Genomic DNA, 72,089 nt, shown 5'->3' with positions numbered 1-72,089 from the left:
TTGTTTGGTGGAATAGCAGTTTCTTGGTTAAGTAAGAAACAGAGTTGTGTTGCAAAGTACACTATGGAAGCTGAATACATACCTTGCAGCACAGCCGTGAGTAATGCGGTTTGGATAAAATGATTTGTTGACAGTTTACAATTAGGTATACCTACCAGACCAATCAATATGTTTCGTGATAATCAGGCCGCCATCTCATTAATAAAAAGTGGAACAAATACCTCTAAGGGAAAACATATTGATGTAAGTTACCACTATATTCAGGACATAGTGGAGAGAGGTGAAATTAAAGTCAATTATATACCCTTAGAAGAGATGGTGGCTGACCTTATGACCAAAAGATTGTCTCAGAAAAAATTCAGAGAACATGTAGCTAATATGGGATTGAAAAATGCCTAGCTAGGTGGTTTAGCTACTTATATAAGAGCATAGTTGGATGACTTTAGGGACACCTAGATAACCGATGTTATGCAACTCTATCTTGCATGGAAACATGTGTTTGGTCAGGTAATAAGATAGAGGAACTGACGAGGTACAGACATCATAGTTAGCATAAGATATAAAGTCCATAATATGCAACGTGCTAACTAGATGATATTGTCTGCTTGATCAGCAAAAAGTCATTGATAAGGCGTGTTAAGGAAAACCTTCAGGAATAGACCTTAGAGGAAGTACTTTACAAAAATTTCGGCACATGTCAACACATGAGGAATGTGTGCGACTGAAGTCGTCAATAGTGATTGGGTATGGACTATGAACCCAACACTGAAAGTTGATGTTGTTCATTTGAAATATAGTGAATTAAAGTCATCTGGAATGTGTTGTCAATAGAAGAACACATTCGTACGGGTGCGGGCAGATTGATGGCAAAAACATGCGCACGTATGGCCAAGTCACAATCAAACGTCAATCTATGAGGTAATTTCATAGATGAAAGTTGGCATGAGGCAAAATGTTGGTACCAAGGTAAACATGTCTAACTCATGTTTTATCATCAATATTATAATGTGATCAAGTGGGAAATGAAGGTATGAGAGGTGATCACACCATAATATGGTGGACCCTCTCACACTGAATCAAATCTTTATATGGTGATACAATCTTTCCACAGGAAGAAGCAACTGGAAGTTGGAAGTTTAAATGAAGAGACACAACGTTTGGATATATGGTGACTATTGAGTTTGATTATATATACTATAAATATATGGACAGAACATGGGTTCAATTGACTTGCATTTTTCTCTCTGTTTTTCTTCTTCTAGATTATTTTCTTCTGCGTGATTAAACACCTTCACGGGAACTTCGATCCATTGCCATTGTAGAGATCATCTTACAGGCAAGGCAAAGGGGAGGGGAGGAGGAAGCCGGCGGCAACCTCTTCACCTAGCTGAACCAAACTGGGTTTTGTTTTCGGGAGAGAGAAGCTTTCAAGGCAAAGACTTCACTTGTAATACTTGTGTTACTAATAATAAAAGAAAAAAGGATATTGTTCTAGAATTTTATTTCTACACAGAATTTTTTACCAAATTGGCGTAACAATGACATTTTTAGTATGCTGAAGTTAAATGTGAATGGATCATCACTGGAGAATCTTGGACTAGCTAGTGAGGAATTGTGTTGATCACAATCGCTATTTTAATGGATTTTACATTGGTCTCATTAATATTAAACTATTGTGAGTGTTTCATATGAGATAATAAATCAAATATAATTATAAAATAAAATATACAATAAGTGTAGCAATTTTGTGTTAAAAATTAAGAATTTTTTGAATAAGGAAAATTGGGCCAGCGGTCATCTGTTTCTATCATCAAATTACATCTTTTTCCTCCTCTATAATAATGAAATTATTTTTGTATTGATGTATTTTAATTGTACACCTTATACTCAACTTTTTACATCAATAAAATTATTTCTTTTGCTGATCAAAAACACACAACCAAATCCTATCCCACTTTCTTTTCTTTATTTATATTCATTTATTATTGCCTAGAGTCAAAGAAATGAGGAACACTGATGAAATGCGGCCTACAGAAGTATTTACTTACTAATACACACCATGAATGGGTAAAGGAAGCCGAGAGGCGGATGAAAGACACTGCCAATTCATGCACAATTGTAGCTGCTCTTTATGCCACTGTGGTGTTTGCAGCTGCCATTTCAGGACCAGGCGTAAACAACATTAATGGCCATCTAATTTTTTCCAAACAGAAAACGTTCATAATCTTCGGCACATTTGATGCATTTGCTCTTTTCTCATCCTTTACTTCTATGTGATGTTCTGTCTATCCTTACTACTCGCAATGCAGACCAAGAATTTCCCTATGTCTTACCCAAGGGATTAATTATTGGTCTTGCATCCCTATTCGTCTCCATATTATGTACGATGATAGCCTTTGGTGCTACACTCTATTTGTAAAACAAAATCAGCTAACACTAACAGCACCCCTGCTCCAAAATCAAGCAGAAAGCACCAAATGAAAACTTAAATCCTAACCCAACAATATCAAGCCTACCATATATTCGTTTTAGTGTATTTGGCCCCTTTACTCTTCTCTCTATGCATTACCTATTCTAATATTTTCTATATTGATGATTTATTTATTTAATTTTGGATTAATTACATTTAACGTTCATTTTTATTGAAATTAATACATTTTTTTTTAAAAAAAATATGTTCACGTATTTTCGAAACACCATTAAATTTAATTTCAATATTAAACAATGCCCCCAACAACACTTTTTATTATTTGTCATGTAATAACTTCTCCTTTAGAAACTCATAACTCGCCTAACTATTTGTTCTCTCTTTCAGGTGTTCCTCTGAAATTGGAACACATCACAGATACAGAGCATAAAAGGAGATGGGGATATTGAGAATGCTGCCAACCACTTCATTTATGGTGTGCCCAATGGTAAAGCATTGAATCTCTAAACTCACGGTAGACTTTACACCTTTTTTAGTTATTTTTTAATAACAAGGGTTGAAGTGTTCCATGGTCTAATTGCACAAGTGAATTTTGCTCTAAAAATGAAACTAACTGCAGTCATGAACTTAATACGAGAAAGGCCAAAAGACTGACCTAGACAAAACTCTAGCTAGTGCGATGCTAATGCAATTCATCAGTTTTACCTATTTATAAGTACAGTAAATAAACATCTCTAGCCTATCACATGGATGAGAAATAAAAATTATATATTTTTCTTAAATTCTATTTAATTTCAAGTAAATTTTTACATAATTTATAATCTCTTATCCAAAAATATTATACAATATGCAATATCTAAGCGTTGATAGGCCATAATTACAACAACAACCAAAAAAAAACAATAAATAAATAAATAAATCACCAATGATATAGTAAAGATTAGGAATTATGTGAGTAAGCATAATAACGATTCAAGTGTTTGCTATAAATTAAGATACGTTAACGTTAATTCTCACAAAACAATCAAGCCTTTCACAAGCACAAGTAACTTTTATTTTCACTATTTTTTTTAAAGATGCTGCAATTAACACAATTTTTTTTGGAACTGCAAAACAAAGAAGCTTCATTGATGTAAAATATAGTACAAAGTACAAGACAAAATACATCAATAAAGAAAGGGAAGTGCAGAAGCATCACAATGGACTGAATCATCCCAACTAGGTTGGCACAAAAAAGTTCATCCTATCATTTGCTAACACCCCCAGAGTTGGTGAGCAACCAACCAAAGAAACAGAAAAACAAAAGAGACCACAGACCAAACAGGGTTGGAGACCTCAGACCAGACCTCAGACCAGCACACCAGAAATAGCAGAGGGCATAGTGACAAAGACAAGCCCAGAACAGATACAACAGATAGCAGACGACAAAGACAAGCCCAGAACAGATACAACAGATAGTGTAGTGTAGATTCACCCCCCCAAACATTAGTGCAGCAGACCAATCTCCAGAAGACCATTCCGCATTCACCCTTAGACACACAACGACCAGACCTGAGACCAATGCCACATAAAGTTTCAAAGGCAGCACTCCAACACCAAACCATTGAGCAGCCAACACCACTAGAACAGATCAAGTTTTACAGAGACAAACCCAAAACCAGGACAGATATAACAGAATAGCATAGTGTAGATTCACCACCTCAAACATTAGTGCAGCAGTGCAACCTCCACAAGGCCATTTCACATTAGAACAACAAAGCAAAGGCATCAACTGGCATTTGAAGCAGCAGATAGCAGTTCAGAAACAGAGCAACAGGAGTAACAGTTCATTCCCGCAACTAGTATAGCAACAGCAGTAACAGTTCAAGAAAATGCAGTTGCCTCATCTAAGAAAATTTCAGTTGCACTCCCAGAACTATACCCATTGCAGTTGCACTCCCAAAATTGGTGAGAAATCAATCATACAGCCAACAATAGAACAAACAAAGAGAAGAAAGAAGAACAAACAGCTGAGGCAACTGGACTAAACTACAGTCTGGACAAACAGCAAAAGCACCACACCAAACTGGACTAAACTACAGAAGCACCTCACCCCTGAGATGTTATTAGCACAGAAGAACAAACAGTAGAAGCACCACACCAAACTGGACTAAACTGCAGTCTGGACAAATAGAAGAAGTACCACACCAAACTGGACTAAACTGTAGAAGCACCTCACCCTTGAGATGTTACAAGCACAAATTGACAGGTAAGACTATAACAAACCTCGCCTCACCCTGAGATGTTATAAAGGAAATCTGAAATTGAAAAATGGAGCTCCTTAGAAGCAGCCTTAAGCTAGAAAACTAGCCGAATGAGAATCAATTCTTGCAGGTCTTGTAAATTTGGGAGCGACGTGTTGAAGCAGTAATCATTCTTGTGCTTCCAAATTGACCAGAGTGTGACCAGGGGTATGGCACGCCAAATGCGCTGTTCAGCTTTCCTACAGAAGTACCCTGACCACCATTGTAGCAGACCATGAATAGAATCAGAAGCAGCCCAGGAGACACTCCAACGTTGTAGCAGACCAGACTAGACTCTCCAAATAGATGGGCAGAGGATAAGAACATGCTCAATGGATTCCTGTTGAGATTTACAAAATACGCAGAGTGTAGAGGCAGAACTATCCAAGGCTCCAATTCACTGCAGGAATACAGAAGTTTTGATCTTGTGCTTCCATGTGAGCCAACCGAAGAATTGCACCTTAGGAGGAAGGTACTTAATCCACACCAGATGACTGAAACTTTCAGTGCCTCCAGAGTCACTGCTGGTTTGGTTGTAAAAGTTGGACACAAAAGATTGCCCGGGCTTGGCTGCTCTCCAAAAAGCACTGTCCTAGGACTCCAGCTGAAAGGAAGGGGCTGGACCTACAAAACCATATAGCCTGAGCAGTTCATTCCTTTCCTAAACAAATAAAGACCTCCTAAATGTGAACAACCAGTTCTTAGTAGTGCTAGAGACTTCCACAAATTCCTTCAGCAGGCCTTCGTTTTGTGAAGATAAACTGAAGAACCTAGGGAACTCCTCTTTCAGGCAGACATTTCCACACCAAGAGTCAGACCAGAACCTTATACGACAGCCATTGCCCACCTTTAACTGGAGGTTGCTAGCATAGTAAAGGGAAAGAGACTGATTTTGATCACCTGTTGCCACTATGCCATTCCAGATATAAGAGGGTGAGGTGTTTAAACAAGGGTTTGGATTCCATTTCCCACCAAGGAACAGATATTTGCTACATAACACCCTATACCAAAGCAACACAGGTTCAGAAGCAAATCTCCACCACCATTTTAGGAGTAGACACACATTCACGTCTCTGATTCTTTTAACACCCAGACCACCTTGCTTTATGCTCTTAGTAACCTCTGACCATTTCACTAAGTGAATTTTACGTTTTAGATCTAGCCCACCCCATAAGAAAGAGGCTTGAATTTTGTCTAACTCCTTGGCAATTCCTTTAGGTAGCTTAAATAATGATCAGTAGTATACAGGTATACTTGATAACACTGCTTTAACCAAGGTTAATCTACCAGCAAAAGATAGAAGCTTCCTTATCCACCCGGCTAGCCTTAGTTTTACCTTATCAACTACTGGTTTCCAAGTTTTCTTTCTTTTTGGGTTTGCACCCAAGGGTAGTCCTAGATACTGCAATTAAACACTATATATAAGAATTGATCGTTTATTGTGTGATTCAAAGATGATAATGATCATCTTTGTTACCAATTCGATACTACAAAAAGAGAAGCAAAGATAAATGAATCTCAGACACAATTTGCATTAGCAATCAAATGCTCTCGCTGCCCCCCAAAAAACACCTCCTCCGCCTCAAGAAGCCAATCTACCACCTATGCCGACAATCGCCGCTTTCTGGACTGGACTTCCACGGCCACACCGGTCAATTACATGATCGATATTGGAGTAGATACTCGGTGGTGTTGGGGGCTGGTGGAGAAGGGGCCGTAGGAGGTGGAGATTAGGGTTTTGGAGAGGGTGACGGGCGGAGACCTCAAGAACTTGAACGGGGCCCGTCATTTCGGACAAATTATTTGGTGCTCATATAATCACTAGCGGCCGGTCACCGATGGGTGTACAAATTTAAAAAGCAAAAATACTGATAGACAATTTAACAAAGGTTATGGATGCCTTCAGATGTTCTAAATAAGTGTATTTTTTTATTTTTTATAAAAAAAATATGTAAAAAAAATAGAGAAGAGACGTTAATTGATGTAACTTAAAAAAGATAAAAACATAAAAAGTGTGTACTTATTGTGGGATGCCAAATCACCCCTTAATATATGCCTTTTTAAAAACAATGTATCATATGTATTTTTAATTAAAAAATGTTAAAATGTGTAGGTCACACTCTTATGTGAGGGGATTGTACATTTTGTGCCCATAACCCTATGTGTTCCTAGCATTTCCTATTTTTAATTATATATATTTTTTTTTCTTTAGTTAAGACTAATTTTCTTGTTTAGTTATAATATTATTTTAGTTATGGCTATGAGTTCTTTTTTATTATGTCTCATATATATTTAATTATGATTTTTTTTTTTGTTATGACTCAGAAAATAAAATTATATATCTATATAGTTATAAGTTGCATATGGTGCACACCCTTTTTTTTTTATTATTATGTCTCATATATATTTGAAGGGTGTGCACCATGGTGTTTCCCACTGAATTATCTCGTTTGAATTGTTCAAATTATGGAAGTCGGGCGGCTCTTAGATAACCGATGTCACCCTTGTCAACTGAGTCGTCAACCAGCATCTTTTAGTATAACCAGCATATACAAATTCGAGCTATTCGGGTGAGCCCAAATTTAGTGAATGTAACATTGTTGTAAGTTATTATTTCTCAACTAATGTTTTAAAATTCTGACTGATTGTCAAATTGAAAAAGAGACTAGATTACGGGTTACTAGTTCAATCGTTGGATCAACCAGATCGAACCATAATGTTATACTTATTTATAAATTTATAAATATGTTAAAAAATATACTTAAAGAAAATTTTAAGTATTAGAAATATATTCATTTAAATTATTTTTATATTTTAAAATACATATATATTATTACATAAATATATTTATCAAATATAATTGTTTATATGTGAAAAAAAATATAACTATACTTGTTTGAAAAAAATTGCAAAGGATGTAATAAATAAATATATGTGTCTAAGTGCCGTTTTGGGAACAAAATAAAAAGTCACATTTTTGGACAAAATGTCAAAAAATGCAAGTGCCAAAAATGCAACAAAATTGGTTTGGGAAGTGCCAAAAACGCAAGTGTAAAATTACAAATTAGGGCCTATGACAAAAAAATAAAAAATAAAATTTTTTTATGTTGGGCAAGGGCATTTTGGTCATTTTAATTTGATTTGACACCATAAATAAATATTAAACCAAAAAGTAAAAAGTCAATCTTTTAACAATTTTCTAAATCACTTTTTAAAAAGCTAAAAAATTTAATAAAAAGTCAAAAACTAACTTTTTACTAACTTCCCAAGACACCCCTAATATTAATAAGAAGTGTTGTTGGTGAAGCGGTGGGCCCTTAGTTTCACTCTTTGAGGTCTAATGTTCATACCTCTAGGAATGGCAACGGGGCGGGGCGGGGCCGGGGATCACACTCCCCGTCCCCGATCCCCGATGGTCGAATTTTCCCCGACCCCGGCCCCGATCCCCGACGGGGATCCTATCACTGCCCCCGCCCCCGCCCCCAACGGGGATCGGGTTTCCCCGACCCCGAGCATTCCCCGGCTAAAAAAAAAAAAAAAAATTTCAGATGCCTCACACACACAGATCTGAAACAAAAAATACTATGTTTTATCATCATCAACAACAACAAATACATATTTAAACTTTAAAAAAAAAAATTGATCTAACACAGACACAGATCAGATCATCACTCACACAGAAAAAAATTGATCTAAAAAAAAAAAATTGATCTAAAAAAAAAATTTGATCGGCAACAAATCTCACACACACACACAGACAGATCTCACACACACACACAGAGACAGATCTCACACACACAGATCTGAGCGACGCCGTCGGTGGGTTCGGTGGTGGTGACACAGATCGAGATCGAGAGTGGCTGGCGGTGGCTGTGGGTTCGGTGGTGGTGGTAGAGAGACAGACGTTGTGCAGCGGTGGTGGTGATGTCGCCGTCGGTGAGAGAGAGGGGGAGTCGGGGCCAGCGGTGGTGCTGACCTCGCCGTCGGTGACCGCGAGAGAGAGAGTTGACAGCGAGATGAACGACAGAGTGGGAGAGAGTTGAGATGAGAGTGAGGGAGAGAGAGATGAACGAGAGAGACTCTCAGAGAGTTGAGTTGAGATGAGAGTGAGGGAGAAGAGAGTTTGTTTATTATTATTATTATATATATATATATAAATATATAAATATAAGGGGTATAAAAGTAATTTCACTTCGGGGAAATTCGGGGATAGGGCCGGGGCCGGGGCCGGGGATCGGGCCGAGCCGGGGATCAAACACTGATCACCGTCCCCGGCCCGTGACAGATCGGGGATTAATTTTCAAATACCGTCACCTCCCTGTCGGGGGTATTTTTCGGGGAAAAATCGCTTAAATCGGGGTCGGGATCGGGGATCCCCGTCGGGCCGGTTTCAAATTGCCATCCCTACATACCTCTGTAATTTTAAAAAATTTTAAAAGCTGACACGCTTGTGGCTGTGGCTAATTTTTACTACACCGATTTTTTAAAAGTCGATTTTTCACAAAGAATGGGCTGGGTTATTGGGATCGGATCGGCCGGTTAACATCGGAACCTGAATTAGTTGAATTGATGGATCCGATTCAATTTTCAAAACATTATTCTTAACATCACAAACTCATCAAACACAAAATAATAATAATAATAATAATAATAATAATAATAATAAATAAAATTTATAAAAATGTGCATTAAATAGCATAAAAAAAACAAAAAAAAAAAAAACAATTACATACTTGTTTAAGCATAAACTGAATTCTTTTACAATTATTCAACTTTAGTTATTTATAAGGAGATCAGTATAGTCCATAGGTCCTTTTTAAAGATTTGTAAAGGCGTAGATCCAAGCGTTTATTATGTAAGAACAATAGCATGTCGAAAAGGACAGATGCACATTTGTTTGCATTTACACCACTATCTATCCAGAATAACAATTCTACATAGTCTTTTTTTTTTTTCAGCAATGCTAGGTATCATAAAAAACTTTTCATAAAAATAATCATGAAAGTTTTGTGACCCTTGTATTACACTTAGAATAAAGTACCACACACTAATCAAGGTAATCCAAGGATCATAAATTTTCATGATCATTTTCATAATCCCTAACTTTTTCCTTTTTTTGATCTCTCTCTCTCTCTTTCTCTCTCCTCTATGTTTCTCTCACTCATCTTGCATTCTCCATCTTTACTTTCTCTCTCCACCTCTACTTCTCCGTTAGGAAGGAGCTAACTTTTCTAGTTGTGGCTTGGGATAGGCTTTGGAATACCGGCGGCGACATTGTTTCTCTCTCTACAATAACAACTCTCTCTACTTCTTTTTCTTGCTGGATCGGAGATGGATGGTTGAATGGAAGGTGGTGAAGTTGCTGTCATCACCATCTCCAACGTCAATGTGAACCGTGCTTCAATGAAACGATACGAACCTCTGCTATGGAGAAAGATCGCAAAATCATCATGGAAAAAGCTTTGTTATGGTGAATCTGATCGTCGAAAGTTGGAGCACGCATCGATCAGAGTCGATTTCACCATCTCGAGCCTCGTTGAAAATGTCATTCAAGGTCAAGAAGAACAGTTTAAGGAGATTTCGAATGACGATGATGTTGCAGATCATGATCACCCCTATTGCTGTGGCGTAACCTAGTGCAACCCACATCAATGGAACCCTAGTCCCTCTCCTTAAAGACGTCGGAGCTCTTGGCTCTGACAGTAGCAATTCGGTCCATCAAGATCGCAATATCGATCAGATTCCAGCGGAGAACACTCCTGATCAAGACTATGTGGATCAGATTCTGACACCGTCGGGGATGAACTTGGCAATAGGGCTACAGACGAGTCGAACCGAACTTTGCTGAACTCAAGCTTACCTCATCTCGTTTGCTTATCAAACTCGTTTATTGAGTTCAAGCTCGCTCGATAAGTAATTAGGCTCGAGCTCAGCTCAGCTCGGCTCAACTTGATAAAAAAAAAAGTTTAATACTATTTATATTATTTAAATAAAGAAAAATGAGTTGAGTTTGACGAGCTGAGTTTATTCGAGTTCGAGCTCCGCTCGTTTACCAAATGAACCTAATATTCGAGCTCGAGCTCGGCTCATTTACTAAATGAACCTAATATTCGAGTTCGAACTCAGCTCATTTACTAAACGAGTCAAATGGAGCCAAACTCTTAACAAGCCGAGCCGAGCCTATTCGTGAATAGTTCAGTTCATTTGCAATCTTACTTGGCAATGGCGTTGGCTGCCGAACGCTACTATCGGCCAACCCATGATTCAGTTGATGATGGCGATGATGAACACAAAAGTTAAACAGATAGATTCCAACATAAGTTGAACACAGAAGTTGAAAGTATAAGAGAGAGAGAAAGAGAGAGATAGAGAGAAACATTTGAACAGATAATAGAGAGAGATAGAGAGAGAGTTTCAACAGATAGATTTTTTGAACAAGTAATTTTTTCAACAAATAATTTCAACAGATAGATTTTTTGAACAGATAATTTCAACAAATAGATTTTTTGAACAGATAGACATCCTTTTGACCAACAAATGTCTTTTGTTACCAAATAACATTTTCCCTTTGATCTAATGCCATATAACTTCTTTAAATTAGATTTATCACCAATTTGCTCTTATTTATATTGTGTTAATTGTTTAGTTTTGATTAATTTTTTGAAAATTGAGTTTTTATTTTCATATTTTTTTAATATTTTAAATGATTCTTTACTTTCTAGATGCGCTGAACTTAGATGTACTTGAAAAAGACAAATATTTATGAAAAAATATTTTAAATATTTAATAAATACACAAGAATACAAAAATATACTAAATTTTTGTGTCCTTTTTTTTTTGTATTTGATAAAAACTTTGAAGACTTTTTTAATAAATATTATACTTTTTAAATGTATCTAGGTTAGGTACATCTAAAAAAAAATTTAAAAAAAATCTTAAAATATTAAAATTTTGTTATTAAAAATAAAAAATACGAAAATAAAAAATTTAATTGTTTAAAAGGGGACTCAATTTTCTGAAACCAAACAGGATCATTTATATTCAACTGTTTAATTATTGCATCATACAACTGTTGATACAAGAAAAGTTTATATATGTCATAAAAATGAAAAGCAAATAATAATAATTTGTACGCAAGATTATAGAGAAAATTAAGTTCTTCAAGAACTTATAACTCTCAGTATAGTTCTTCCCCTTTATTTCCTAATCTCTGCTCTTTCTTTTCTCGTATGCTTTTCTTCTTCTATCTGATTAAAGGAACGATCCCTCAATATATAAAAAGAAGTTCAATAGTAAAATTACTATTACAATTACCAAATAGTGAAATTATTAACTATGTCTCCTGAGGTTATACACCTATAAAGGCTACCACTAAAAATGTGTTCAGCCATATTTGTCTCCACATGTTTCATAACAATATAGATTTTATTAGTTTATATAACATTCTCCTTTGTTAAATAGAGGAGATGGGGTTAAAGTTATTCTTCTCCCAAAGCTCCATCATATCGTTTTTTTTTTTTTTTTTGAGGAATTTCAAGTTAACTGCAGTAGGGAGAGCCTAATGACTAATACAGCCGTCAATGGGGCGAAACCAATTATCTGAGCATCAAAATATGAGTATTTTCTTTTACAGATTCTTTCCATAGATTCGGCAACAATACAATTTCAAAAACTTAATTGATGTATATATTTATCATGTTGCCTATTTGTTGGCCACATATTGTGTACAAGTCAATCACAGCCTGACACGTGGTTCATAAGGGATAATTTAGGGAATCAATGAAGGTCTCCGGTCATCAACAGACACGTGACAACTTATATCAATGGCGATAGATCTACGAAACACTGGAATAGTCAAGATGTGCAAAGTGACGTGGCCAAACGGTTGTTTAAAGTTTAAATTCAAATTCGAGAAGGAAGTCCAACTGCAAGAATAATCTAGTGGAAACAAACTGCTTGAGGCCATGTCCAGTGATCATGGAGGTTACTTCGGTAGTTATCACCTACTTTGACCGTTGTCAGCCACTTCAACAGTTACCATCAGAGTGTATAAATAGAAAAGAAGGCTGATAGAGAATGGACCATACCCAAATTCAGAAACCAATTTATTTTACTTTATATTTTCAGTCCTTTACTTTCCAGCACTGTACATTACTGGAAAATTGATTTTTTACGTGTATTTTCTTGCGACCGCCTATTTAGCCGTGGGAAAAAATATATTTGGGACAGCATAATATAAGACAAAAGTAAGTGATAGTAAACGGTCCCAATTTATGAGTGACTTTAAACCGGGGCATTATATTTGAACCCAAAAAATATCTTAGTACGCCCAATTTAAATTTATAGAAATTAATTCTTATTATATATTAATGTGAATTTATTAATAAGGACAATCCATATTAAACCCTAAAATAATTTCTTTTTTTCCTCATGGTACACCCTAATCTATTATTTCTATTCAAATCTCTACATCTTCTTCCCCAAGAGATCAAAGCTAGTTTGTCTTCTTCTTCTTCTTCTTCTTCTTTCTCACTCCGAAACTCACCATTATCATTAATATCATTGTTTTTTTTATTATTTTAAAACCCTAAACCCTAGACAAAAGTTTGAACAATCAAGCAATGGAGGAAAGTGATAATCAAGAAAATATTTTGATTTTTATATGAATGCTTACCTCCTCTTTGATGGATTGCTTCAAAATATTATCTTGATTATCACTTTCCTCCATGTTTGATTGTTCAAACTTTCTTCTAGGGTTTATGATTTCAAAATAATAAAAAACAATGATGTTAATAATAATGGTGAGTTTGGGTAAAGTGGATTGGAGTTTTGGAGTGTGAAAGAAGAAAAGGAAGAAGAAGACAAACTAATTTTGATCTCTTGGGGAAGAAGATGTAGAAATTTGAATTGGAATAATGAATTGGGGTGTACCATGAGAAAAAAAAAATTTTATTTTAGGGTTTGATATAGATTGTCCTTATTAGTAAATTCACATTAGAATATAATAAGAATTAAAATTTATAAATTTAAATATTGGGCGTACTAAGATATTTTTTGGGTTCAAATAGAATGCCCCCTTTAAACCTCATTCAGCCCGTAGAAATGCAAGGCCCAATTTATTTCTCCTATTTCTTTTTATTTATTTGCTCCATTCCCAGTTTTTCCCTAGACAAGCATTAAAACTACTAGGATTCGACATTGATCTTCTCTCATCATCTAAAGAACACCGGTATGAATCTCTGTCTCTCTCGATCTCTAACTCTCTCTCTCTCTCAATCTTGATCTCGATCTCTCAATCTCACTCTTGATCTCTGTCTCTCTAGTACAATCTCGTTCTCTCTATATCTGCGTACACATTATCTAACCTTTTTTAGATAATTTTTCTTCTTCTAAAAATCTCTCTATACAAGTATATATATGAATTTATATTTGTATCTCTATGTATTGATTGAATAATCATCTTATTTTCAGGTTCTCAAATGATCCAATCGTTGATCGGCGGCGGTGGAAAAATCAACTCCTTTGAGAAAAGAAACTCTAACTTTCTTATTGAAGGTAAGTTCTAATCTATCTGTTTACATTTTTGTTCTGGTTTTAATCTTATTTAGATTTGTATTGAACAACTCTTTGTTAGCTTCTTGTTTACTGTCTGGGAATTAATTTCAATTTGTTAGCTTTTGTAGTTTGAATGCCATGTTAATTGACAAATGTGTTCAGTTAAAATACAGTTAATGTGTTGATTATTATTGATGTTATGATTAATTGCTGCAAATTTCAACATAGATGAATGGGAAATTAGTTTTTGTTTCCAATTCCAAAAAGAGCAGGAGTATGAACTCTAATTATTTGGTGAAATTAGGTCCTTGTTGATGAAAACTTCAATCTATTTTTCTCAAATTTTTGAATTTTTATAATGTAAAAATCTATGTGTCATATTATTGGTTCTCATCAATTTTTTTTTCTTTTTTAATTTTAATTATCAATATGACAATACCTTTCAAATTTTGTCCATTAATTAGAGAATCTTTGGAATTTTCAACAATATGGAAACTTTCTATTTCTTAAATTGATGATGAAAATCTCAATATATGTTTCTTAAATTGTTAGTGGCAATTGATTTGTAAACCACTTGTTTTTCCTTAATTGGATAGGGAATTGAAAAACAAAAAAATTTGAGGATTTCTTGTTTTTTCCTTTGTAGATTTTTTGGTTTTTGCTTTTGAGGACTTCTTGTCCTCCTTTGCACTTATCTTTTCTCCTTTTTAATAAAATTCTTCTTTATTACTGATCCAAAAAAAAAATTGAAATAATTTTTTTTACGATATAATAATAATAATAAAAAGTTATGACTTTTGAACAGATTGTTTAAGAGATGATTTTTTCTTAAATTGAGTCCTATTTCCTCTTCTTCTAACAGCATTTCTTCTTTAAATAGCCAGAAATTTAGCATTAGCTTTGTGTTGTCTATAGATTGTATTAACTTGATGAAAAAGCAGCCTTCTTGTAGGAAATCATTTTTTTCATTGTTATTGGGTGAACCTCTTGAGTAGTTAATGATTGAAGGTTTAGTAAATGATGGGACATTATAATCAATTGAAGTATTTTAGCTCGTGTTTTAAAATTGTAATAGCTTCTACATTTAGAATATGACAATGTGGGTTTATTAATGAAGATGAGGGTATTTATAAGAGTAAGAAATTAATAACAAAAAAACTAAAGCTATTTATTGGCATTTGTGTTTCTTGAAGCAATGAAGTTTACTTCGCATCTTGTAGATTATACTGTGGTTGACTAAAATATTTTAACTGATGTTTTGGTTGGGAAATCGGAGACATAGAATTTTTATACATATTATGGTATTTGTTATGACTTATTTTTTATGTTGGTTATAATATTATTTTAATTATGATCTAAAAAGTCTTTAGTTATCTAGTGTTTAGTTATGATTCTTTTCTTTTTTTTAGTTATAACCCTAAAAGGATTTAGTCATGACCTTTGTGATAATTAATGTCACATATTTCAAAACTTGCATTTCATACACCACTTTGAAGATGTCTAGCATGAGCCAGACCTTATTTGAAACCAAATTGTGAAATCACGTGAAACAAGTGAAAACACAATTGGTCCAAGCATCTATCCAAGCATACAAGCCGAAAGCATACAAGCCGAAAGCAAAAAGAAAAAGAGCAAACACAGTTTACACACATTATCTATAAAGAAGATTGTTGAACTTTTATATTAATTGTTGAGTGTTTGTAAGCATCACTTGGAGAAGAAGGTAGAGGCTTTTTTGTGCTCTATATTTTTTTTTTCTTTTTTTTAAACAAAATCAAAGCAATATTTTTAAGAGATTTTTGGGACAAGCCAAGTATTTGTGTAACACTACAAAAAATTACACTTTTGCCGATCAAAAAAATTTTGGTCACAAAAAAATCACTTTTCTGCGACTAATTTGAAATTAGTAGCTAAAAGTTCTGACTTTTACCGACTAAAGTGATTTAGTTGCACAAAAGTGATTTTCTACAACTAATTTGAAATATTAGTCACCAAAAATATATGCAAGAAGGTGAAAAATTGGACAGGAAAATAAAATCTTTTAGGGACTAATGGAAAATGTCAAAACGACGTCATTTTGATCTGTAGTGTAACTTTGGCCGACCAACACTATTGTAGGGGAAAAAAATTAAAACAGATTCAAACCCTTATAATCTATATTTCACAAATATCGCACCTAATCGAATGCGCCCTCTAAATCGTGCCACTCACCTAACCTCTTCCCCACCAGCACTGCTATCTGCCGTCCTCTCCTCTCTATCGTCAACACCGTCTGTCTTCACCTTGCCACCTTCTGTCTCTGCGCCGCCATCGTCATCTAGGTAAGGGATTTGTATCTCTATCTCTCTATCTGTCTCTCACTTTTTCTTCACCTTGCCACTGGTCTTTCTCATACTTTTCATGCTCTACAATGCCTTACCCACCAGGGCCCTCGCCCTCTCTATTTTTCATAGTATCTTCAACTCTCCCTAAAATCAATTTCAGGTATAAATCCTCTCTCTCTCACTCGTCTATAGCGATCTCGGTTTTACCCCGACCTTTATTGTGTTCCGGACTCGAGTTCCGTGATTGTATATTGTTATCTATGTCTTGTTTCCTCCCTTTAATTCTTTGAATTTGAGTTTTGGGACTTGTTGGGCGAGTTTGGAACAAGTTAGCTGTCTATTGGTATAAATGGTTGTTGCCCAGATTTTGGCCTCTTCGCTCGAGCGAGGCTTCTTGCGCTCGAGTGAGCCTTGTGAAAATGTTTCTTCGCTCGAGCGATGCTTCTTGCGCTCGAGTGTGCGTCTGTGTCCATGGCAGACCTGAAGCTTTGCATTATATGCTCGAGCGAGGCTTCTTGCGCTCGAGCGAGGCCTCTTGTTGTGTCTGGTCGCTCGAGCGACAACTCCTTCGCTCGAGCGAAGACCCCGTATATCAGTTCGCAGAAGTGATGCTTTACATCACTTTTTTATTCCATTTCTTCCCCCAAAACCCTAATCCGGCTGTCTCTCTTTCTAAAACACACCCTCTCTCTAAAAATACTCCATGATCTTGAGTCTGTCTACCCTACTCCCTTTGTTAAAGAGATAAAGTTTTACGTGGGCTTCCTTTTGATTCGAAGAAGTTTGAGTTTTGGGCATCTTCAAGTTTCTCCTTCTTCCTCTTTGAGCTCTACATTTGAAGTAGGGATTTTCTACACTCTAATTTGGTTTTTAGCTTAATTATTTGCTATTGTGTATAGATAATGAAATTTGGTTGTGGTTTGAACAAATCTAAGATTTGGTGTGAAATGAAAAGGGAGATTATTGCCCTAATTTGATTAAATCATTATTTTGCGGAAATAATTGGGATTAACATTGAAAATGTGAAATTGGAAGGTTATGGTTATAAATGGTGATATTGGATATGTATTATCACACCTATGAAAGTTTTGAATAAACTATCTATTTTGATATTGAACATCTATTGGGCTATTGGTGGAGGATAGCTATGATTATTGTAGAAATTACACGAGGATTAGGCGATTTAATGCTAATCCATTGTTGGTGTCACTAAATATGGCCATGTTATAAATACATTGTATATGTATGTTTATTGGGAGGAGAAAGGGGATGTACTCCATATGTGATTTTGTTTATAAATACATTGCATATGTAAATTTGTTTGGGAGTAGAAAAGGGATGGACTTCATTTAAAGCAAGTTGGCCGGAGTGTCTTGGGTGAAAAACCCGAAATTTTATATATAAATGGGTGCCGATTCCTTCGGACAAAACATCCATAAAATGGCAGGTTTGAAGTGTTTATGTGTGTTTTGCATAATTGGAAAACCATTGAGTTATAGTCTCATTTTGGTTGTTAAAAGATAATAAATTTAGCTCATCAATTGAGTAGCATATATATTAACTGAAAATGAATTGAAGGAAAATAGAACGAGATTAGGTCTTAGTGGCATATGAATATGCAGGCCTTATGGATGTTTTAGTGTCGGTATTGTTTATGCACGTAATATTTATACCTTTGCTAAACCTCATATATTGTGTTAGATTATTTCTACTGGGCTGTTGGCTCACTCTATATGGAAATATCATTTTCATGTGCATGTGAGATGTTTCCTCAAAGGCAATAGCGTGGATGGACTTTCGGGAAGCAAGAGCTTCTTAATTATGTCTTGTGTGTGTATGTTTGTTATTTGTAAAGCCAAGGGCTTAAGATGTAATAAGCAAGACTCAATTTGTGTAACTAAGCAATGACTTCGAAAGATATAAGCCTACATAGCATTTAACTGGCTGTTAAACAGTGAACTCTGTATATGAAAGTATGTTGTTTCTCATATTTATTCCGCATATGAGTTATCTTTATTGTATTATTTTGGGGGCGTAACACATCTCTCTCTCTCTCTCTCTCTCTCTCTCTCTCGATGTTTATGTTCATCAATGATTTCTTCTCTTTGTTTTCCTTGATTTTTCAAAACCCTATCAATCAATTTTGCATATTAATATATAAGGTTTAATTTAGTTGCTTATTAGAATCTAACATTCCTACAGTCAAATAGAACTTATGTGATTATGAAATTTGCCACTATTGCCTATTGCTGAGCCCAATATGCATTTTGTTCCTACTATTTACTCAATGTATTCAAGTATATGTAGATAGGGTAAATTAATTATGAACTCGATTTTTGATGCTCTGTGTTTTAACTTAATAAATCAAGTCTGATATATTATTTTTTACCAATTAATAATATATATACACTTTTCTAACAAATATTTTGAGTCCATGGAATGGTAGAGCTAGCACTAGATCCTCACATGAATAAAACTGGAGATATATGGCATATATGTGTCAACGTAATCTTTGCTATTCAGATTTTGTTGAAGCCACCACTTTTTGTGATAACGTTGATTAATATGGATGGCATTCCTAATTGTTCTATGCACACTGTTTCCTATATGTACTTGTATTAGTTTAAAACTTCATATTTGCATTAACTTCAAACTAGGAAAAAGTAAAAAATCAGGTAGGTTTAGGGTGTATTTTGTTTTGTTAATGCAAATATGTTAAATCTATGTCTTTCTAGTTTAAAGTCATCTTCAGGCTTCATTTGTAGTGGCATTTTTTAACCTACTATTGACTTTTTACTTTCATTAATTCATCATTACTTTCCGGGTGCATAGTATTTTCATGAGTTGATTATTTTTAATTTACGAAGATATGTATGCGCGACATGGCCCAAATCTATAGAACCATAGTGGCAAAGTTGCTGGCGTGGCATCTAAGCAAGATGTGTAAGGGTTTGAGGTGGAAGCCTACTAGGTCAGTTACCAAGACTGACACCCACTAAAGTTTCTCTCGCTTGGATATGACTTGATGCCTCCATCAATTAAGACTGGGCTTTGGGAATTTTCAAGCAATTTGTGCTTGTCCATAGGTGTGACTGATAGTTGCCAGAACTACTTTGGTTATATCATCTTCTTGGAGTTACTTCATTGTTTTAATGGTATTTCAAGCTTCAAAGTACCGCTTATACATCTATTATAAGGTTGTATATATATATATTGTATTTAAACATCACAACTCCTGTAATGTGAAGGTCATAGTAGCTAACTTGCTAGATCAAATATTCACTGATGTTGTCCAGTTATTGCAAAATGAGGTATAAAACCCAAATGCAAACATTGATTGAAAGACTAAATGCATTCGCCCACCTATGCGCGACTATAGAGCCTTTCTCTTGACTAGACTTTGTGTAATTAGACACATCCATGTGTTTTAGTGAAGATCATTATGTCTTTGGACTTATGTACTGAGCAAATATCAATGATCACTATGTGTGGGGATTTTATTTCTGAGTACCAACACGTGGCCAAGGTGACGCCGACGTGTAAGCCGAGGTACCACGTGTCTTGGTCGTGACGCCGAGGTGATCTCGGCTAGGCCGAGGTTATCTCTGAAGATATCAGAATCCAGGATAAGCGGATAAGGGACAAGAGTGCTAGAATAAAGAAGGGACTCAGCCTGGATAAGGATAAAGTTCTTAGAGAGTTTATCTTTATCTATTTGAAGAGTCTAGGATAAGCACTGAGCTAAAGTCCATTGAAGCAAGGCTTCTGTTGGGACAAGGATTGAATTAACTATAAAAGAGAGGCACCCCCATGGGTTTAAGGTACGCAATTTATATTCAAAACAGTGAGTTAAGCACTATTGATTATCTTTGAGAGATAACTGACTTGATCGTCGGAGTGCCCCCGGGTGGACGAACCACCACCGAAATCTCTTCTTTTTGTTACAATTCATTCAGGTGCCATCTATTCCGCCAGTGCTCTCCAGTTGAATACTGATTTGGCAGTGTGGTCAGAAAATCATTCACACAATTTGGCGCCATCTGTGGGAAAGAAAAGAGAATAGATGGCCAATGACGGACAGAAAGAGAAGGTGGGAGATAACACTTCTACTGGGAGTGGGAGACCTGTTGACGTTAACGTCGAGGAGGACAATTGCAACAAAGACCAGAATCACGAAGTGAAAGACGTCAGCCAGGAAGGCGACGTACCAAAGAAAACAGACCAAAGCGGATACTATAACGAAGATAACCTCCAGGTATGGAAAGATAGATGCTTGCGAAGGGACGAAGAGGTGAAAAACATGACAAACAAGTTGGCTAACCTGCAATCGATCGTCAACTTCATGATGCAAAACAATGTCATGCAGCCACCATTCCCACTGCAGGACACGCCGATTCCAGCGGCCAATGCCAGAAGGGAGGGCAGAAAACTATCCTTGTAGCCCCCCAGCACGCCAGGAGCGAAAGACATTCTCACCAGCCTTCGAGGGAGGTCGGGCGAGGAGAGCCAAGAAGGGAAGAACCTCGAAGGACACACTTCACCAAGGAAGCAGACCCCAAAGAACATCGGCATGTTCAAAGGCAGGAGTTGTGCTTCGATGCGACCAATGGAGAAAGGTCAAAAAGGGGTCACAACGAAACTGAAAGTACTGTACCTAAAAGACTAAAATCAGGAGACAGCCAAGCTCCTGGCCAGACCAAAGAGGACTTGAGAGATTACCTCAAGAGGAAGCAAGAGCATGCCGAGGTAACTTTCCCTGTTAAACCGAGAACACCATTCTCGGTAGAGTTAGACAAAGTGGAGGCCCCGAAGAGATTCAGTATGTCGAGGTTCCAGATATACGATGGGAAGTCAGACCCTAACTTTCACGTCGGATTATACCTGAACTCGATGGCATTGTACACTGGAAACGAGCCGTTGCTCTGCAAAGTATTCCCCTCATCATTCGGGGAGATTGCATCGGATTGGTTTCACAAACTGCCGAAAGGAAGTGTGAAAACCTAGAAAGGCCTGGCCGAGATGTTTGTGGCCAGGTTCATAACAAACAAACTACAGCCCTTAAGGGTAGACGCCCTAATGGCTTTGAAGATTGGCGAGGACGAAAGCCTGAGGGCCTACGCCAAGAGGTATTACGAGGTGTTCAACCGAATATCAGAATGCAACCAAGAAGTGGCCGTCGTGTCATTTAAAACCGGTCTGAAAGATGGTTGCCTACTCCGAAAATCACCGGCAAAGACATTGCCAAAAAGCATGGAGGAGCTCATGGCTAGAATTGAGAAATATACCAGAGCCGAGGAAGACATGCCAGGAACCACGGCGATAAAGCAAGAAAAAGGAAACGGCTCACCGAAGCGAGGTTGAGGTAACAATGAATCCAACAAGCAGGAGATAGGACTAAGGGCTGCACAGGCAGTCACAACTGTGTTCCGAATCCCCATTCACAAAGCCCTGGATAAAATCCAAACCCAACCCTATTTCAGAGCACCAGCAAGGGTACCAGGAGAGTTTATGGGACGAAGCCTTGGTAAGCATTGTGCTTACCATAACGAAGATGGGCATATGACCCAGGGTTGTAGAGCCCTGAAGGCACACCTGGAAGACCTGGTAAGGCAAGGCCATTTGACGGACCTTGTAGATGAGGCCAGGACAAGGGAAGAGCAGGCAAGACTGCCTCAGGCACCAGAAGCTCCACCTCCCCCAGCACAGCAGCCGCAGGCAGGCAGGCCCCAGGTAATTAATGTAATCTACTCAAAGGTCAACGAAAACAAAATACGGGGGGAGACCCAGAAGGTGAGGCACTTGTAGCATGTGTACCAAGTAAGGGAGAAAAGACCTCAGGTCGAGAAGTACTAGGGACTAGCAGTGTCCTTTACTGCAACTGACCTGGAGATGGTCCAACATCCGCACAACGATGCCTTGGTAGTATCCCTCCAGGTTGGGGAGTGCCAAGTGAAGCGCATCCTCATTGACCAAGGCAACTCTTGTGACATCATGTATGTCAGATGTTACAAGGAGCTTGGCCTTCACCCAGACGATATGGAACAATCTAATGGCCCAATGGTCGGGTTCAATGGAATACCGACATGGCCACTGGGAGCAGTAAGCCTAGATGTGCAGGTTGGCATGAAAAAGATAAAGACAGAGTTCACCGTAATCGACACACCCTCCCCTTATAATATTATCTTGGGAAGGCCATGGTTACATGCAATGGGGGCTGTTCCCTTAACATTGCATCAACTATTGCGGTTCCCAACAGAGCATAAAATAGAGGAGGTCAAAGGAGATCAGCTACAGGCAAAGAATTGCTCCATGGCAACAATGAAATCCACTTGCAGCATACGAGAACCAAAGAAGGCGGAGATCGAAGACGAGGACGTGGAAGTCCTAGAGGACGTCGGCAATGAGTCAGCCGAGAAGAGTGAAGAAGCACTGAAGAAAATCCTCGTCCATGAGGGGAATGAAGAACGTTTCTTTCTTCTCGGCTCGGGCTTAGCCGAAGAAGAGAAAAAAGAGTTGGAGGCTTTCCTGAGAACAAATATTGAGGTGTTTGTTTGGACGTCTTATGATTGACTCCGAGGTCACTTGCCATAAACTGAACGTTGACTAGTCGGCCAAACCTGTAATCCAAGGAGCAAGAAGACCGACGTTGATGCATGTCGGAGCAGTGAAAAGGGAAGTAGACAGACTTCTGGAGGCCAGGGCCATTCGAGAGGTAAATTACCCGACATGGCTATCAAATACAGTGGTGGTGAAGAAAAAGAATGGTAAATGGAGGGTCTGTGTGGACTTTACCAGCCTGAAGAAGGCCTGTCCCAAAGACAATTTTCCTCTACCCAAGATTGACCAACTGGTAGACGCCAATTCAGGGCATGGAAGGATGAGCTTCCTGGATGCCTACAGGGGTACCATCAGATAGCCATGTACCCCCCAGATGAGGAGAAGACTGCGTTTATCACCCCAAAAAGGCTGTATTGTTACAGAGTGATGCCTTTTGGGTTGAAAACGCAGAAGCAACCTACCAAAGATTGGTAACCAAGATGTTCAAACACCTGATTGGCGGAACGGTGGAAGTTTACATCAATGGCATAGTCGTAAAGACCAAGGAACCTGAAGGTCATTTGGCTGACCTGAAAGTAGTCTTTGACATCCTTAAAACATATTGGCTCCGACTCAATGCATCGAAGTGTGCATTTGGAGTTAGATCAGGTAAGTTCTTGGGATATCTGGTGACCGGAAGAGGCATTGAGGCCAGCCCAGATTAGATTAAGGCCATCCTAGAGTTGAAGAGCCCGACGTCGGCAAAACAGGTACAAATGCTGACTGAAAGGACTGTAGCCCTGAACAGGTTCATAAGTAGAAGCTCTGACAAATGCAAACCCTTCTTCAGCTTAGTGAAGAAGGTCACAGACTTCTTATGGACAGAAGAGTGCGAAGTCGCCTTGGCTGACTTAAAGAAGTATTTGACCACGGCTCTAATTCTCTCAAATCTAGCACCTGGAGAGGAGCTGTCCCTGTACTTAGCAGTTTCAGAGCACGTAGTAAGCGCAGTGGTAATCCGAGAAGAAAAAGAGAAGCAAAGGGCTGTTTACTATGTAAGCAAAACCCTGACTAATGTAGAAACCAGGTATTTACCCCTTGAGAAATTGACGCTGGCTTTAGTAATGGCTTCAAAGAAGCTGAACCATTACTTTCAAGCCTACAAAATTGTGGTGCTAACAGAACACCCTTTGAAGTCCCTGTTGCAGCACGGGGATCTGACAGGCAGAATAGCCAGATGGGCAGTGGCCTTGGGGCAATATGACCTGGAATACAGACCCAGAACAGCAATCAAAGGCCAAGTCTTGGCCGACTTCGTGGCCGAATTCACTCTAGGAGCCATCACACATCAGGCTCCGTTGAGCCGAGGTGAACGATGTCCAAGCGAGCAAGGAGGAGCCCAACCGAGGGCAACGAAACAAAGGAAGGAAGAAAAACTCAGACCCTGCAGCATTTATATCGGCAACTCCTTTCGACTATTTGTTAATGGGAGTTCAAACCGACAAGGAGCGAGGGCAGAAGTAGTACTAGTATCTCCAGATGGGCAGATACTAGAACAATCGATTCGTTTGGGGTTCAAGGCCTCAAACAATGAAGCAGAGTATAAAGCACTCATTGCAGGACTGAAATTGGCAGCGGCAGTAGAAGCAAATGAGGTAATAGTGTTTTGTGACTCCCAGCTTATAGTCATGCAGACAACGGGCGAGTTTGCAGCCCGAGATGAAAGGATGTCTGCCTATGCAAAAGAGGCCAACAGGTTGGTGTCCTTGTTTCAGAACTGCCGACTACATTAGGTTAGCCGAGATGATAACAGTCACGCTGATGCACTGGCCAACCTGGCGAGTGCAATGCAACTTGGAAAAGCAAGGACGATTATGGTTGACTACTTGTCGGGCCCGAGCATCAAACCATTGACTACAGAGCGTGAAGCAATGTGTGTGGACATGGGACCCAGCTAGATAGATGCAATAGTAGCATTCCTGAAAGAAGGAAAACTGCCAGACGATCACAAAGAGGCACACAAGATCAGATTGAAATCGACAAGATTCAGTCTGACAGCAGAGGGGCATCTCTACAGAAGATCCTTCACTGGATCCCTTTTGAGGTGTGTACATCCTTCACAAATTAAAGATTTTCTATACGAAATACATGAAGGAATATGTGGAAGCCACGCTGGGGGCAGATCACTTGCCCATAGGGCCATTACCCAGGGGTATTGGTGGCCCTACATGCAGAAAGATGCAGAAACTTATGTGAAGAAATGTGAAAAGTGCCAAAGGTTTGCACCTCTGATACACCAACCAGTAGCAGACCTGAATCCAGTATCCAGTCCTTGGAGGTTTGCCCAATGGGGCATGGATCTTGTTGGACAACTCCCCCAAGCAACTGGACAAAGGAAGTACCTGCTGGTGGCAACAGATTGCTTCACCAAGTGGATAGAAGCTGAACCCCATGCCAAGATTCGAGATGTGGATGTGAAGAGTTTCATATGGAAGAACATCATCACCTGGTTTGGGATTCCAAAAGTAATAGTTGCAGACAATGGAACACAATTTGACAGTAAGCTAATTAAGAGCTTATGTGCAAAGTTCAAAATCAAGAACTACTTTTCAACCCCAAGCTTTTCCTAAAGCAATGGACAAGCAGAAGCATCTAACAAAGTGATCTTGGATGGGATAAAGAAGAGGCTGCAGGCAGCAAAAGGAAAGTGGGTGGATGAGTTGCCCAATGTACTCTGGGCATATCGGACTACGCCGAAAAGATCAACAGGGGAATCCCCCTTTGCCATGGCTTATGGCACAGAAGCAGTCATTCCGCTGGAGGTCAGCATCCCAAGGATCAGAACCCAGGGAGTAGAGAACGGGACTAATGATGTACTCTTAGCCCGAGATTTGGATCTTCTAGAAGAAAGAAGGGAGAGAGCTGCAATTCAGCTCGCAGCATACCAGCAACAGCTTGCCAGAGCTTATAACAAGAAGGTTAACCCAAGGGAGTTTCAAGTCGGTGACCTTGTCTTGAGAAAAGTCGTCGGCAACAAGAAGGATCCCAGAGAGGGCAAGCTTGGCCCAAATTGGGAAAGACCCTACAGAATCATCTCGGTACTAGGTAATGGGGCGTATCGGCTTGAGGATAATGAGGGCAAAGAGTTGCCAAGGCCCTGGAATACTTGCAATCTTAAGTTTTTTTATCATTAAATTTTCTTGTTCCTTGTTATTAGCCGAAGTAATAAATAAAGCTTGATTTTTTTCTTGACCGATATGATAATTGATAGCGTTTCCAGAAAACATGTATAATGAGAACGAAAGTGGAACTCAAGTTCACATTAGGGGGCAGAGAGTTAGATGATGGTTTTAACACTTGTTGAAATTTGAGAAAAATTTACAAGTTGAAGTTAAACCGAGATCATGTTTAACACTTGTTGAAATTTGAGAAAAATTTACAAGTTGAAGTTAAACCGAGATCATGATTAACACTTGTTGAAATTTGAGAAAAATTTATAAGTTGAAGTTAAACCGAGATCATGTTTAACACTTGTTGAAATTTGAGAAAAATTTATAAGTTGAAGTTAAACCGAGATCATGTTTAACACTTGTTGAAATTTGAGAAAAATTTACAAGTTGAAGTTAAATCGAGATCATGATTAACACTTGTTGAAATTTGAAAAAATTTACAAGTTGAAGTTAAACTAAGGTTATACACTTGTTGAAATTTGTGAAAAATTTACAAGTTAAACTGAGTACTCATGTAGTTGCCGATGAAAACCGTTAGTGGGTGTAGCCGAGGTATTTCACCACAAAAAAATTACACAGATAAAGTGTGTGTTGAAGATATGCAAAATATTCTAAGTATGGAATCATACAAGAGCAATAAAAGACAAAGATACAAGCATTCGGGAAAGGAAGTTGTATTAACATTCAAAAGATGACATGTCGGCCAAAACTTACAATTGTTCCAAGAAGAAGAAAAGCAAAAGTACAAAATACAAAGGAAAAGGACATCAAAATTAAGACTCTTTGGCAATACCAGATGGTTGGGTTTGAAGTTCAAAAGACTGCTAGGAGGACATCTCGGCAGCCTTCTCAGCCGCAAACTCAGCATCTATTTCTTGAACGGTTTGACTGAGGCTCTTGTCGGCGAGAGGCACGTCCGAAGATGCCTTCTCAGGAGTAGCATCCTTGGGAACCTCCTCACCCTCTTCATCTTGAGTCAACTCTAGGACTTGCTCATTTTGAGTAGGGGAGTTGGTCCCAGCAGCTTCCTTGGACTTCCTCACCAAAGCCTCCTCCTCAGACTCAGAATCGTCGTCGGATTGGCTTGGAGTTGGGAGGAAAGGAAGAGGAAGTACGTCGGCATTCCTGAGGAGGGAGTCCTCGGGGACTTCGAGCTTTTTTAGCAAGGTCATCCAACCAAGGGTGAAACCCTTGTTGCATGCCTGCTTCACCTGTTTTTCGTAGTCTGCCGTGACATCGGCTACCCCCTCATTGTATCCCTTCTGATCGACGACCTTGAGCTCGGCATCTTTTGTGGCCAAGGCGTCTTACAGTTCTTTATGGGCCTGAACCATCTTTTCCTTGGCCTCTTTCTTTTCGGCCTCAAGAACTTTCTTGATGGCCTTTCTAGATTCTGCCTTCTCCTCGGCCTCATCTTTGGCTTTGACAGCAGCCTCGGCCTGGTCTGCCAGTGTCTTCATTTTTTATTGTAAGTTTTTGTTGGTCTTCTGCAGACTAGAGACCTCCCTCTTCTTGTCGGCCAGCTCCTTCTAGTTCTCAAAGGCTTGCATTTAGAAGGAATGAGCATGCTGGATGGCCTAAAAGTGAACAAAACAGAAGGTAGTAAAATTCTCTAAATTATGGAAAAATAGAGAAAGAAAATTACCAGGTAGAGTGACTTACCTGAACGAAGTGCTGTAATATCAGAGCAAAGTTTTCATACTCGTTCATCTCGGCGTTTCGGTTGAGATCTCTAGGAAGGAGCAGAGCTGTGCTAAGAGCAACACCGACGTTAACATAATCGGCACTATCATCAATTTTGAACGGCCTATCCTCCAATGTAATAGGTGGAGCCTAGGGGGCATCATATTTCATTGAGCCCAAAGCTGTTGCAGATTCGGACCTTGGCCTCTTTGACCTAGTGGATTCGGATGGTTGGGCCTCGGCGGGCCTTTTCTCGACGGCAGAAGGGGTTTTCTCACTCGAAGGCAATTTGGAAATTGGCAAGGTGTCCTCAGTATCAATCTGAGTCACCGTTGCCTTTGGCTGAGCTTTCTTTATCCTTTTTTGTTTTGGTTTTGGGGGCTGAGTTGGTGCTGGTTGAGCGTCTATGGCAGATGGAATGTTGCCCAGGAGATCTTTAGCAACTGCTTTCTAGCGGCCCATCTTGGCAGCAAAAACAATTCGTCACCAGCGTTGGCGTTGGGATGGTGGGATCAGATATGGAGCTGAGGTTGATGGCTGCTCAGTTAGATCAGAGGTTGATCCTTGATCTGGTCGAGATATGGAGGCGGCTTGAGGAGTTGTGGTAGAAGGGGGCGATTGGCTTTTTTTCTTTTTTGGGACGTCGGGGAGTACTGATTTGTAGGTTAGGATGAAATTGAGTACCAAAGGGACTCTGCATTTGTGGACTGACAGGTCCAGTAGCTTCTTCAAGTCTTTGCTGGGGAAGAAAGACTGGTGGAAGCCCTTTGGTGGCTGAGGAAGAGCTACAAGAAAAACAGACTTTAGAATAAACGAAGTATTGATGACTTTAAAAACGATAAATACAAACACTGGGCTCTTACCATTACCCTCTACAAAGACTGTTCGAGGAAGAGGGTAGAGGTGGAGGTTCTCGTCTAGAGTGAACTCCCAGTTTCCCGAGGTAATAAAGTAGTCATCCCTAGCTCCCTTGTTGGAGTCTGGGAGGTCGGCAACGATTTTGTACTCTGTGGACCTCGGTTTAAGGTAGTAAATATAGCCTATGTCTTTTTTGAGGCCACACATGGTGTAGCAATATTGAATGTCGGCTAAAGTAGCTCTAGCGTTTTCTTGTTTGACTAAGGCAATTATACCATTTATGACTCGGTAGGAATTGATGGCAAGCTGCATGCGGTTCAACTTATAGTAATGGATTATCTCACGGAAAAGGATATTGAGTGGGAGCCGAAGTCCACACTCGATAAAAGCTACAACAGGGAAGAGCATAGAATCGGTTGTGGGCATGATAGAGTCATTCTCCCCAGCCAACCTCAACTGGACATCTGCCGGAATGTCAAACTCTCGCCTAAAGTGCTCTAACTTGGTCGGGGTGTCTACCTTATGCTTCCACATACCCATGATATCGGCTTAAATTGTGGGAGCTGGATTTCAGAAGGAAGGCGTTTTGTAAGGGTTATATGGACCTCGGCAAAAACCTAAAAGTGAGCTGGGGTAAGAATTTGTGGGTATCGTTTTCAGTTCTTCCTAAAAATTCATGGGTTCTACAAACAAATCCCAAACCTAGATCTATGGAAACGAAGATTGAAGGCACGAATCTGGAAAACTCACAAAAAACAGAAAAGCAAGAATGTGTTTCAGAATCAAGAACAGTGATGAACTATCAAGAACACTGTGCCAGAGTGGGTGCAAGGGTATAAGGCCAAGAACAGTGGCAAAAGTGCAAGAAAATTGTGAGCAGCGTGTGTATTCAAGACATGGGCAAAAGCAAAGTCATGAAATAGACACGCTCAGATACATCATTCATAAATCGAATACTTGAGCAAAACAGCATTGGCAACAAGCAATGAAGTGAAACTTCTTAAAGAGCAACAAGAACTAAAACTAGGAGGAATAGTGGCTTACCAGAAAAAGTGAAGTAGGTGTGAGGATCGCCGAAGTCAGACAACGGTTGCAAAAGCGATAAAGTGGTGAAAATCACACCGGAGAAGACGAATACAGCAAGGTGTAGAGCTAGGGGGACTTGAACAATAGAGGATTTGGAAGGAAAAGCTAGAGAGAGAGAAAGTCTCAGAAATAATAGAGAAGAGTGAAAAGACGGGGGAATAAAGGAAGTTTTGTCAAAACTTGAAACGGCAGCAAAAAGGCAATTAATGTGCCAAAAACGACGTATGCGTCAGACGGCGCAGGCAAGCAAAATTCGACTTACAGACGTGTATCAAGTACGATCCAATAAGGGGAAGCCGCGTGGCTAAAACGGTTGAGTTATTGTGTATGACAGCTCATACGCTTGAAGAAGCTCTTAGAATTCTTGTTCTTTAAAAAAATGTCGGCCTATATGATGATCTCGGCTGAGAAATTTTAAGCCGACGTACTGGAAGGAAGTACTGATAAAGGTTTCATCACCACAGAATGCCGAGGTAATAGAACCTAGGGGGCAGTTGTGGCGATATATTTTCTGAGTACCAACACGTGGCCAAGGTGACGCCGACGTGTAAGCCGAGGTACCATGTGTCCTGGTCATGACGTCGAGGTGATCTCGGCTAGGCCGAGGTTATCTCCGAAGATATCAGAATTCGGGATAAGCGGATAAGGGACAAGAGTCTTAGAATAAAGAAGGGACTCAGCCTGGATAAGGATAAAGCTCTTAGAGAGTTTATATTTATCTATTTGAAAAGTCCAAGATAAGCACTGAGCTAAAGTCCATTGAAGCAAGGCTTCTGTTGGGACAATGATTGAATTAACTATAAAAGAGAGGCACCCCCATGGGTCTAAGGTACGCAATTTATATTCAGAACAGTGAGTTAAGCACTATTGATTATCTTTGAGAGATAACTGACTTGATCGTCGGAGTGCCCCCGGGTGGACGAACCACCACCGAAATCTCTTCTTTTTGTTGCAAGTCATTCAGGTGCCATCTATTCTGTCAGTGCTCTCCAGTTGAATACTGATTTGGCAGTGTGGTCAGAAAATCACTCACACACTATATATATAAATGCACACTTTAAATATATGTGTATATATATATATATTAGGAGATCCCGTTTTATTAAATGTTTCACACAAACGATGACTATAAAGTCTCTGCCTTGTAAACCTATGGATAATTAGATGGAATTTTTAAATTGTGTATATTTATTGGATAAGCTTTGTGATGGAGATGATGTTTGACTTGTTAAAATTATTATATCCACTATGGGAAGTTTTCTTTTAAATATGGAGAATCTTTTGTTGGTTGTAGCAAGTGTATTGATAAAGCTTTTTGGAAGCTTGTGCGTACTGGATCAATGTGGAGCTTATTTCCTTTTTTTTATATATACCATTTAATTTGCGGGTCATACATCTATTACCATTGGAATTTTTCTGAATGGAGTGCATTGACATTGATAAAATTGTAATGTTGATTGGATATATACATATGAATGTTGTTATTTTATTTACAAAATGGTATACCTTTACTTTCCATAGACCTTTTTCATTTTTTGTCTAATTTTACAATCATTTGATGTGCAAATATTTTCATGAAAAAATTACATGAAATTATTTTCTTTTTCTTTTGTACAGATGGATGAACTCGTGCATGAAGTTGACTTGTATAAGACTAGTTGGCATTTGTTACATTTTTTGAAGGAATATATATTTTTTGATAGATATATATGGAAACTATTTGATAGACTACTAGTTATATTTTTGAATAGATACGCATGGGTAAAAATTTAAAATATAATAATAAGTACTTGTTATGTTTTAAATTTTTATGCTAGATGGATGTGAATTGGATGATTATATAAATTACATGACATTTTTAGTTGGACGATTATGTAATTTGAAATTACATGTGGATGAAAATTTATAATAGTTGATAACTTTAATTAAACAGGTTAAGTATTGGATGATTAATATATTTTGTTGGATGTTCATGATTCAGTTAATTTTGTTGATTTGAATGGTTCTAGCAAATTACAGGTTATATTGAATGGATTTGATGGATTATTATATTTTGATAAATAAAAAATATTGAATTGGCGACTAAAAATTGGTTTTGTTTTTCCTCTTTTGGCGACCAAATGATTAGTCGGGAAAGATAAGTAATACTTTTGCCAACCAAAGTTGTTAGTCGGTATATCACCACTCACATTTGACGGCCAAAATGTTGGTAGGCGAAAGGGTACATTTGGCAACTAAATAATTAGTCAGTAAAATTATTAATTTTGGCAATCAAAGAGTTTGGTCGCGAATAGGTCTATTGCCAACTTAAGTTTTAGTCGAGCAAACATTACTTTTGGTGACTAACAAGTTTGGTTGGGAAAATAGTATTTTGTGGCGACTAACGTTTTTTAGCTACAAAATGCTTTAGTCTCGGTAATTATATATTCAACAATGACCATGTATCCACGACCAAAGTGGTGACCAAAAAATATTAATTGCAAAAGACTTTTGCCGACTAAAAACAGACTTTTACCGACAAACTTTTTAGTCGGCAAAAGTGTAATTTCCTGTAGTGACAATGCTGTATTTGGATCACGAATTTGAGTAAAGATTTGAAAAGAAAAAAGAAATATGTGGATAAAATATAGTTATATTTTATTTACATTTCACTATCCTTTTTTCTTTCCTTTATAAAAATTCCACGGCCTCAAAGTCCAAGAAGTAATCCGAAAACTTGTTTGTTATAATATATAATATTTGAAGAATAATAATGCTCGTTATAACACTAATTGAAGAATAATAAAATAAGTCAAAGAGAAGTTTGAAGAGTGGACGTGTACATGGATTTACGCTAAATCAGTATAAATTGTGTTTATAGCCATCTAATACTTGGCCCAAAGTGATATTTTTAAAAGAGTTTTGGGACTAATTGCATCAATAGTTCTGAATTTTTTTTTAATGAACGATCTTTTAATTTTGTCAATTTAATCACCCAGCTAGGAAATGAGTTCAAATGGTCCTCAAAACTCAACGGACTTGGGATATTTTTGAAACTTTACAAATAGATATATATATTATAAAATTAAAAGATTTGGGAGCAAAAATGAAACAAACAGCATATTTTGGGAACCAAAAGCAGCAACAATACTTTGGAGATATTTTGTCAAAATTTCAACTCCTTTTGTTTCGATGTAAAACTATTGTATGCATTAGGTAGAAATATAATAAAAATCCACCATTTTAAAGATCAATGTGCTGCTTAAAGGGTCGAGCTAGAAGAGAGGTTCTTAAAAATTGACTTACGAAATTTTTAATGGCAAGTGATAGAGGACTATGACAAAAAATATCTTTCTTAAAAAATGTTTTAGTTAACCAAACAATGAAAAATATTACATCGAAACAAGCAGAGCTTTCATGTAAAATTTTGAAAACGCACAGCTCCCATTAATCAATTTGAACAGCTTGACTGGTATGAATTATTTAAACTCATATTTTGTAGTTTTGAAAGTGCAACAAAAATATGCATAGTTCAAAAAAAGTAAGATGGGTGTAATTAGTCTAATTGAATTTATGAGATCCAAGAGAAGGGAGCTAAAGAGGGTGATACCAATCTGTTGTTATGAGCAAGGCATCAAGAAAAATGTATGGTATAAAATAAATATAAACCATCATTTAAGCAATCAAATGCAAAACTTAAAGGACTAAACAACTACTATAAAAATAGCTACCATGCACAAGCAAGGAAGGAATCACTCACACAAAAGGGTCGATCAAATATTAAATTGCTTATCATCTGCATTGTATCATTGCACACTCTGAAATTTTAAACTGTGAGAGAGAGAGAGAGAGAGAGGAACTCAAACTAACTACCTAGCTAGCTTTCCATCAATGGCTTCCTCAAGCACTGGTTTCTATTTAGAGAAGTACCCGTATCCATCAGAGTCTAAAGTGGAGGAATATGTCATCGAAATGCTCTCAGACAGCAACTACGAAAAGTGGAGAGAACTAATGATCAAATTCATTAATGTTGTGTTTGGTGGAGGGATTTGGGGAGAGATTTGGAAAGGGAAAGGGAAAAGGTGTGTGAAACTATGTGAAATATAGGCATAATTTATTCACATTTCACCTACCTTTTCCATTTCCCTTTCCAAATCCCTTCCCAAATCCCCTAACCAAACACAGTATAAGAGTCAACGCTTGGATGGTTTCATCTACGGCACGGATGAGGCTCCCCTTGAAATGGTCCCAGTGCCAGTGCCGGTCCCAAATGCTGGTGGTGGTGATTCTGCTGGTGGTGGTGGTGATTCTACTAGTGGCGGCAAAAAGTACATTAAGAATGAGGAATACGAGTACTGGAAAAAATCAAACGACCTCGTACGGGGATGGATCTTGACAACGCTCACCAAAGATACGGCCAAACGAGTTCTGCGGTTTAAAAATGCTAAAGCTGTGTGTGTTAGCTTTTGATAAAACTCTCTTTAGAATGAACTATATTTTGTATTGAATTTTTATCACTTATTGATTCATATATCTTGCCCATAGGCTTACATCCTTTTATATAGAGAAGATTATACATAACTTCAATGAACAAGATCCATGAACCTAAACAACCTTGTACTTAATTAGGTACATGAATATAATCTAGACAATGTACTTAACAAATATAAAATACTTGAATATAAAAATACATGAATACAAAGAATGTATGAACTCAATGTATCCAATGCATGCAATGTATCCAATATATCTAATGTAAATATGGCATTAATTTTAACAGTGTGGACAACGTTGGAATATTTTAAAGGTTTAAATTTGTTACATGTCTCTTATTACTTATTACCAAAATCACAAATTGTCATAATCTACTTAAGATATATCCTTTTTAAAGTACATATTATAAAAGTACCCAATATTTGGCTTTTATCTGCCTAGATTACTATCTTTTTCCTCACTCTCCCTCAACCTCCACACAATGTCCCTTAGCCTTGGAATATGCTTACATTTACCAAAACTTCCGTATAAATTTTTCTTAAAAGTTGATTTTGACATCCAATAATGAAATTTTAAAATTTAAATAATATATATTAAAAGAGTTAACAAATCAAATTATCAAAATAGAGCTCATAACAATCTGCCCCAATGATCTATTCCTTTTGAAGGACTGGAAAGAAGTCTTACTCCCGAAATGAAATTCTTTCCTATTGCACAGAAATTTTAGTAAAACTTAATGAGCTGTGGAGAAGACGATTGAAAATACTCAGAAAATAATAATATATTATTATTTGAAACAGCATCTAAAAACTTAAATTTACTTTGAATTTTCTGTTGGCCATTTTTGCAGGTCGTTATGTGGCACTGCACAGAGCTGCAATCGAAGGTGACTGGGAGATGGCCAGCAAATTTATAGAAAAAGAACCAGATAACACAGCAGTGAGGGCTGCCATAACGGCAGACTTAGAAACAGCTCTCATCGTTGCAGTAAAGTCAAATCAGAGAAATAATTTTGTGAAGAAGCTAGTTGAGGAGCATATGTCACAAGAGGATCTAGCTCTCGGTGACAGCAGAAAAAGGACAGCACTTCACAGGGCTGCCGGAGCTGGAAACATGGAGGCGGCGAAACTGTTAGTGAAAAGCAACCAAAACCTGCCAAATGTCGGGACATATGACAAACGAATTCCTTTGTTTTTTGCAGCTGCTCGTGGGCATAGGTTCTTTATTTGATGAGTGTCACTACTATGGATGGCAACACCCATTATTTGTCCCAATTACTGTCTAAAAATGGCTTATTGCCACTTTCTCAAAATAAACCCAAAAGTCTTAAACCATTTGAGGGTGAACCAGGCTTCAGAATTTTGCATCAGCTCACTATTAATGGCCTTTATGGTGAGTAATTAGATATTCGATAAACACCAATGGTTGGTGGCCCGAAATTCAGTGGCTCGAATGGCTCGAAACTGTCAAAACGACGTCATGTTTTGACAGCTTCGAGCCATTCGAGCCACTGATTTTGTGGCCCTCAAACATTTTTCTTCGACAAATTAGATTTTTTTTCTTTCACTATTTTCTCATTTTTGCCTTTGATGTTTTAAGCTTTTTTAATTTATTACTCTAAAAACTAACTTAAGTCCAAAACTAGATATAAATAATTGTTGATAATCATGTGTATAAATATATATATATATATATATATATATATTATTGTATATAACTCACACTTCTGATACAAACTTAAATCCTGATATAATAACATATGTTTTATATCATGTGACAGCTAACGTGATATTTTTTAACTAACTTTGAACAGAGATTAATTTTAGGAATTAATTGGAAAAAAAAAATATGAATATAAAGGGCCAAAGTAAAAAAGGAAAAAAAAATGTCAAAGACCAAAAAGGGAAAACGTCTAAACATAAAGACGAAAAAGTATAATTTACTCTTAAATATTTTAATTGTTGCTATTTGAAGAGCTTTTAGCTCACAAAATTGAAATAAAAAATTCAAAAACTTAAAAAATTTCCCAATACCAAAATAATGAAATAAATAAATAAATTTTAATATGAAAGTGTTATAATAGAATAACTTAATTTATAGGATAAATTACATTGATAATCTCATGATTTTATGAAAAATATAATAAATCACACAAGTGTGACATAATTACTAACTTTTTTTTTAATAAGACTAGAATTAATATAAACGAGCGTAGATACAAGGATAATCAATAATCAAATATATGTTTCAATATAAAAGATATGATAACTATAATTTGCTTGGTTAGAGTTTTTTAAAAATACTTTTTAGAAAATTTTACTTTTTTATTTTTCGTATTTTTTTGTTTTTACTAAATTTTTTTAATATTTTAAACAATTTTTTTAATTTTTAGACATACCTAACATAAATATACTAAAAAGTAAAAACATTGTGAAAAAAACATTTTTAAAATTCACTAAATACCAAAAATATAACCAAAAAAAATATGAGAATTCGGTATATTTTTTGTATTTTTATGTATTTATTAATTTTTTAAATATTTTTTCACAAATTTTTTACTTTTTAGATATATTTAAGTAAGGTGCATCTAAAAAAATAAAATAAATGGTTAAATTTTAAAAATATTCACTAAAAACAAAAAAACACAAAAATCAAAAACTCAGTTTTGAAAAAACTTAATCCAAAAAACTCAAACCAAACACATTGATTATTTTTCTGCTTTATACAATAATCAATTAACTTATAAAAATGGAACAAAATGTTATGTGAATTAAAATCTTAATGAAGTATAATGTAATAATTATTCCAAACTTGTAGAGTTTGATATGTTTTTCTCAAATTTTAACGGAGGTTAGTGTAATTTACCCTAATTTCTATTAACTAATTATTTTTATTTTATTTTTGGGGGGGTTTTTCCGACAGACATTGCTCTACCCTTGCTTCAAGATACACCTGAGTTTTTTTTTTTTTATCAGCAAAAAAGATCAACTTTATTGATGAGATTCAACAAAACAGTTGAACACATCAGCAAAGAAGGGAAAAAGCACACCAGAGGATGGTGAGATACCATCCAAGAAGAAAAACAAACAAGCCAAAAGAACTACACCCCACCAGAAAAACAAACAACCAAACACCAAACAATGAAACTAGCAGCACCACCAATCTAGTCCTAACACCCCCAACTTCCACCAACTACAAGAGAACAGAATCAACCCAACACCATCGACATCATCAAGACAAAGGCACATACCTGACTTGTTGCAATTTCCGAATGATGTCCTGGACTGAATAAGAACACCCCTTTGAATGAGCTTTGACCCAAAAAGCCACTCTAGCCATAATCAACTCACAGAATTCTGCAAGGCAAAGCTACTTCCCAGAGAAAACCACATCATTTATGAGTTTCCAAGTAGACCACATAATTGCCAATGGAATAACTTTCCAAATTTTAGCTTCAAACTTTCTCCACTTAAATCTCATCCACCAATGTAGCAGCCCTTCAACATTACCAAGCACAACCCCCCCCCCCCCACCAATTCAACACAGTAGACCATACTTGCCATACAAAAGGGCACCAAAGAAGAACATGATTAACTGTTTCAGCATCATTCCTGCAAAGGACACAATCAATGGAAGCACTTTGGTTTAGCACGCCAATCTTCTGCAGAAACACGGCTATTTTCAATCTACCTTTCCACACTAGGAAACCAAGGAACTGAACTTTCGGAGGGGCCAAATTATGCCATAACAGACCAGAGCTCAGTATAGAAGGACTATCCATAAAAGCATTTGAAAGGGAGGATATAGAAAATTGTTCTGATGAACATGCCAGCCACTTCAAACAATCGTCACTGTCCACTGCCCCCAACTCTTCCTGATTAATTAAATTGACTAACCTTTCCAACTCCTCGGCCTTCCAAGCAAACAACACTCTTCGGAAATTAAATTCCCAGACCCCTGATAATCTTTTCCTCTCCAGCAATGCACTTAAAGTTATGTCTTTTTTTGTTGATAAACTGAACAGCCTAGGGAATTTCTCCATAAGACACTGATGCCCACACCAATGATCCAACCAAACCTGAGTCCTGACCCCATTTCCCACAACCAACTTAACATTATCAAGAAAGATGCTCTTCAATTGAGGGTTTGATTGGCCAACCCTTAATATCTCACCCCATACCTTAGATAAATATTCATCAGAGCAAGGAAAAGGCAACCATCTCCCACCATTATACTGGTATCTACTACACAGAACCCTTTTCCACAAGGATTTATCTTCAACACCAAATCTCCACCACCATTTAGCTAGAAGACAGTCATTTACATCCTTTAGCCTTCTGATTCCCAACCCACCTTGGTCCCTTCTTTTAGTAATCTCCTCCCATTTAACTAGATGAATCTTCTTCCTTAATGCGGACCCTCCCCATAAGAAAGCCGCCCTCAAACTGTCAATTGTCTTAATCACAGATTGGGCATCTTAAACATGGATAAATAGTATACAGGTAAACTAGACAGAACAGACCTGATGAAAGTTAGACGACCCCCAAAAGAGAGAAGTTTCCTTTTCCAAGATGCTAATTTGGCCCTAATTTTATCGATTACTGGTTTCCAAGTTTTCTTCAATCTAGGGCTGGCACCTAAAGGCAACCCAACATAAGCTAGAGGAAGACTTTGATTTTGACAATTGAGCACACCAGCACAGTCCTTTACCATCTGCTCAGATACACCAATTCCACATACATAGCTTTTATAGAAATTTATTTTCAGCCCAGACACTAATTGGAAACATCGCAAAAATTTTTTTATTGCTATAACCTCCCCCACATCAGCCTTGCAAAAGATTATAATATCATCGGCGAACTGTAAATGTGACACAGTTGTGCTTGCCCCAGCCCAACCAATAACCGCTCCTATGATAAGCCCAGATTCACCTGCCCTTTGAATCAACATATTTAAACCCTCAGCAACCAGGTTAAAAAGGAAAGGTGACAAGGGGTCACCCTACCTGAGGCCTTTTTCAGGACTAAACTCTGTCATAGGAGACCCATTAACTAGAACAGAAACTCTAGGAGTACATACACACTCCTGGATCCATTTTCTCTATCTTGTTCCAAACCCAAACCTACTCATCATAGATAGAAGGCAGTCCCAACTCATATAGTCATAGGCCTTTTCGAAGTCTAATTTCAAGATCAAACCTGATTGACCACTTCTCTTCCACCAATCAACTACTTCATTTGCGATCAAGACCCCATCCAAAATGTTCCTCCCCCCTAGGAAAGCGGATTGGGCCTCCCCGATTACCCTAGAAATCACTTGCCTCAATCTGTTAGTAAGGACTTTAGCAAGGGTTTTATACACAGAGCCAATTAGACTAATTGGCCTACACTCCGAAATGCTAACTGGACCCTCGACTTTTGGAATAAGAGTGACGAAGGAGCTATTAACACCACCTACCAATTTTCCATTTTCAAGAAACTCATTGAAAAACCTCAGCACATCAGCCTTAATGACCTTCTAGCACTTTTGAAAACACAGAAGATTAAAACCGTCAGGATCGAGGGCTTTATTCCCATCACAGCTCTTGACAGCAGCCCACACCTCCTCCTCTGTGAATTTTTCTTCAAGACCATCAGCAACACCATCAATACCAACAGATTTAAACTGACCAACAAGCTTAGGCCTAATCCTCCATTATTCAGAGAACACATGCTTGAAATGATTAAAGACCTCAAACTTCACTCTTTGCGGGTCCTCATACAACACCCCACCCACAGATACAGAATTTAGCAAGTTCCTGCTTTTTCTCCTAGACGCCACAACATGGAAAAATCTCGTATTCCTGTCCCTCAGCATGCTCCAATTCATCCTGGACTTTTGAAGCCATAACCATTCTTGTTTCTTGTTTAATGACCATACTTCTTTTCTTAGCTGTCTCCTTCGATCTACTTCAGCGTATGATAACTCCCTTAATTCAGCCAATAAGTCAAGATTATGTAACTCAGATTCAGCTACCTTCACTAAGTGTGCCACATTCCCAAACACTTCATGATTCCATCTCTTTAGCACCCGACGAAGATTTTTAAGCTTCTCTTGAATAACATAACCAGCACAACCTCTAGCTTCTGAATCTACCCAAGAAGACTTAATGACTGATAAAAACTGGGGATGCAAAATCCAAGCATTAACAAACCGGAACGGCCTAGGACCCCAATCCCTGCTATCCTCCATAAGAAGAAGAGGACAATGATCGGAGAGCCCTCTTGGAAAACACCATAGCATAAAGTTAAACTTATCCAGCCACTCTGATGAAAGTAGAATTCTATCTATTCTACTCCAACTGCCCCTTACACTTGAGTTACTCCATGTAAATTGTCTACCCTGCATGGGTACATCATATAGTTCAACACCCTCAATAAATTCATTAAACTCCCTCATCCCTTTGTCTCTTCTTATACACCCCTTCATTTCCCCCATACTTCTATCCTCATTAAAATCCCCCCCTAAACACCAAGGATCTACAAACTGTAACTTTAAATTCTGCAGTGCATTCCAGACAACTCCCCTTCTGGTTACGTCATTTGGAGCATAAACATTAACGAAAACACAATTGAAACATGGAAGGATCGTACCTGATAGAATTAAGAAGTTCCTTGAGCTACAACACTTAGCAAGTGAAAACACACTAGCCTTCCATACACACAGAATACCACCAGAGCAACCATCAGCATCAACAAACATATACTCCAAATCATCATATGGCCAGATAGACTTAACCAATTCTTCAGACACTCCAACCTTTTTTGTTTCTTGTAAAAACAAGACATCAACCATCCTCTCCTGAACTATATTCCTAATTTTTCGTCGCTTCTTAGATCGCCCAAGACCCCTTATATTCCAAGACAACAGCTTCATTACAAACATTTAAACACCTTACCTCCACCTAATGGGTGCTCGTAATCAAACAGCAGTAGCCACATGTGCTGCTTTGCTTGCATCTTCCACTTCAAGCTCAACAATTCTACACACCGCCTCTTCTTTCTTGCCTAAAAAATCAATCCCCAAAGCTTTGCCCAGATTAACAGTTTCCATCGCCTCAGCTATGAGGACAATGTTCTTGGCTGAACCTTGGCCAAGTGATTTCTGCCGTGACGAAACAGAAGCTCCAACACAGAAGACCGGACCTTTATGCCAATTCGCCTTGGAGGATGATCCTCCACCTTTTGACACAGTCTTTTGCTTTGGCCAAGCAATCCCTCCCCTTCTTTCTTTTCCCGAACCATCATCACCCAGAGCCCTAATTTGGCATTGAGCTCTGTTAGATTTTGATCCCCTATTTGACAACAGCCCACCAAGTTGAGCCCCAGCCAACGTTATAGAGTTTTTACCTTGGGCCTGAACCACTAAACAACTATTAAGGGTCTGATCCAAAGCCACAAAATTATTATTGGGCTTACTTAAACCAATATTCACATGGTTGTTAGTGGGCTTACCTAAGGCCAAACTTAATGGGGCTTTATCCAATACAACCTCTATATTTATTCCAGGCCTATTAACAGCATCCCCACTCAAACTGTTCATATACCCAGGCGTGATAACCTTTACTACCTCGTCATCCTCACTTGGCATGCTTCATACCAGAGAAAGAAAAAGATCTACAGTTTCATTCGTTGATGGCAATTGCTCAAAAGCCTTCTTCATTCCAAAGTGGAACATCATTCCAATTCTAGCAGAAACTGATCTATTCACGTTAGTGTATTTGGTCCCTGTCTTCTCTCTCTCTATCTATCAATTACTATTTCTGCAATTTTCTTTATTGATGATTTATCCTCAGTTTATTTAGGCGCAAAATATTTTCTAATGAAAAACATTTTCTACAAAAAAAAAATTCCAAAAAATATATTATTTCTATTTTTTCTATGTTTAGTGGTGGTGTGGAGGTAGAGGTGGAGGTGGAGGTGGAGGTGGAGCTAGTGGCATGGTGGTGGGACAACGGCAGTGATATCGATGGTGATAGTGGGGCAATAGCCATGGTGATAGTGGTAGCGTGGTGACATTGGTTAGACTTTTGTTTCTGCGAAAAATATTTTCTTAAAAATAACATTTTTCTATTTTTCAAAAAATATTTTCGATTATGACCTTAAAACTAATATGCTAGTGGTTGGGTTAGTGGTGGTGCTGGTTTTGGGTGATGGTGTTGGTATAGTGGTGGGGGGTGGGGTGGGGTGGGGTGGGGTGGTGGTGATGAAGTGGAGGCAATGATGGCAATGGTAAGACTTTAGTATGACTAACACACTTTATCTTACAAAATTGAAAAATATTTTACTCCCAAATAAGTTTATTTTTCATTGACTATGAAAAACGTCTTCCATCATACCAAACGCCAGAAAATACACGTGTACTCAAAATTTTATCCAAAAAAATAAAGTGTGCCAAATTCATCTAAACCACATAACTTTTTCGAATAAAATTTTGAATAATATCTACTTCATGTAGTACATAGAAATAAAATCACTTAAGACAAGAATTTTACTATACAAGAATTAGATCTAAATCACATATCAATTTTCTAATTAAATTTCTGATCAAATTTTCTAAGTTACCTAATATTGCTGAAAATTATATCACATAAGCACATTGTCATAGCTGACTACACTTTTTGTTCTCTCTTGCATTGCAGGTGTTCCTGTGAAATTGGAAAAAAATGTTGACCATCACAGTAGAGGGGACATTGAGAATCCTGTGAACTGCATCACTTCTGGTGTAGTTGAAGGTAATTCCACTCTAGACTCCAATGTACCGTATATTAATACTTCATTGTGCTACAATGAATATCCTAATCAACTTTAGTTTTGTCATTGGAAAACTAGTTGGGGAATATCATACACTCAAAGTCAATATCCCCATCCTTTTCCTGCTTGGATCTCTCCAAAATTGTAGTAGATGTGGGACGTAGTATTTTTAGGTTCATCCTATAGTACACACTCCAAACATCTTATTTTTGGGATATGTTAATATGAAAGTTACGATAATTTGTGGTATTGATACCATAAACATCATAAATAAATTACTTTCAATTATAACTAAAACAAACATAATACATCGTAACCAAATACCACTTAAGACATAACCAAAAATATTTTCAGTCATAACTTAAATAATAATCACAACATAGCATAACCCAAGACCTCGTTAGTTATAACTAAAATAGCATAACTAAGTATTAAAACAAACACTACTTAAAGCATAACCAAATATCTCTTTTTATTGATTTTGTAACTTCTAATTGATACCTACAAGTTACAAAACCAATAAAAAGATAGCTTATAAAAGAAAATAATGCCAATAATTAAAATAATAACGATGTCACTTTGACTAATATGACATTAATGTCCAAAAATGTGTTATATGCATAATCAACTGGAATTGGTTGGGCCTCAAGAATGCTTGGTTTAAATTGTTGGTGATTGCATTTGTCTGTTCCTTGTGTTTTGCTTGTTTTTGTTTTGCTCTGCATGTTGGTTACTCACCAACTTGGAGCTTAGAGCTTGGTGTTTGTGCACGCAAATGATTTGGTGTGCATTTTGGTGCCAACTTGGTTAGAATCTTGATGTTTCACTGTGATGTTTCACTGTGATGTTTTTTACACTCTCCTCTTTATTGATATATTTTACAATGCCAACTTTGTATGTTTTTTCATTAATAAAACTTTCTTTTTTTCTTTTTCTTTTTTTTTGCTTAAAAAAAAAAAAAAAAAACTGGAACAACTTACTTCGTAAACCATGACATCGATCTGACATTGTACCTCATCCTTATCTATTTTGACTATCAGCCTAAGAAATATTGGTTAATTGGAGTCGCCTACCATGACCCACTCCACAATTCACTCGTCACATAATCCATATGCACTAATGCTGTGAGAATTCGAATATAAAAATTAAGTAAATAATTAAATAATAATATTACAATCTCAAATATTTTGGTGGTGAATTCTAAGGTGCAAATTAAATATTATTGGAAGATCTTTTAATTAATTTTAAACCTAAAATAAATTTATGGTGAAAGTCTTTAATTTAGAGACAAGGTTTATTATAAAAATAAAAATAAAGAGAGAGAGAGAAGTGTGTGACTTGAACTCTAGACCACAAGGTTAATATATAAGACTCCTACCATTTGAGTTGCATGTAACTTATACATATGTTTTGGATATTTATCTATTTATTTGACCTATGTGTGCCCACCACTAGTATAAAATAAAATAAACACAAACCCTACTCTATTATTTGTTCACCACATAGGGCAACAACAGCAGCCACGGGAGAGGGTTAGAGAGAAGGAAAAAAAAGAAGAAGATGTTGCAATCAAAGAACTTTTGGGTGTGTTGTGTTGTGTGTGATCATCAAAGGTTAGTCCTCCTTGGTTTTCTTCTCTTCTTTTTGTTCTTCATCCTTATTCTATAATTATTTTGTTCATTGATGGAGAGGTTGTAGGTTTATGTATTGTGTATATAGATATCCTATTAAGAAACTTGAGGAGCTAAATTTATGTGTAAAGATTGGGTGTAATTTTCAGTCCAAAAATTCTGTACAAAGTCACAAATTTTAAAAATCAAGAAACCATATCAAACGGATGAATTTTAATCTGAAATTTTTACAGTAGATCAATTACATATTGAATTGCATATCTGAATTTTTTCATAATTTTTGGGAGTCAAAATCCATATAAATTGAGGTATTTAAATCTGTCCAGGAAACCAGTCCGAAACAGTAAATTCGGGAGTGTTGTTCTCTTTGGGTATAAATCCAAAAATTATCAAATTAGTGTCATTAGAACCGGTTACGAGACTAGTTTCGTATGTTTTTGGCCTTGCATTGATTGCTCGTGTATATTAAGAGAACCGTCAATTTCTTTAAAGTGCTGCAGAAAACAACCTGTTTGGATATAATTAATTGTAGAAAATTATTTTGATAAGCAAATCAAGTGAAACCAATTGGGTTTGAAACTTAAGATATATTAGATCATATCTGGAGGTTATTATAATTTTTCGAATAGCGTGGAGTGGGTTTTGAAATTTTCAAAGTTAGCGAATAGATTGGGAAAACTAGTTTAAAACACTGTTTTATCTTAAAGTTATTTTTAGTTAAGTTTCGATCGGAACCTATGTCTTGGGTGATTTTAGACCTTGAAGAACATGAACTTAGGTAATATTTAAGAGTAACGGTGAGTTGGGTTGAGCCGTGTTAGTGCGCTTTAGTTTGGGGTTACTCAGTTCGTATTCTTTAGTATTTTTAAATTAGCAGTGACGTGTAGTTTTCATATTGGTTCAGGGCACTAGTTGGACTTTCATACTCTATTCGAGGATTACATTATTTCGTTCCAGGTGAGTAGTTTCATGCTACGTATTTTTATAAATGTTCCCCTACCCTGAACTGTTGGAAAATTAAATTGTTGTTTCAAGACTAAACTGTTTTGATAAATTATTATATTATCAATTGATTCAAATTATTTCTGAAACATGTGTGAACTTGGCATACTGTAAACTATTTGTTTTGGTCTCATGTTTATAATGACGAACCACCATGTTTTTCGAAAACTGATGTGTATTGATTATTGGGACCATGTGTGTATTTAGTCTAGGGAAATTATTCCACTGTGTGTGGTGACTCTGGCCACTAGGGAACAGATCCGGGTTGGGCCGTGATGACTCTAATGCTCAACGATTGTAAGGAAAAGACCTTTAAAAACAACTAGGTGACCTTCAATCGGATCGTCTTTGAGAAAAGGCCCAGGTGCCACCCTGAGGATGACTCTTAGTTCGGTATTGGATCCAACGGGGCTTATAGCCTGAGAAATGTGTGGCAGATTATTTGTTTTTCTTGGTACCCAGAAAATTATTGGTGTTCATGTTATAATCTGTTTTAAGTGGAAAATGTCGTTTATCATGTTCTTGCGAGACATGAGTATTTTAAGTGTTGATTTGTGGAACCTTCTTTTTGAAACAGATTGTATTTACCAAACTGTATGCCAATCTAGTTTCTGTGATATATAACTTATTTTGGAATTGAACCCTGTTTTCAAAACTGTATTTACTATCCATGTTGCTACTCACTGAGCTATCAGCTGACTTAGTTTTTATCACTTCCAGGTGTTAGAAGGACTTAGAGTGGACTCATGGCGTAACGGGGACTCAATTGCATGGACCTCTAGGGCATTCCTTTAGTTTAGAGTGTTATGTCAAGTTTGTGCATATTTATATTTATTCTTATCGAAGTTCATTTAGGATTATTTTTGATATGTGGGTTGTTTATATCCCATAAGTTTGGATGGTTTTTGATTACGGTTGATTTTGTCGTTTATAATTGTGACATGTCTGGATTGAGTTTTGGTTATTTATTATTGGACTATTGTTCAGTTGTTCAATGTGATTGGATTCGTGTTTAGGCTTACGTGTGCCTTGGGCTAAGTCCCTGTGGGCCACGGCCGGTCATGCCCGGATTTGGGGTGTGACAATTGTGGTATCAGAGCTATAGATTTATCAAGTTACATACCTTGCATTTCATCATTTAGACGAGGTCTGAGTCCCTATAGTACTTAGTAGTGTTTGGTTAAGTTAGTTTTATTTAAACTTGTGTTGAATCGTTCTTGATTTCGTTTTGATGGTTAATAGTTGACACCTAGATATTTACACGGATTGTCTATTCTTTAAGAGCCTTTGATGTTTGTATTATTGTGTGTAATCCATTTGGAGAAATAGTAATATTGGGAGATGTCTGTAGATCTTGTCAGATAAAGATGGATGGTAGGATTTTTCTAGTGGATTTGATTTCTTTAGAGATGAAGGATTTTGATGTGATTTTGGAGATGGATTTGTTGACGAAGCATCATGCTTCTATTGATTGTTTTAGAATGGGAGTAGTTTTTGCTATGCTGGGACAACTTGAGTTTTTCTTCCAGGGGGATAGGAAAGGGTCTTCTATCTGTTTTACTTCTTCCTTTTAGGCTAATCGAATGTGGAGAAAAAGGTGTCATGGTTATTTAACTTGTGTGGTGAGTATCAAACTACCAAAATAGAAGTTAGAGGAGTTGCCTGTAGTGAGTGATTGTGTTGATGTTTTTCCAAAGGATCTACTTGGACTTCCTCTAGATCGTGAGGTAGAATTTTCCATTAACTTGGTCCCTGACACAGCACTTATTTCTAAAGCACCCTATAGAATGGCATCGTTAGAGTTAAGGGAGTTACAAACTTAGTTATAGAAGTTGTTAGAGAAATGTTTTATTAAGCCTAGTGTTTCACCTTGGGGAGCACCTGTGTTGTTTGTGAAGAAGAATGATAGGTCTATGAGGTTGTGTATTGATTGTTGAGAACCGAACAAAGTCACAGTGAAGAATAAGTGTCCTTTGCCATGTATTGATGACCTATTTGACCAATTGTAGGGAGCTCAGATATTCTCTAAGATTGACTTGAGGTCAGGTTATCACTAGTTGAAGGTGAGGGATGAGGATGTTCTTAAGACTGCTTTTAGAACCCGTTATAGGCATTATGAGTTCTTGGTGCCACCTTTTGGTCTCACAAATGTACCGCCGCATTCATGGATTTAATGAATAGAGTATTTAAGACCCAACTGGATAAATTTGTGGTAGTGATTATTGATGACATCCTAATTTATTCGAGGAGTAAGGAGGAGCATGAGCAGCATATGAGGGTAGTACTGCAGATCCTTAGGGAGAAGAGACTGTATGCAAAATTTAAGAAGTGTGAATTTTGGTTGAGCATTGTATCATTTTTGGGTCATGTGGTAAGTAAAGATGGGGCATTTATGGATAGCACAAAGGTGGTAGAAAATCGTTGATTGGCCACGACCTACTTCTGTGATAGAGGTACGTAGCTTTCTAGGGTTTGCTGGATATTACAAACAGTTTGTGGAAGGATTCTTTTGTATTGCTTGCTACTTACCAATCTCACTAGGAAAGGGGTAAAGTTTGAGTGGAATGATGATTGTGAGTGTAACTTCAAAGAGCTTAAACAGAGGTTAACATCAGCTCCAATCCTTGCCTTATCTACTGATGGTGGTGGTTTTATGATTTATAGTGATGTTTCATGATAGGGTTTAGGATGTGTGCTCATACAGCATAGGAAGGTGATTGCTTATGCGTCATGAAAGTTGAAAGTACATGAGAGAAATTATCCTACGCACGACTTGGAGTTAGCAATAGTGATTTTCGCTCTTAAGATCTGGTGACATTATTTGTATGGAGAGTCATGTGAGATTTACACTGATCATAAGAGTTTGAAGTATATTTTCACACAGGAGGAACTAAATTTGAGGCAAAGAAGATGGCTTGAGTTACTAAAAGATTTCGATGTGAATATATTATGTCATCCGGGGAAGGCAAATGTGGTTGCAGATGCCTTGAGTAGGAAGGTTATAGTTGGAAATGTAGCTGCTTTGTCTATTGAGAGTTGTTTGGTGGAAGACATGAGACGTTTGAGGCTTAGGGTTGTTACGCCTGGTGATAGGGCTTATTGTAGTCAATTGAAAGTTCAGCTGACCTTGAGAGAACGGATTCATTTAGCTCAGGAGATTGACCCCCAGTGTGAGCGTATTAAAGGAGAGATGACAGAGGGTAAGCATGTAGACTTTGTGGTTAGTGATGATGGGTTACTTAGATTCCATAGCCGAATTTGTGTTCCTGCTGGTGGTGATTTGCGGAAGGAGATTATGATGGAGGCACATAGTTCTAGTTCTAGTTATAGTTATAGCATTCATCTTGGAAGTACTAAGATGTATCGGGATCTTTATGAACACTTTTGGTGGAATGGTATGAAGGGAGATATTGCAAAATTTGTGGCTCAGTATTTGGTGTGTCAACAGGTTAAAGTAGAACATTAGAAACCTGCGGGGAAACTACAACCCTTAACTATACTAGAGTGGAAGTGGGATCATGTTACCATGAACTTCATGTGCAGATTACCTCGTACTAGTAGTAATCACGATGCAGTTTAGGTAGATGTTGATAGATTAACCAAGTCAGCACATTTTATTGCAGTACGGATGACCTATTCTCTAGCTTGATTTGCACAGTTGTATGTGAAGGAGATTATTAGATTGCATGGTGCACCAGTGTCAATAGTGTCAGATTGGTACCCTCGTTTTGTGTCTAAGTTTTGGGGTGCGTTACAGTCAGCTATAGGTACTCGGTTAAATTTCACCCTCAGACAGATGGGCAATCAAAGAGGACTATTCAAACCCTTGAGGATATGTTGAGGGCTTATGCTTTGGAGTGGAGAGGTAATTGGGATGATTATTTGCCGCTTATGGAGTTTGCACATAATAATAGTTGTCATTCTAGTTTGGGAGTAGCCCCTTATGAGGCTTTGTATGGAAGGAAGTGTAGGTCTCCTTTGTGTTGGTATGAGGTTGGTGAAAGGCAAATGTTGGGACCTGATTTGGTGGAGGATGCTACACAGAAAATTATCACCATTAGAGAGAGATTATTGACTGCTCAGAGTAGAAAAAAAAAAAAAGTTATGCTGATCATCGTGGGAGAGACTTAGAGTTTCATGTGGGGGATATGGTATTCTTGAAAGGATCACCATGGAAAGGAGTCATCAGGGTTGGAAATAAATGAAAGTTGAGTTCTAGATACATTGGACCATTTGAGATATTAGAGAAGGTTAGTGAGGTTGTGTACCGTGTTGTTTTACCCCCTAGGTTGGCAGGAGTGCATAATGTGTTTCACGTGTCTATGCTGAGGAAATATGTGCACAGTCCGTCGCATGTGATAGATTATGAGCCGCTTCAGATTAGAGAGGATTTTTCGTATGAGGAGATACCTATTCAGATTTTGGATTCGAAAGAGAAAAGGTTGCATACAAAGGTAATTAAATTGGTTAAGGTACTGTGGCGTAATCATCTAGTTGAAGAGGCGACTTGGGAATGCGAGGACGAGATGCGCGAGAAGTACCCACATCTATTCTCATGATTTACTCAGGTTAGTTTCGAGGACGAAACTTTTTTTTAGGAGGGGAGAATGTGAGAACCCGAATATAAAAATTAAGTAAATAATTAAATAATAATATTACAATCTCAAATATTTTGGTGGTGAATTCTAAGGTGCAAATTAAATATTATTGGAAGATCTTTTAATTAATTTTAAACCTAAAATAAATTTATGGTGAAAGTCTTTAATTTAGAGACAAGGTTTATTATAAAAATAAAAATAAAGAGAGAGAGAGGAGTGTGTGACTTGAACTCTAGACCACAAGGTTAATATATAAGACTCCTACCATTTGAGTTGCATGTAACTTATACATATGTTTTGGATATTTATCTATTTATTTGACCTATGTGTGCCCACCACTAGTATAAAATAAAATAAACACAAACCCTACTCTATTATTTGTTCACCACATAGGGCAACAACAGCAGCCACGGGAGAGGGTTAGAGAGAAGGAAAAAAAAGAAGAAGATGTTGCAATCAAAGAACTTTTGGGTGTGTTGTGTTGTGTGTGATCATCAAAGGTTAGTCCTCCTTGGTTTTCTTCTCTTCTTTTTGTTCTTCATCCTTATTCTATAATTATTTTGTTCATTGATGGAGAGGTTGTAGGTTTATGTATTGTGTATATAGATATCCTATTAAGAAACTTGAGGAGCTAAATTTATGTGTAAAGATTGGGTGTAATTTTCAGTCCAAAAATTCTGTACAAAGTCACAAATTTTAAAAATCAAGAAACCATATCAAACGGATGAATTTTAATCTGAAATTTTTACAGTAGATCAATTACATATTGAATTGCATATCTGAATTTTTTCATAATTTTTGGGAGTCAAAATCCATATAAATTGAGGTATTTAAATCTGTCCAGGAAACCAGTCCGAAACAGTAAATTCGGGAGTGTTGTTCTCTTTGGGTATAAATCCAAAAATTATCAAATTAGTGTCATTAGAACCGGTTACGAGACTAGTTTCGTATGTTTTTGGCCTTGCATTGATTGCTCGTGTATATTAAGAGAACCGTCAATTTCTTTAAAGTGCTGCAGAAAACAACCTGTTTGGATATAATTAATTGTAGAAAATTATTTTGATAAGCAAATCAAGTGAAACCAATTGGGTTTGAAACTTAAGATATATTAGATCATATCTGGAGGTTATTATAATTTTTCGAATAGCGTGGAGTGGGTTTTGAAATTTTCAAAGTTAGCGAATAGATTGGGAAAACTAGTTTAAAATACTGTTTTATCTTAAAGTTATTTTTAGTTAAGTTTCGATCGGAACCTATGTCTTGGGTGATTTTAGACCTTGAAGAACATGAACTTAGGTAATATTTAAGAGTAACGGTGAGTTGGGTTGAGCCGTGTTAGTGCGCTTTAGTTTGGGGTTACTCAGTTCGTATTCTTTAGTATTTTTAAATTAGCAGTGACGTGTAGTTTTCATATTGGTTCAGGGCACTAGTTGGACTTTCATACTCTATTCGAGGATTACATTATTTCGTTCCAGGTGAGTAGTTTCATGCTACGTATTTTTATAAATGTTCCCCTACCCTGAACTGTTGGAAAATTAAATTGTTGTTTCAAGACTAAACTGTTTTGATAAATTATTATATTATCAATTGATTCAAATTATTTCTGAAACATGTGTGAACTTGGCATACTGTAAACTATTTGTTTTGGTCTCATGTTTATAATGATGAACCACCATGTTTTCCGAAAACTGATGTGTATTGATTATTGGGACCATGTGTGTATTTAGTCCAGGGAAATTATTCCACTGTGTGTGGTGACTCTGGCCACTAGGGAACAGATCCGGGTTGGGCCGTGATGACTCTAGTGCTCAACGATTGTAAGGAAAAGACCTTTAAAAACAACTAGGTGACCTTCAATCGGATCGTCTTTGAGAAAAGGCCCAGGTGCCACCCTGAGGATGACTCTTAGTTCGGTATTGGATCCAACGGGGCTTATAGCCTGAGAAATGTGTGGCAAATTATTTGTTTTTCTTGGTACCCAGAAAATTATTGGTGTTCATGTTATAATCTGTTTTAAGTGGAAAATGTCGTTTATCATGTTCTTGCGAGACATGAGTATTTTAAGTGTTGATTTGTGGAACCTTCTTTTTGAAACAGATTGTATTTACCAAACTGTATGCCAATCTAGTTTCTGTGATATATAACTTATTTTGGAATTGAACCCTGTTTTCAAAACTGTATTTACTATCCATGTTGCTACTCACTGAGCTATCAGCTGACTTAGTTTTTATCACTTCCAGGTGTTAGAAGGACTTAGAGTGGACTCATGGCGTAACGGGGACTCAATTGCATGGACCTCTAGGGCATTCCTTTAGTTTAGAATGTTATGTCAAGTTTGTGCATATTTATATTTATTCTTATCGAAGTTCATTTAGGATTATTTTTGATATGTGGGTTGTTTATATCCCATAAGTTTGGATGGTTTTTGATTACGGTTGATTTTGTCGTTTATAATTGTGACATGTCTGGATTGAGTTTTGGTTATTTATTATTGGACTATTGTTCAGTTGTTCAATGTGATTGGATTCGTGTTTAGGCTTACGTGTGCCTTGGGCTAAGTCCCTGTGGGCCACGGCCGGTCATGCCCGGATTTGGGGTGTGACAAATGCACATCACAAGAAGATAAAATGTATTTTTGTCCTTTTTCATTTCTGATTTTGAATGGTTTAGTATTGTTGTGCAGCAAAGAAAAGAATGCATTCAATGTTCTGGGAAGTCATTCAAAATTTTGGTGAGTGGGAAAATAATGATTGAGACCCCTATTTTTTGGAGACCTTCACAATCTCCTTTGGATCTCCACTATTGATAGTGTAGGCCTCACACATATATGAGTGGGTCCCACATATACATCAATGATTGAGATTCAAAGAGGGTTGTGGGGGTTTACAAAAAATGGAGGTCTCAAGCATTTTTCATACTACTTTTTGTTCATGCTAGACTAGTATCATTATAATCACATCCCTAATAGTCAGTTTTAATTACAGTGCCATGTATCAAGCACAGTAGAGAGAAAAAAATGATACACAATCAAGCACAGGAGCTTGTCAAATTCCTTTGCAATGAAATTGTAAAATCAAATTACTCAAAGGCAGGGAAGATATTTTCGCTACCATTAGTCCAAGTAACATCTATTGGGATTCATGAAATCGTTGAAGCAATTTTAAGGTCATACCCTGATGCGATTTCTCTTAAAAACCAAAAGAAGCAATCCATATTCCATCAGGCAATTGTGTACCGTCATGAAAAAGTGTTCAACCTCATACGTCAAGTGGAGGAGTCTAGAACTATATTTTTATCAAAATTGGACGAATCAAAGAACAATGCTCTACATTTGGCTGGATATATGGCACCTCAGCAGCAACTCTATCTTAGAGTCGGCGCAGCTCTACAAATGCAACGAGAATTGCATTGGTTTAAGGTAATCTTTCCAGACCCCACAGGAGACTAATATTTACTGATAAAATAAAATAATTACCAATTTAATTTGAGTAATGCCTATATAAACAAAAGATCATTGCCACAATATTTTCATATTATATTTATGTAGTATAGTAACTTTGTTTTCTCATTTCCAAGTCACCTGGTTTAATTTACACAGGAAGTGGAAAAACTAGTAGTACCTCGAAGCAAAGAAGAGAGAAATGATAAGGAAATGACACCTGCAGAAGTATTTACTGATACACACAAAGATTTGGTAAAAGAAAGAGCGCGTTGGATGAAAGACACAGCTAATGCATTGTGGACGTCCCTGAACGTCCCAGGAGGGAAATCCCGTTTGGTTCATTTTGGCTCACTACAGTTCAGGACTCAAAGTCACGGTCCTATATCTAATCTCACAGAGTGCAATGCAAGACCGATGAACCATCAAAGAGTCCAAATCCGGCAAATCATTTTTGAAAACATATTTTTTTGAAAGAAGTGCCAAACATGGACTGCTTTGCCAGATACAGAGTCGCCACCTAATTTATTTTGGAAAATTTAGGAAAGCCTGACTCGTTGCCTAAGGCCACGTGTCCGTCATCACCAAAGTTGCCTCGGCTCGGGAACTTGGGTACGATTAGGAAAGGTCGTTTTGTGAGCACCCCCGCTCGCCCGATCAAAGATCAGCCACTACTAAACATGATATCGAGTTTTGAAAACATTATGTGCTCTTATTCCGGTTATTAGCCTAGAATTACTATGTGATGCACGCAGCATACAAGTATAGACTGGATCGCCTAAGTTGGAACAAATCATCTCATGTTTGTTTCGAAAACGTTTGCTACTCGCAAGTAGGCTAAAGTACGGATTTTGCCACCCTCAAGTGGGCTTAGAAAACATGATGATTTGCCACTCTCAAGTGGGCTTAAAACTCGCAATCAATGAATTGTCCCAATTCAGGCAATCTAACCTTCACCCACAAGCATTCAGGCAGTTATATCACATAAGCAGTTAGCCTCATGGTAAGCATGCTGTCATGGTAGTCACTCACACACATGCAAGGATGCTAAAGCATAAACACTTACCGAGTACTCCAAGCCAAAACAGAAGCTATGTTAGAAATCCATGCATGATCCTAACTATACAGAAATGCCTAATGCAACACATGCAAAAATGCAACTACAATAGGCTCGGCTATTCTAAGATGGCATATGATGATGCTACAGCTAACACGTATTCAACTTTGGAATTGAAATACAATGCAGTTAGTATGATGCGCCGAGCCCGGTGCATGCAAGACAGATGAATGAATGCAAACATGCAAGCATAAGTATGCTAATTGAAACATGCCCTAATCTAACCATCATAAGCTGGTAAATAAAAGGGAGAAAGACGTGGGGTTGGAAAACATACATCACACACACGCACACTTATTACAATTGTGCCCTCGGTCGGAGGGTGCGAATAAATAATACAAGCTGCCTAATTAACTAACTCACGAGCTAATTAATTATTACAAAACCGAATTAATAACTAGCTACAACTAATTATTACACAACTACTAACTAACAAGTAAGCAGTAAATGAATGCTATTCCAGCTCTGTTTGGAGAAGAGGAAGGTATGCATGCTCGCTTCAGTTCTTCGCCTCGAAACACCTTCCAGTTGCTCTTTAGAGGCTCTGTTTGCAGGGTTTCTTCCAGTGTTTGTTGTTGGAACTTACCAAAACACTGCTGGGGAATTCACCAGCGGCCAGCCAGCCATGAAATGAGAGATGCCGGCCAACAACAGGGCACTGCCGGCCAAGGGTATGACACTGCCGGCCATTAATGGTGCACTGCCGGCCGCTGGTGTGCTGTGACACCAAGCTGCAACAAAACACAAAATAGAGAGAAGAGAGGGTCTCCCAAGGGCATGTATGCACTATGCCACCCCATATCGCCTCAAAACATCAAGGGAGAGGCCTAGTCGGATCCATGACCATCAATCACGCATCCTGATGCATGATGGCCAATGATCGAACTTGTGCAAATCAATATGAAAATGAATGCACAAATAAAGCAAGTAAAGCCTAGAACCCTATCATGAATCATCAAGAGCTTCGGCAACCGAGAATTGAGACATGTTCCATCACTCGGAGTATGAAACGCCCCCCGTTCCTCGTGCTCGGATTAACACTTAATCCAAACAATGCAACACGTATGCATGGCAAACATGTAATATGAACAACCTAACAAGGCTAATGACATGCAACAAGCACATAGGCATGATGTGAGCTGACAACCTTGGACAACATGACAAAATGTAACATGAACATGCAACAACATGTAATGGGGCTAGCATGCGACAACATGCAAAGATGGAGCAAGCATACAACAATATGCAAGACAGGCATGCGACAACATGCAAAGGGATGGACTTAAACTAATGTGGGCAGCTCTCAACTAAGCCCAAATCAGTGCCCAAAAGTGATGAATTGATGGCATGAAAAGCATGAAATGGCGTGGCAAACATGTTTGCCAAGTGGCTCAAGTATTAAGGCACAAAGAGGACAACTCTTAAGCACACTTAAGGAGCAACAAACACGGATGTATGACAATGAGGTAAGCTCTGAAATCTCATGTAAAGTGATGCCAAATCAAATCAATAATGCAAGCATAGCATATTATGATGCTCAAACCTCAAAGTGAGCAAAGGGACTTAAGCCATGGCCATACAAGGCAAACCCCAAGGGGGCGAGGGGACCTAAAACAGTCCTAGGGCAGGTCCAAACAAGACCAAAACTAAGCTCAAAGCTAGCCAACACAGGCTAGAACACAAAGCCAAACACATGGAGCATGCAAGGCTTTAAAGAGGCAATGCACTACACCTATATGGAGCATGCAAAGGATGATCAAACCAACTATGGAAAGGGTCATGACATGCCAAATGATGACCAAATACATTCTGGCACTACAAGAAAAATCACCTTTGGCGACTAAATTTTTAGTCGCCAAAGGTCTATTTTTAGTCGCCAAAAGTCGCCTTTTTACTTTCCCCAACTAAATTTTTTAGTCCCTGGTTTTGTCGCGAATAAACGGTCGCAGAAGGTTTTGGCGACTAAAAAGGTTTTAGTCGGCAAAAAGACAGGTCTTTAGCGACCAAAGTTTTGGTCGCCAATACTCAATTCCACTATTTAAAATTATACATTTGGCGACTAATCCTTTAGTCGCCAATAGTTGATGGAACGCCGACCAAACTGTTTAGTCGCCAAAACAAATACTTTTGGCGACCAAGAGTTTAGTCGCCAAAGGTTGTTCGGTGGAAAAAAAAAAAAAAAAAAAAAAAAAAAAAAAAAAGCTAACTTAAACCTTTAGCAACACACTCCTTCCACTATACCACTACAACATCACATGAATATAAATGCAATATATATTATTTATATACTATATTGACCCGTATTAATATAAAACTATATATATAAATATAATTATTTTTATGCAATATAATTTTTGTAAAAAATAAATTATTTACTAAAAAAAATTTGAAGCCACTTTTGACGACTAAATATATTATTTAATTGCCAATAATGTAATTTTGGGCTACTAAAATATTTTTTAGTCGCTAAAAAAATAAGTTCCGACTGAAAGTAGCATTTTTGGCGACCAAACGTGTTTTTAGTCGCCAAAAACATCCCTTTTTGGCTACTAAACTAAATTTTAGTCGCCAATTGCCTGTTTTTAGCTACTAAATTTTTTTTAGTAGCCAAAAAGCTTCACTTTCAGTGACCAAACTGTTTTTAGTCGCCAAAACACGTAGAATCGGCGACCAAACTGTTTTTTAGTCGCCAAAACCTATACTTTTGGCTACTAAATTATTTTAGTCGCCAAAAACCGTCACTTTTGGCTACTAAAAAACCTTTCGTCCCTAAAATCCATACATTCGGCGACTAAATCTGTTTTTAGTCACCAATAACTATACATTTGGCTACTAAACTCTTTTAGTCGCCAAAAGTCTTCACTTTTGGCTACTAATTCCATTTTAGTCGCCAATTGTGCTACTTTCAGTGACGAAAATTTGGTTTTTAGTCGCCAAAACTGCTTTTCCTTGTAGTGTGAAATGTAAACCAAACAAGCTAACATGACATGGCAAAGCATGGAGCATATAAAGCTAGTTTAGGGGATTTACACTACAAGTGTATCATGCAAGCATGGAGTGACAAAACCAACCCAAAACAGATTCATGGCATGGTAAAACATCACCAAAAACCCACTGAAATGGACTCAACACAAGCTAAGCACACATGCTACTTTGATGAGCTATGAATGGAGTTACACAACACATACTAGATGCATGCAAAATATGACCAAACCAGGCATGGACAGGGTCAAGGAAGGTCCTAAAAGTCACAAAAATAGGCCTGAACCAAGCCTCAAAAATGCATGGAGGGATGGTCCTTTGGAAGGCCAAAAATGCAAGCAAAGAGGAACCAAAAGAGAGGGGGCCACCCCCTTTGATTAAGGACCTCAAAACCACACCTTTACCACTGAAAATCCACTGGATTTCAGTGGTAAGAAGGCCAAACCAAGGCTAGCTCGGAGGCCTCAAGGAATGGCTTAAAACAAAGCCAAACAAAGCATGCAAGGGGGTTACACACCCCTAGCAGCAAAATGACCTTAAACAAACTTCAAAAGCACTTAAATACAAGACTTTTTTCAGTTATAAGAAAAGCCCAAATCAATATGCAAGGAGGGCTAAAGTGAGGTACAAGAAGGTGAAAAAATGGGAAAAATACTCACCCTTGAAGACCCTCTTCGAAACCAGCAACTTCAGGGGGTGGAAACCAGTTTTCAGACCTCAAGAAGACCTCCCAAGAAGCTTGGTCCAATGGTGGTGGTGTATCTCTATGTGTTGTAGTGTAAAAGTGCAAGGAAATCCAACTTCTAAGCACAAAATACAAACAATATAGAGAGAAAGAAAGCTTTTTCTCTTCAAAATAGCTGAACCCCTTCTAAGGAGAGAGGCTCTCTCCTTATATAGAGGAATGCAAAGCTAAAGCTTCTTCAAGAAGCTTTACAAGGGTTCCATCCCTCCATACACGTGTATGGAGGGGAACAAACAAAAAACCAGCTGGCTCAAAAGATTTGGAGGAAAACCAGCTGAGACAGAGGGGGTGCTGGCCATCATCAATGGCCGACAGTGGCTCACTGATGGCCGGCAGGGCATCACCAATGGCCGGTAGGCACAAAGGCATGGCCGGCAATGCACTAAAAGGTCCACTATGAAAGGACCTAGCCAAGGTCCAAAAAAGGGGCAGAAAGGATACAAGGTCCGGGAAGCTCGAACCGGTGACATTCCGCCGCGACAGTTGAGTACTCAGTGAGCAATCGAACTAGTTGTTGGGTGTAGCTACAAGCACAACCAAGTCTTGAGGACCGTCAAAAATGGGGTGTCTACATGCATGCACAATTGTGGCCGCTCTCATTGCCACTGTGGTGTTTGCAGCTGCAATTACAATACTAGGTGGAAACAATAGTGATGGCAATCCAATTTTTTACAAACGAGCATGCTTCATAATCTTTGGCATATCTGATGCATTTGCTCTTTTCTCATCCATTGCTTCTATGTTGTTGTTCATGTCCATCCTCACTTCTTGTTATGGAGAACATGATTTTCTGTTATCCTTCTTAAGAGATTAATTTTTGGTCTCGTAACCCTATTTCTCTGCATATCATCCACCATGATAGCCTTTGCTGCGACACTTTATCTTGTGTTTGGGAAAAGTTATAAGGCATGGATTATTATGCCTATTCTTGCATTGCCTTTTATTCCCGTGGCTTTGTTTGCATTCTTGAAATTTCCTCTCCTTGTAGATATGTTCAAATCCACCTTCTGGAGCATTTTTGTTGAGCAAAGTCATGTTATGCTCTACTAGGTCAAACATCGAAGTTAACACTCCAAAATTTTATCTTCACCTCAATCGCCTTGTTGGTATATATTCAGTGGTTCCCACTCTCTCTCCCCCATTATTTGAGTCCTGGAAGCTTGGCAAGTAAGGAGACTTGGCTTTCGTTGTGTAAAGTGTGTGGCTGCAAGCAGTTGTGTCAGTTTAAGGTGTTCCTTGCTAGTGTGTTAATGAAGTTAAGATTTACAAAAACTCATGTATCAAATAGAAGAAATAGAAAGAATTTGTTTGGTTGTTCAAATTCTCTTGCTTTATTTTTGCTAATACAGAAAACAATACAATCCCTATTTATTCTTTAGTGTTTGCTAGTTTAACAGACAATAAAAATACAAAATAAAAAAAAATTTCCAAATTCCAAAATTTGATTTAGGGTAATTCTACATTATGCTTTTGCTAAAAAATTGAAATGAGGAACAATTTAAAGAGGACAACAGAGGATGAGAATGATGGACTCCTGCCATAAAAGCCAATAAAAAAATTATGGCAGAAATTATGGTCAATTGTGAGAGAGAGAGAGAGAGAGAGAGAGAGAGAGAGAGTACCGAAGGCTAAGAAACTAAGAACCAAACCTGAAATGCATACTTAGGATTTCCATGCTCCTCCTTATACGCATCAACAAACCCCCTAAAAACACACAACTCATTCAAACCCCAAAATTCAAACAAAAACCAAAGATAACAAATAATTAGATCACATATTTCTCATAAAAGAACTAACTTGGATGTCTCGATCAGTGAGAGAGAAAGGAAGAGGAGCTGTAGACCCCATTTTTGACCGCCCTTAAGACTTGGGCACCTTAGGTTGATCGCTCGATGATGTAAGTTATGCTGTACAAATGTTCAATTTCTTCAGCAAGAGGAGCTCTAAATCCCAACCTTACTCCCTATTTTGGACCAAAACGATTTTGGAACAAAACGATTTTGACCAAAATCATTTTAGACCTTAAAACCCTTTTTTTCAAAATATTTTTTCCAAAAGTTTCTACGATGTTCCGAGGCTCGCATTTTGTTAAGAATTGCACTTTTCGGTAAACCAAGCAAGGACAAAGTGGAAATAAATGGAAGAGAAGTAAAATCTTTCAAAAATATTTTCAAACATCTTATTTAGAGGTTTGGAGTTCAAGAAAATAAGAGTGGAGGGAAGAAACCTAGTTGGGGAAGAAGTTGGGCATAAATCGTTAAAAGAGAGTCGAGCAGCCCTCACTAAATGAGGTCTATCCTTTTGTACACTAGGACTTTAGTTGTGACACCACCACCATTGGAAAGTGGACTTCCGGGGCTTTATTTTAGACCCAAGAATCTCTGAAATCCGAGTCCGGATGAGGGAGATATGGCTGTGTGAAGTTAGGCGTCAATCCGATTAAGACAAAACTGAGCAACCTTCACTAAAATAGGCATATCTCCTTACACACTTAGAATTTAGATGTAAGGCTACTACCATTGGAAAGTAAACTTCCGGGGCTTCAATTTACACTCAAGAATGACCTAAAATCGAGTCCAGATAAGGGAGATATGCCCGTTTGAAGTCAAGCCTGGAAGTAAATTTTTGGTGGCCGACTGGCCACCATTAGTGGCCGACAATGCACACTTTTGGCCGGTCGGCCACTGGTGAAAAAGCTAGATATTTTGTGCCAGTTGTCCCCCAAAAGCTCTAGCTATTCAAGGCTTGATATTTTCGACCTGAGGAGCAGTTTTTCTATATATACCAGGCCTTCCCTTGTGGTTTAAGGTTACAAAAATTTTCAAAAGGTCCAAAACTTGGAATTCTCTCTCTATCTCTATCTTGCAACCTATACACTCTCTTTCTAAACTTCCTAAACCAATATTGGAGCTCTCCTTGTTAAGATTCTTGACTCCAAATTTCAATCTTTGAGAGTGAAGGACTTGTGATTTGTGAACAAAAGTGTTATTTCTCTTCAAAGGTAAAATTTTGAGCATCTTTACACTACTTTTTCTCTATCTTTTATTACTGATTTTGAAGTGTTTTTCAATTGTTTTTATGGGCTGAAGCTTGTGGTTTAAGACTACTAAAGGTAGAGGGGTTGATCACCCTTCTTTGAACCTTGTTCTCTACGTCTTTCCACTTGTGTTTCCCATCTCTTCATCAAATTTTTGAGATTTTTACCACTGGTTTTCAGAGTTTTCAAGAGGCTAAAAATCATGTTTTGAAGTCCCAAAAATGGAGGGGGTTATCCTCCCCTCCTTGTGCTTGTTTTCTAGCTTAATTGCTCAATATTTTAGCTTGTTATTTAGTTACTTTTGTCTTTACTCCAGCACAGTTTTGTACTGTTTTTGGACTGTCTAAACTCTGTTTTTGTGGGATGAAATTGGTGGTTGTAGGCCATTTAAAGATAGGGGGTGAATCACCCTCCTTTATTCCTTGCTTGTAAGGCCACTCTACCTTTGTTTCCTAGTTTCAAACTATCTTTTTTTTAGGCCTTTTAACCATTGAATTTTAGAGTTTTTCAGTGGTAAAAAACTCATTTTGAAGTCCAAATTTGGAGAGGTTAGCCTCCCCTCCTTGTGTCTTGTTTGCATGCTTAGTTAGCTTTATATGTTAGTATATATGTTTTTTTAGCTTAACTTAGCTCAAGTCCAGCATGTTTTAGATTCTGAAATAGCCTGCTTTAGCTCTGTTTCGGGCTGGTTAGTTCATTTGGGTCTTGTTTTGCATGGTTGTAGTGTAATAGTCCTCACAAGTTGGTGTTTTAGGGTCTTAGACACCTCTTGTTTGAGTTAATAGCATCTTTTGGTATTGTTTTTCACTCCATTTCCGCACTATAAACTCTGCAACCTCCCCTTTTGCTTCACTCTTTTATTTTCTTTTGAGAGTCGTTTTAAGCTTGGGATCCTTTAAGCTTGAGATTGAGGTCATGCTTAATGGTTTAATCCTCTTTGAGGGTTCATTATCAGCGGCATGATCTCTCTCTTGCCTTACGTTATCCCTTGGTCAACACTTCTTTCATTTCAGAAAACACTCACCAATGGACAAATTGATTAATGAATGATTTGGTAACTAAAATGTGTAAGCAAAATTGGCAAGTAAAAGTGGCAAGATAAGCATTTCTTTGTGTTGCATTGCATGTGTTCAAATCGAACGTTAATTTGAACACAAGGAAAATAGGACATTTCATACTCAAAAATGATAAAATGTGCCACTTTCCTAGGTCTCCATTGTCCCTCATCATGCATGATAGGGTGATGGTCATTTTGGTCTCATTTTGCATTTATTGAACTTACATAATTGGTTTCACAAGCCATCAAACAATAAAATTGCTTGATTGATGGTTTATGAACCAAATTTTGTCCCTTCTTTGATTTTCCCATGAAAATGAGAGGCAAAGTGTGCAAACAACCCTTGAGAAATACACTGTTTTGCTCTGTTTGCTCTCTGTTGCAGCAAGGAAGTCTAGCTTATCAGTGGCCGATAGCCACCACTAGTAGCCGACCGGCCCCTTGTCGGCCATCAGTGAAATTTGCACAATGTGTCGGTAAGGTGGAGTAAAGGTGTTCTGGAAGTGGACAAAATTGTTGGTGTTCAATGTGCAAACAGAGGTATTCAACAACAAAGCAGTGGCTTTTCGGGTGGAAACTGAGCATGCATGGGCCTCCCTCGCTTCTCGGGATTAGCTAATTAGTTTAATTAGCAATAGATCAAATATTTGTTGTAATTAATTAGTTGTCGCTAATTAAGTGTTATAAATAATTAGTTAGTTTAACTAGTTATTCAATTTCTTTTTGTAATTAGTTAACTAGAATAGTTAATTAATTCGGCTTATAATAATTAGTTAGCTAGTATAGCTAGTTAATTAGTTTAAAGTTTTGCATTAGTTAATTAGCTTAATTAGTTTAGTTTAGCTAGCTAGTTAGCTTTTATTCATTCGGGCCCTCCTTCGCGAGGGTGTAATGTTGTAATAAGTGTGTATGCGTGTGTGTATGTTTTCCAACCCCACGTCTTTCTCCCTTTTATTTAATCACTTTTGATGGTTAGATTAGGAACATATTTCAAATTAGCATACCTTACGCTTGCATCCATTCATTCGTACTGCATGCACTGAGGCTCGGTGCATCATTCAAACTGCATTGTTATTTCAATACTTATTTGAATATGTGTTTAACCGCATGTTATCAAATCGATCCATATGTCATATTAGTAGTCGAGCCTATTAATTGCATATTGCATGTGTTGCATTAGACACTTAATATAGTTAGGAATCATGCACATTTTACTAACTCATATTTTCTTTGCTTGGAGTACTAGGTGAGTTTTTATGCTTTAGCATACTTTCATAAAGTGTGAATGTTGCCATGATTAGCATGCTTGCCATGAGGCTATGTGCTTAAATGCTAAACTGTTGGAATGCCTGTGGATGAAGCCTTGTTGTTTGAATTGGAACGATTCAACGAATGTAAGTTTTAAGCCCACTTTGTTGAGTGGCAAATCATGTTTTAAGCCCACTATGTTTGGTGACAAATCCGCAAACTTTAAGCCCACTTGACGTGGAAAATTCAAACCATTTTCCCAAACAAACATGAGTTGAATCGTTCCAAATTGAGCAAGCTAGTCTATACTTGCTTGTGTGCATCACAGAGTAATGCTAGCTTAATAACCGGAACAAGAGCACATAATCTTTCTAAAAAATCATATCATGATTAGTAGAGGCCAATCTTTGATCGGGCAAGTGGGGGTGCTCAATTCACGACCTTCCCCTCTCGTACCTAAGTTCCCAAGCTGAGTCAACTTTAGTGATGACGGACACCTGGCCTTTGGCATGAGTCGTGGGTTTTCTAAATTTTTCCAAAATAAAATATTTAGGTGGCGACTCTGTATCTGGCAAAGCAGTCCAATTTTGGCATTTTTGATTCTAAAATCAATTTTCCAAAAGATTTGCCGGATTTGGTCTCGTTGGTGATTATCAATTTCACATTGCACTTGTGAGATTAGATTCACAACCACATGAGTCCGAACTGTAGGGCTTTCTTTCAAACCTTCTGAAAAGGGGGCGCAAAAAGCCGAGCTATAGGCGCCATAGGAACCATCTAAGTAGTCAACTGAGAATTTCCAAACGATAATGAAGAAACCGTTTGTTTACCAAATGAAGTCAATTGTGATGGTTGCAATGAAGATGGATACAACAATCTGAATGCACTTGAGCTCTATTGTTATTGTTATTGTTATTGTTATTGTTATTGTTGTTGAGAGAATAGGCTTGAGAAGAGAGATCTGTCGAAGTCGACAGTGAATGATGTCATTAGCGTGGAACTGTGAGAGAGAGAGATTCAAAGTAAAACTGAGATAGAACAAAGCAAAACAGACCACACAATAGGGTTTGATGAATTTGAGGAAACCTAAACTGACAATGTTTTTTTTTTTTTTAGGCTATTTTATTCCATCTCAAAATTATATGACTATTAGCAACAGAAGCATACTACAGGTTGCAAAAAATCAAAAATAAATAAAAAAATTTCCTCATTTGGGATGGTAAATCTCACCCTCGCCACATCTGATTATTTGCCACTGTGAACACATTGCCGTCGCAAAAAATCATACATTTTCGTTATTTGTTTGAGACAGAAATATGCCATCACAAAATCCATGTTTTTTGTGACAATTTTCACATCTGTTGCAAATAGTGATCTTTTGCGACAGAAACTTCGCCGTTACAAAATTTTTTGTCAAAAGGCTAGTTTTCTAGTAGTGAATTTTGTTATATTTCATTCATTTCACCTACTCTTTTTTTTTTTTTTCCTTTTCAAATCACTCTCTAAATTCATAAATCAAATACAGCATAAAGGAACAAATGAAAACAAAAACATCAAGAAAGTTTGCAAAACATATATATATATATATATATATATATATATATATCGTAGTCAAGAGAACCAACAGTCCTCTTTTCTTTTCTTCCTTTTTTTTTTAGTTGCATTTATCTAATTGCCAAGAATGACAAGAGAGATGAAATGAGAAAATGAAATGTTATAATGTTGAGGCCACATACTGACCATTGTAATATTTTGGCCACAAATTGGTCACTCTACATGTGTACCAAGCTTCTTGGGTGTACTACCACTATGAAACCAATGTGAAAAAAATATGAAAACAAAAAACATAAAAACAAAATCAAAAAAACGGAAGCAATAGCAAGAGCTAATTAGCCATTCAAACAAATCTTGATTACAAACTGTTTAACATTTCTCGTTCAAAAAAAAAAATGCTTAACATTTTAAAAAGCAAGAACTCAAATAAACTGAGACCCAAAAAAAAAAAAGCAACAATTTGAACAAGGAAAGAGCAAGAATTAAATTTTTGGAACTAAATTATTATAATAATTTGCACAGAACAATTTTTTGATTTGTTTGAAGTATTATGTCAATATAATCAATATCAAAATTCAGGACAAGGAAATTAGAAGTCGGGATGAGTTTACCATTAGAAAATGTTTTCCACCAAAATAAACAAAGCATCAAAGTTCAATGCTAACCGGATTCAAATTACAGTTCAATCTTCTAATTTGATGTCCAAAATAGAATGGTTAAAAGAAAAGTAACAAAATGTCTTTTGGAATAAAAAAAGTGATACAAAACTTATGGGAAAAGGATTTGTGAAAGTAGTTCATAAATAAGTGTACATGTGCTTGTGCAAACTGAGCATAACAAATTAGAAGAGTTCAGTTCTCCTTATGGTTGATGCTCTTGTTAACTTTTTGAATAAAACTATATATTCAACTGTTTTAATACAATGTGTACATCTGATATATTTAGCAATTCTAGACCTAATCCTAAGTAGGAAACAAGAATAAACCTAAACTAATCCTAAATAGGAAACAAGAATAAACATAAACCAATCCTAAATAGGAAACAAATAAACCTATCCAATTCTAAATAGGAAGCAATATTCACATAATATGTATTATACTAATATTATTCTCACACCCCCGCTCAAACTCAAGGTGTTTGGGCAGAAAACACTGAATGTTTGCCAAGAAGAAACTAAAACTGAGCGATGGTGTGAGTCTTGGTAAAGAAGTCAGCAAGCTGCAGAGCCGAAGAGATGAAAGGAAGCGAGATAGAGCCAGACTATAGATGCTGACAAACAAAGTGACAATCAATCTCAATGTGCTGGGTCCGCTCATGGAAGACAGTATTATGTGCAATCTGAATAGCACTGCCGTTGTCACAATAGAAGGAGGTCAGAGAAGACTGTGGGACGCCCAATTCAGAGAGAAGACAACAAAGTCAGACAACTTCAGCAGTAGCATGAGCTATAGCACAATACTCAGCTTCGGCAGTAGAGCGAGCAACAACAATTTGTTTCTTACTTTTCCAAGAGATCAAGGAATCACCGAGAAACATATAAAAACCAGACATGGACTTGCGATCAGTAGCATCACCAGCCCAATCAGAATCATCATAGGCCACCAAATCCAGAGAGGAAGTAGAGGACAATAGTAAACCCTGAAATGTAGTACCTCGGAGATAGCGAAGAATCCAAACCAAGGCAACCCAATGTGTGGAGCGAGGAGTAGAGACAAACTGGTTAACCACATGAACAGTATAGGCAAGATCAGGAGGAGTAACCATTAGATAGACTAAGCAACCCACGAGCCCTCAATATAGAGTAGAATCATCCAGAAGAACACCATCAGTAGTGTTGAGCTTTACATTAAGCTTGATGGGGGTATCAGAAATCTTAGTGTCAGTAAGACTGGTACAATGAATAACCTCGTTGGCATACTTGGCTTGAGAGAGAACGTAACTCTTGGGAGAAGAAGCTACCTAGATACCAAGAAAATACCGCAATGGACCCAGATCCTTCATTTCAAAGGTGCGGAAAAGATGCTGCTTGACCTCAGATATAACAGAAGAGTCAGAACCAGTGATGATCATATCATCCACATACAGTAATTACACAAAAAATCCAGTAGAGGTGTCAAGAAGAAATAAAGTAGAGTCTTGGCCACAAAGATGAAACCCAAGCTCAGTAACAGCAGTCTGAAAACGATCATACAAAGCACGAGGAGACTGCTTCAGACCATACAAAGCACGCCGAATGCGACAAACCTATCTAGAGGAATGGTGAAGGCCAGAGGGAGAACACATGTAAACCTCCTCAGTTAGATGGCCATTAATAAAAGCATTTTTAACATCCATTTGATAAAGAGGCCAAGAACGAACAATAGCGACAGAGATCAAAGTACGGATAATAGTCATCTTGGCAACAAGAGCAAAGGTCTCCTTATAATCAATACCATACTCCTATGAGAAACCTTTGGCAACTAGACAAGCTTTGTAACGCTCAAGAGAACCATCAGAATAAGTCTTGAAAGACTCAAAACCCTAGCAACCATCTCTGATACTGATCTCTGGTCTCACGAAGTCGACCCATCTCAGTTGGGTACTTCGTCTGGTCATTTCATCTGGTTCGTCTAGTCATCGTAGTTTATCATTCATCTGCATCTTTAATGTATGTTTCGCTGCCATTGGGTGTTCATCGAAATCGTATTTGTCACTAGAATTGCAATCCAACAACATGTTGACCCATCTGGTTCTTGCGACGGTCTGCTTTCTCTCTCACTGGTTCTAGGTCAGATTGCGTGACCCATTTGAGGTATTATCTCTCTTGGTTGACCCATCTCTTCTTTGGTTCACTACATCTTTTTGGGGCAATTACGCAACTCATTTTCTAGTTCTGCTTGGTCATATTTGACCCATCTGGTATTGGTTTAATAGATTTTACCCCCATCAGATTTTTGTTTATTATCCTTTGACCCCTGGTTGGGTTATTTAGGGTTGATTACACCTGAACCCCTTAGCTTTTAGGTTATTATGATGTCTCTAGCTCTGGATAAGTATGCCTTCTACCATCAAAGGGGCCATTAGAAGAATCACTGTCCCAAGAAGGGATGTCTGTCTGGCTCATATTCTCAGCAGTCTCAGACCCAGTTTTGCCCTTCTTCTCCGAATAATTTTTAGACTTCCGTCGGTTCTACTGCATCTGCTCCAGCTCCTAATCCTGACTTGACTTCCTTGAATGCTCAGATTAGTCAGCTTCAGCATACACTGTCTACCTCCCAACAATCCCCGTCTGCCTTTATTATTTCCTCTCTTCATTTAGGTTTGCTTGGGTCTTCTTCAGGTATCTCTTCGTCTGTCTGGATTTTTTACTCTTTTGTCTCTCATCATATGACTCCCCATCTCTTCTTACTTCAAAATTGTACTCCCCCTCCTTTTTCTATTACTGTTAATGCTGCTAATAGGTCTAGTATGTCTATTATATCTGTGTTGGGTCTGTCTTACCGTCTGCTATGTCTGCTGTCTCTATTCCATCTGTCATTTATGTTCCTCAGTTATCTGTTAGTTCATTATCTATCAGTCAGCTTGATGCCTCTGGTTTTGATACTATCTTTTCTTCTTCTATCTGTTCTGTGCAGGATCGGATGTCCAAGCTACAGATTAAGACTGTCCGTAGAGTTGGAGATCTCTATGTGGTGAAGAGCTTACATCTGTCTATAACAACTTCTCCAATTGCTTTTTCCTCTTTTCAATTAGATTCTCTATCTACTCCTTTCTACTTGTAGCATTCTAGATTAGGGCATTTGTCTGCTGACCGCTTACGGTCTTTAGCTCAGTCAGGTATTGTGGGAGCCGAATAAACGGAAGAGTCGGAAGGTGCGAACCCCAAAAATTAGGTATTATTCGGCTCTGTACTGTGTGAAGGCCGAATATGTTATGAAGGCCGAATATCTAGAGATCAGTAGTTCCGAATAAATAAAAGGGGAATGGGATGAAAGTAGGCTCAGGCCCCGAAGCCCAAAAAGCAAGTATAAATACAAGTACCACGGATCTAGAGAGGTATGTAAGAATCACTTCACTTAACTTAGTAAACAAGCTATCTTGAGTGTCTGAACTGACTTGTCCGTCAGAGTGCTAATTCCGACACCCCCGACCGGAGTGTTTGTATCTTTTCAGGTGACTAGCTGAGGATCACTAGCGTCTCCCAGGATCTGAAGAGTATTTCCGAACCACTTCTCCACAATTGGCACCGTCTGTGGGAATACTCAAATACATCCATGGCAGACGTGACTGAAGATCCTCCGATAGCCACTGATGATATCACACAGCGAGATGTCCTTACTCTAGCAAGTATGCTCGGAAAGGAAACCATCGTTGCAAGACGTGCCTTGAACTTCGACTCACCAACGACTTCAGCGCAAGAGATAATGCAAGCGATCATGTCACAAGCTAGGCAAACCAAACAGAGGCTAGACAACATCATCGCTGAGAACGAACGCCTTCGTCGTGATCTGGCCTCAGAAATAGCAAAATCCAAACAAACAGTGCGCCAGGCTTCTGCACGAACCCCGAGGGCAGATGATCGACGATCTCGAGCCCGACAGCAAGTAACTGACGGCCGCTATGCCTCGACAGATCATCTTGAGGAGTTGGCAAAGGATGAACGTCTCCAACAATGCATCCGGAGGAGTGCGATCAAAACACTTGCCCTTCCGAAGGATGCACCTCTGCTTGACACCGTCCACGTGATATACAGCCTGCCAACAGCCCCAGCCGTGCATGCGATTCAATCGCATCCAGGCCCCCAACAGCAACTCACGTCAGCGAAGCGGCTCCGAGAAACGCCAAGTATCACCTTTGACGACTCTGATTTGATCAGCGTAACACTCTCTCATATCGATCTGTTGGTTGTTGAGCTACGCGTAAACCGGTTCACCGTCGAACGCGTTCTTATCGACCAAGGCAGTACTTCGGAGGTTATGTATTATAAAACCTTCATCAAACTCGGATTCACCGAGTCAGACTTGACTCCTGCTCCTTATCCACTATTCGGCTTCAACGCCAATCCAGAGTACCCATTAGGAAAGATCAACTTACTCGTTCGAGCAGGATCCAGAACGGTGAATGTGGAATTCTTGGTTGTCAGGCTGCCATCGCCATACAATCTCATCATGGGGCGATCGTGGTTGCATACCTTGCGGGCCGTCCCAAGCACCTATCATCAACTGCTACGTTTCCTAACAGAATACGGCATTGAGCAAATCCGCGGCTCCCAGAAATCGGCACAAGCATGTTATCTCCTTGCCGCCAGAACGCCAAAGGAACTGCAAGTAAATTCCATCGAGGTGCTGAATCGGGAGATTCTCGATGACGTTGGGAGGCATCTAAATGAGAAGGCCACGGACGGTTTAGACTGAGTCGACATCGATGGAAGCTCAGAAAAGTTCTTCATGATCGACGCCTCTCTAAATCAGGCCGACAAGCAGCAGCTGATCTCTTTCTTGCTCAATAACCTCGACATCTTTGCGTGGACTCCGTATGAAATGCCGGGAATAGACCCATCAGTTTCACAGCACCATCGGAATGTCGACCCCAAATGTAAGCCGATCATTTAGAAAGGCCAGCGGTCAGCCGCGGAGCACACTGCCGCCGTTGTTGAGGAGGTTGACAGGCTGCTCGACGCCGGGGCAATTAGAGAAGTCACTTACCCTACGTGGCCCTCCAATACAGTGGTGGTGAAGAAGGAAAATGGGACTTGGCGAGTGTGCGTCGACTTCACGGATCTGAACAAAGCTTGCCCCAAAGACTATTTTCCTCTACCCAGGATCGACCAACTTGTCGACGCGACAGCACGCCATCAACGCATGAGCTTCCTCGATGCTTACAGAGGCTACCATCAAATCGCCATGCATCCAGATGACCAGGACAAAACTACATTCCTCACCCCAAGAGAAACCTACTACTACAAAGTTATGCCTTTTGGGCTAAAGAATGCAGGGGCAACCTACCAAAGACTGGTCACCGCCATGTTCAAAGAGCAACTCGACCACACTATGGAAGCATACATCGACGATATGGTGGTCAAGTCCAAAGAAGAACATAATCATATAGCCGATCTAGAAAAGACATTCAGCATCTTACGCAAATACAGAATGAAACTGAATGCTTCCAAGTGTGCGTTCGGAATCGGCTCCGGTAAATTCCTAGGTTACATCGTCAATCACCGAGGAATCGAAGCCAACCCGAGGCAAGTCACAGCAATCTTGGAACTCGGCTCCCCCCGTTCAGTAAAAGAAGTCCAAAAGTTGATGGGGATGGCCGCTGCACTCAACAAGTTCATCAGCCAATCTACAGATCACTGCCGACAATTCTTTCAGACACTACGACAGGGCAAGGCTTTTGAATGGTCCACCGAATGCGAAACAGCTTTCAACGGGATCAAGACCTACCTCCGC

The 72,089-nt window shown here is 38.0% G+C and overlaps 3 protein-coding genes, 3 long non-coding RNA genes and 2 pseudogenes across 6 annotated transcripts; 6 read left to right on the top strand and 2 right to left on the bottom strand.

Moving 5' to 3' along the window:
- Positions 1–15,196: 15,196 nt before the first annotated feature.
- LOC114300097 (small nucleolar RNA snoR74) lies at positions 15,197–15,296 on the top strand (annotated as a pseudogene).
- Positions 15,297–33,769: 18,473 nt separating this feature from the next.
- LOC114299791 (uncharacterized) lies at positions 33,770–34,504 on the top strand. Its single transcript, XR_014327613.1, has 2 exons — positions 33,770–33,991; positions 34,154–34,504. It is a non-coding gene; the product is annotated as an uncharacterized LOC114299791 (long non-coding RNA).
- A 219-nt stretch (positions 34,505–34,723) lies between these two features.
- On the top strand, positions 34,724–35,686 carry LOC145819755 (uncharacterized). Its single transcript, XM_082913648.1, has 2 exons — positions 34,724–34,769; positions 35,307–35,686. The coding sequence occupies exons 1-2, from the start codon at positions 34,724–34,726 to the stop codon at positions 35,684–35,686; spliced, it is 426 nt and encodes a 141-aa protein (XP_082769774.1).
- A 1,760-nt stretch (positions 35,687–37,446) lies between these two features.
- LOC145819687 (uncharacterized) lies at positions 37,447–41,371 on the bottom strand. Its single transcript, XM_082913605.1, has 9 exons — positions 40,194–41,371; positions 40,006–40,145; positions 39,655–39,909; positions 39,272–39,387; positions 38,979–39,169; positions 38,210–38,901; positions 38,017–38,067; positions 37,707–37,787; positions 37,447–37,556 (listed from the first exon to the last, which is right to left on the bottom strand). Exons 1-9 carry the CDS (start codon positions 41,369–41,371, stop codon positions 37,447–37,449), a joined length of 2,814 nt encoding a protein of 937 aa, XP_082769731.1.
- Positions 41,372–44,735: 3,364 nt separating this feature from the next.
- Positions 44,736–46,874, top strand: LOC145791781 (uncharacterized). Its single transcript, XR_014331180.1, has 3 exons — positions 44,736–44,861; positions 45,784–45,836; positions 46,602–46,874. It is a non-coding gene; the product is annotated as an uncharacterized LOC145791781 (long non-coding RNA).
- Positions 46,875–50,863: 3,989 nt separating this feature from the next.
- On the top strand, positions 50,864–52,984 carry LOC145791783 (uncharacterized). The gene is made up of 3 exons (XR_014331181.1): positions 50,864–50,979; positions 51,902–51,954; positions 52,720–52,984. It is a non-coding gene; the product is annotated as an uncharacterized LOC145791783 (long non-coding RNA).
- A 511-nt stretch (positions 52,985–53,495) lies between these two features.
- LOC145819621 (uncharacterized) lies at positions 53,496–65,110 on the top strand. Its single transcript, XM_082913570.1, has 3 exons — positions 53,496–53,897; positions 54,078–54,173; positions 65,045–65,110. The coding sequence occupies exons 1-3, from the start codon at positions 53,496–53,498 to the stop codon at positions 65,108–65,110; spliced, it is 564 nt and encodes a 187-aa protein (XP_082769696.1).
- Positions 65,111–67,077: 1,967 nt separating this feature from the next.
- On the bottom strand, positions 67,078–67,728 carry LOC145819555 (secreted RxLR effector protein 161 pseudogene; annotated as a pseudogene).
- Between the last annotated feature and the right edge of the window lie 4,361 nt (positions 67,729–72,089).

The sequence above is a fragment of the Camellia sinensis genome, chromosome 1 (assembly GCF_055761805.1).
Source record: "Camellia sinensis isolate YWXY chromosome 1, ASM5576180v1, whole genome shotgun sequence".
NCBI lineage: Eukaryota > Viridiplantae > Streptophyta > Magnoliopsida > Ericales > Theaceae > Camellia > Camellia sinensis.
Note: the sequence above shows the minus strand (reverse complement) of the source record. Positions and strands in the feature narration are given on the sequence as shown.

Bases quoted from the DNA above. Each gene is read 5' to 3' on its own strand.
- LOC145819621 (XM_082913570.1), top strand. From the start codon at position 53,496: ATGATACACAATCAAGCACAGGAGCTTGTCAAATTCCTTTGCAATGAA. The intron at 53,898-54,077 runs GTAATCTTTCCA...TAATTTACACAG, and splicing joins GAGAATTGCATTGGTTTAAG to GAAGTGGAAAAACTAGTAGT. The intron at 54,174-65,044 runs GTAAAAGAAAGA...TGTTGTTGAGAG, and splicing joins CTGATACACACAAAGATTTG to AATAGGCTTGAGAAGAGAGA.
- LOC145819755 (XM_082913648.1), top strand. From the start codon at position 34,724: ATGGCATTAATTTTAACAGTGTGGACAACGTTGGAATATTTTAAAG. The intron at 34,770-35,306 runs GTTTAAATTTGT...CCATTTTTGCAG, and splicing joins AACGTTGGAATATTTTAAAG to GTCGTTATGTGGCACTGCAC.
- LOC145819687 (XM_082913605.1), bottom strand. From the start codon at position 41,371: ATGAAGCTGTTGTCTTGGAATATAAGGGGTCTTGGGCGATCTAAGAAG. The intron at 38,068-38,209 runs GTCTGTTATGGC...TGTCCTTTGCAG, and splicing joins TCCTTCTATACTGAGCTCTG to GAATGATGCTGAAACAGTTA. The intron at 37,557-37,706 runs GTATGTGCCTTT...GGTGGGGTGTAG, and splicing joins CGGAAATTGCAACAAGTCAG to TTCTTTTGGCTTGTTTGTTT.